Raw genomic sequence first — 57,437 nt, 5'->3', positions numbered from 1 at the left:
TTTCTGTTAGGTTGAATTTTTTTTTTTTTTTGTCAACAATATATGGAGAAACGAGTTTTCTCTAGAAGACTTTGTTTAAAGGACAGGGAAAGCAGCATATTTGAATTAAAAGTTTCTTAAAACTAGAGGAATGTATTTGCAGTGAAATAAGAAGTGCCGTGTGTAGAGGTCTTTTTCATTTTTTGAAAACTATCTTCAAGTCTACAAAAAATAAAATGTAGGACTGGAGAAGTTTTATTTGTGATGATGCGTTTATTTTCAGTGTGTTGTATCTCAAATCAGATGTGTTTTTGCAGTATGTTTTCTCCAAAACTTAGTAGTAATACCTGACAGCTAACACTGTAACCCAGAGTGAACTTTTTACATATTAAAATTTGTATATTTGTACTTAAGAGCAGAATTTAACATAGTCTTCTGACTTTCAGTTATGATCTGAAACAGCGAATGTATGCATAGAATTTTTTTCCTAAAGCAGTGCTTTCATTATTTCCAGGCTCATCCAGAAAAGGATACACTGAAATGAAGTGGTTCGCCTCTGTAAATCGTAGCACTGCTGCCCTCGTGTGGACTGTTAGGGCATTTGACAATCCCTTCCTTCGTGTTCAAATTGTTTTTATTCAGAGGTTTCAGTTATTGCTCTGATTCTTAAAAGCTATCTTTAATTTCCTTTTGGACCTAGTAATAACTAGCACTTTTGTGCTTTTCTTTCTGTAAAATTAACATTTTAAGAAGGGTTAAACTCTGTCCCTTATTGCTTAAATATGGGGGGAGAATAATATTGGGGTCTGTGGTCAGTCAACTATTTTTCCTTTCCTCTTTTTTACGTACCAGCAGAAAGTGAACAAATCGCCTTAAGTATAGATCACATTGAGAAAGTTACCCACCCTGATTCCTGACTTGCCAGCCCAAGAAAACTTGTGTAGGAGTAAAACTGACGTTTGCAGGAGGACCCACTTCTGGTTATGTTACATCCCTTATGTAATTTTTAAAAAATAAAAGTATTGTATGTTGCAGTGACAAGCTTTCTGCCAAATATCGGAAACAAGCAACAGCTCTGCTCTCCTGGAACTCAGGGCTTGTGGCTTCGTTGACTTCTGAAGACTCCTGTCATTTAGATGCATTTAATTTATGGTGGTTGGGGAAATGACCAGTCATTGATCACCTACTGCTTTGCCACTTGAAAAGGCTCCTAGGAAAATACTCCTTCAATTTGCGTTTGACTTGGGGCTCAATTATGGGAGAATCCTTGGACATGATGCCCTAGAACCCTGCTTCTCAAATTTCAGTGTGTAGGTGAGTCACAGTGATCTTGTTAAATGCAGATTCTAATTCAGTAGGTCTCAGTGGGGCCCAGAGCTCAGCATTTCTGGGAGTTCCACATTCTGCTGTTTGTGGTAGGCTGTATAATGAATGGCCTCAGAAATACCAGGGTCCTAATACCCGGGACCTGTAAATGTTACCTGTATGGCAAAGGGTCTTCACAGGTGAGATCTTGGATGGGGAGAGTATCCTGGATTATCCAGGTGGGGCCCTAACTGTAATCACAGATATTCTTGTAAAAGGAAGGCAGAGGGAGAGAGATTTGACTACAGAAGGCAATGTGACCACTGAAGCAAAATGCTCCTAGCTTTGAGGAGGGAGGAGGGATCTGCAAGCCAAAGAATGCAGCTCTAGAAGCTGGAAAAGCAAAGAAACATTCTCTCCTAGTACTTCTGGAGGGAGCGTGGCCCTGCCAGTACCTTGATTTCAGACCAGTGACTGATGTCAGATCGGACCTCTCGAACTATTAAGAATAAACACGCGTTGTTTTAAAACACAGTGTGAATGCTTCTGTCTCACCAAAATTCTTACGTTAAATCCTACCCCACAAGGTGGTGATGGTGTTAGGTGGGGGCCACTGTCAAGTTATTAGGACATGAGGGCTGAATCTTCTTGAATGGGATTAGTGCCCTTAAAAAGAGACCCAAGAAAGTTCCCTCAACCTGTCTGCCATGCGAAGGTGCAGTTAGAAAGTCTCACCAGACACCAAAACTGCTAGCACCTTGATCTTGGACTTCCAGCCTCCAAACTGAAATAAGTTTCTGTTGTCTGTATTCTGCCTCGTCTGCAGCATTTTGTTATAGCAGCCCAAAGAGATTAAGACACCCAGGTTGTACTTTGTTACAGCAGCCACAAGACACGAATACACCAGTGCCATGGGTCCTCTGAACACAGCCTTCCAGAAGCTAGACCACAGAGGAGTGGCTTTCAACTATGGCTGCACATTATTACAATCACCTGGGATTTTTTTTTTTTTTAAAGTCACGTCCAGGTCGCTTTCCTGGAATAGTTAAGCCAGAACCTGCAAGGGTAGGACCTAAGAATCACTAATTTAAAGGCTCCATGGGTGAATATAGTTGGGAGGTAGAGTGGAGTACTATGACCTTAGAATAAACCCCAGACATAACTTTTTTGTGCCTTCAAGGAAGATTCTTAAGCTCGCCTCGAATATGGACACGCTGATCTGCCTAATGAACCCCCCTGAAACTATATACCAGCTTCTCAACGCAGGCCTGGGTCAAACCTCAAAAAGAATTCCCAGGTTCCTAACACATTGCTTCACCTAAATTGGTCAGAGATTTGACCTGTCCCGTGCTTATTTAGGACTCATCAACATGTATTTCCACAGATGGAAACTACTGCCAGTACAACTTACACGAGGCCTGGGTGTGCCTTCAGCCCAATACTCCCTTCCACTTACACATTTACAGCTCAGTATGTTGGTAAAACTGGGCTAAGCGGGCCTACACCTGACAAAGTATTTTCTGTCTAGTGGAAAGCATGGCCTTGAAAAGATTCGAGGTGTATCCAGAAGAAACATTCTGCTTACCAATTTTATGAAAAACCACCTTGGAATGGCAATTTTAAGTACAGGCCTGTCAGCATCCAGATGAATAAAGCAAAATCATCCTGTATGAGGCACTTCAGTTATAGGGGCTTCCAGCGGCTTCTCGTGACCTGGCCGGACACGTGGCGCTGCTTAAAAAGCAGCATTCAGTGGGTGCACCAGAAACTACTTTTATGGAAAAGATGTTTCAAGTCATTGTTTTTGTGCTTTGATGCTTAACTTGAATTTCCAGTACTTATCCATCTGAAGACTGCAATCAGAGCAACCTGACTGCAGAATCCATGTTTTTTCTTTTGTTTTTTGTTTTGTTTTGCAGTCCCTACAAGCTTGGGACAAGGCAGATTAATAAAAAAATTATTCAATTTGTTAAAATTACCCAAAGCTTTTACACCCATTGGTACTATTGTAGTCTATTTCAGTGGAGAAGTGACTAAAACAATTAAGGTCTTAACTATTCCCACCACCCCATACTGGGGGTTAGAACATGGATTCTAACAGCCTGAAATAGCACTGCAGCTGCAGTCAGGGGTGAATCACTCACAGGCAAGTCTTCCCAGCAAATGCTTCAGCCCCACCCCACCAACAGCCCCACTGTGCAGGGCAGCTGTCTGGGTGAGCCAGCTTCCCAGGTGGTTGAGTTGCCAGCACTTATTGAGAACTCACGAAATCAAAGAACTGCAGGTCCTTCACAGGTGGCCATGTATGTCCTGTGCAAAGACCTCAATCAAGAGCCAAGGCTCCGCTCCCTGAAGATCCCCCAGGTTTCATCCCCTGTATCGTCTGCCTCATCTCTGAATACCTTTACAGAACTGTTCCGTCTTCAAGGGTTGATGGAAAGTAAGAACCAAGCGTAGAACTCCTGCACCTCTTACAATGCAAGTGAAATCACCAGGCTGCTCCCCTTTAGGGGCCATGTGACAATACGTTCAGTTAAGCAAAAGTTTCTCGAAGGAACCTTGAGGTCAAGGCTGTGGCCCACTGGACCCAGGGCCGTCTGCCCGCCAGTAGTGGGCTCCCTAGCCCAGGTCGTCAACAGTTCTCTCCTCTGTCATCTTTTTCTCATTTTATTTCTTGGCTCATAGAATTTCATTTTTGTCTTAATGGGCTTTGTTTTCACTGTCTGCTGTAACCCACTCAAAATACTTTATGAGGTAGGTGAGATCTGCATAGCAAATTAACTTTTCAGGACCTCACTTTTCTCATCATCACAGAACTGTGAATGGAAAATAATAGATGAAAAACAAAGACATGATAAATTGAAGGTGGTAAAACATTTATTAAGTTCAGATACATGAATAGTCTGTTCTTAACAGAAAAACAAGTCAACAAGGAAGCAATTTATAGAATTTACAGCACTACCACGTTTCAGCAAAATGCAACTGAGGACCTCAGATATTATAGTGATTTGTTTTTTAAAATCCATTAAATTATCTCCTATCTCTGCAATAAAGTATCACAAACGCAGTGAAAGAAGTTAGGAAGAAGCAGTGTAAGCTTCCTTCCCACTCTCTGCCCATCCATCTTCCAGGAAACCACAGGCTGCTGCTGAGCACACTTGGTGTGAGGCTTCGAGGCTGCTGCTTTTCCCCCTACATCATAACCGATTTCAAATGGTGCTAGACAAAAACAGACTCTGAACACCAGGAGAAATCGGTCAGCCTGTGTAAGAGATGGGTCCAGCGGTGCTCCCGGGGGTCCTGCACCTTGACAGTGCAGGTGGCCGTGTGTTCCAGGGCATCCAGGAGTGGGCGGACAGTGCTGGTGTGCACACACAGGCCTCCGGGCACACAGCCCTCTGCCCTGCCTATTACGATCAAGCACCCAAGCCATCAGTGCCTGTCACCACTGCTGGTGGCTGAGGCTGCACGTCAACACAAAAAGCATCACAACCTCTGTCCTGCTCAAACCCGAGTGTCTTCAAACAGAACCCGCTCCCCATACTGTCACCCCTCCAGACCCAACATACTCAAGAGTGTACTTTGCTTTCCAAGTTGCTTCCTTCTTGAACCAGCTCCAGTGGCAGGAGAGGAGCCAGTCCCAAGAGCCATGCTGTGCTGCAATTCTTACTCCTAAAACACTGATTTCAAATGGTGCTAGATACAAAGATGGAAAAATCTAAGCCACCATGTGAAACCAGCTTCCAGAAGAAGAGGATCTCACTGAAGAAAGGAGATGCAATCCGAAGACCCAGCCTCTGTCCCGAGGAGAATGTCTTCTTACAGTCCACTCGTGACATGACATAGTTATCAAGATCCATTCGAAAGGCACAGAGGAGACTTCCACAGGGATGCCCATGGAAGCTGGGGGGCGTGGCTGATGCTTCACACAGACGAAGCAATACCAAACTCGTAAGCTATGTTAATTTGTTTAATTCCACAACCAGTCCGTCAATTATTACATATATAATGAGATAAAATAGGCAAAGCTGTCATTAAAATGCTTTGCTACATTAGTATTGCCCTGCATTTGTGCAATATTTCACAGTGTGCAAAACGTTTTTTGATATTATCTCACTTCATCAGGAAACAAGCCCCCTATCTGCCTGTGAGGCTCTGGCCACTACAAAAAGGTGACTTTCACCAGGGCCAGGGCAGGCTTTCTAAGTGCCCTATTCAGGAAGAGCATGGGCTCCGCCTTCTCAGCCATAAGTGTCACAACACTGGCAATCTTATTTAACCTCTGGTGTGACACACAAAAAACTGGTGTCCTAAAAGTGTGTTAAGTAGATAATCCTCGAACACAAGAATTGAGTTTTGTGTTGTTTTTAAAATTTGCCTTAAAATAAGATTTGCAAACTGTGTTTAAATTAGATTTTCCACATCCTAATTAATTACATCACCTTCTTTGGCTGTTTGAAACTAAAAAACATGTCTCTATTTCTACTGACACCATAACCAAGAGAAAGACACACAGAATCTATAAGTTCCTACCAGTTCTTTAGGCCTCTAGATACAGGCTTGTATTTTTTTATGGTCCCTGGAAATAATGGTATGTCTGCTCTAAGGGAAGAGAAGGAAGCAACATTTGAATACCAAGTTGTGCTCTTTAATTCTCACAATAGTCATTTTTGCAGGAGAAGAAATGGATCCTCAACGTGGTTCAATAATGTGTCCAGTCACGTGACTAATAAATGGTGTAGATCCCAGATGGAACACCGAAGCCTGTGTCCTGCCCCTCTGCCCACTGCCGCCTGCTCCAAAGCTGCACTATCATCTCCCCCTGTACTTGAACTTAATTACGAGCAAGACGGGGTGAGGGCGGCATGTGTATCTGAGGCAATATTTCTGCATGGAAGTGGCATGTTACTGACTGTACAACACGTTAAACTCGAGTGGAGACTGGAGCACGACTGGTTCTGCAAGGGGCCTGGTGGTTGAGGCAGCTGCTTTGTTCTGCTCCTCTGGCGCCTTTGCGATGTCCCATAGCACGGCTGTGGGAGTGGGGGCCGCTGGAGATGAAGCTCCCAGCAATGCTGAGAGGATGCCCAAGTGACCCTGACACCAGCACCAGGGCTCTGCAGCCCGTGAGACTTTGCAAGGCCTCAGCCACAGACGGCAGAGCTGGGGTCGGCTCTGCCCGCAGGGGCTCAGATGAGGACACTTGTAGTCAACAGTCGGTTCCTGTTAACGGGGTCACTAGGGCTTTAGGTCAGGAGTGAGTGTTAATGGCAGTCATTACCATGGGGTCTGAATCCTATAAAATGAAGAGATCTACATTTGGTAATTCTCAGCTTTTCTGCTTTTTACTTCAGCCACACTCTTCTTCCTTAGCAACGTCCAATTGCCAGTATCCATAAAACCCTTTCCTAAGATGTCACACAGACACATGTTCTTCAGTGAGCCCAACTCCCTCCCACCAGAAGGCCTCTGCATATGCTGTCTCTATGGGCTCTCCCATCACTACCACCTGTCAACACCCCACCCCTCACCCCGCCCCGCAACCCCCTCCCCTGGTAACCCAGGTGGTCTGAACTCTCAGCTCAGCCCTCCCTTCCTCAGGAGAGCTCCCGCCCCACCCCAGTCCAGCTTCCAGCTAGGTCGCCCTCTCCCAGCATCTAGTTCATTTCCTTCAGGACACACTTATGTCATGTGGTCATCAGGGTGGTTAAATAATGTCTCTCCCGCTACTCAGGCTGCGTCAGCACAGAGTTCAGAGGAGGGGCTGCACACAGCACAGCAGCAACTGTCACTGAGGAACTAAGGGACTTGAACTAGAGTTTGGGCTCCCAACTCTTGAGTTCTAAACTATTTAGTTCTCTGGAAGAAGAGATTTAAAAAAAAAAAAATCATTAACAATACATCGCTGTAAAGACTCTAAAAGAAGAAGAAGGGGAAGAAAGTAATCTTAGTACCAAAACCTTTAGCCCTTCCAATCCTATTGAGTAAAAGGGTCCGTTCAAATCTCAACTTTCCCAACAGAACCAGGCTTCTCTCTGCAAGTCTGCTGATCAATGACTCACTTACCTGAAACAAGCTCGTGTTTTTATTCCCTAGTTGGATGTAGGCGGGTGGTTTGATGGGGGCTGGAAGGGGCTTGCTCTCCCTGGCACCCAGCACAGGGCCACCTAGGTCTGTCTGTAAGAAGGCAGCCCAAGAAAGCACCAGCCCGCTGAGGGCTCTGCTGTCACTGGCAGGTGGCAGCATCCTTCCGCATGGGCCTGATGGCACCTTGCACACTGGCCAGGGGAAGAAGGTTGGGTGGGCTGCCGGGAAGGAAAACCACCCACGACACGGGTGGGTCTGTCACCCTGGGAGGTGACACACCAAACACAAAGAGGGCTTCGGGAGCCAAACTGCAGCCCTAGTCCATTTCTGTGCCCACATTCTCTCTGGAGGTTTGTCCACACACCCCCACCCCCACCATGCGCAGGACACACCCCCACCGTGCGCAGGACACTCCTCGGCCTGGGCAGGGACCCGAGGGTGGAGGAAAGGTCACCACACAGTGAATCGGAACGTCAAGCAGTGGCTTGACTTCCTGCTCCGCCTGGACGGTGAGAATGTCCCTGGAATGGGCCTCAGAGGTCATCGGAGAAGACGGGGGCTGGCGCAGGCTGGTCACTGCACAGTCACACACTCTGACGGCTCAGCAGGAAACTTAAGACAGAGAAGCCTGCAGCACAAGTACAGTGACCTGGACAGGCCGTGTTTTGTCTGCAGGCATGCAAAACCAGATAAACAAAACAAAGTTGTGCAGGCCAAACAAAAACATCTGAGGGTTAAATACAATTCATGGGCTGTCGGGGAAAGAACCATCTGGAGACTGCGAAGAAACCTTCCATTTCATTCTATAAATCACGTTGTGTCTTTTATAGTCCAAAAATTCCCATGCCAAGCATGGTGCCCCAAAAATAATATGGGAGGAAAATGGGAAGGAGAGGCATCTTTGTTTATGAAATCCATAACCAAACCCATGGAATAAACAGACATATTCGCCCCCAGGAACCTAACGCTGCTGGCTTGTTCTGCGCAACCGCAACGTGTTCCAATCCAGAACACTGAGAAGGTTCCTGCAAGGCAGCAGCTTCTCCCTCCCAACGGGGCTGGGTGCTGAGTCACAGCTACTTACGTGACTGACACAAGTTCCAGCCAGAGTGGGGGAGGGGTACCGGAAGCAGAGCCCAGCTCATCCTTCTTCCTGCCACTGGGAATGCTGGTTTCAGGGCTCCTGGCGGTGAGAAGAATCACCTTGGGGATAGAGGGGCGCGGGGAAGGCCCTTTTGAAAAGGGGAACATTCTGCCCAAACCATTGTATGTATGAGCTGACAGGCCCGGCCCAGCTTCCTGTTGCTCCCTGCTCTAGCCCAGACCCAGTGTCCTGGACATTTTGTCTTAAAACTGTCGGGGTCAGGCCTTTGCCAACTAGCTGTGGTTAATGAATCAGAGGAAAAGGTGATAAAATGAAGGGCATGGGTATGGGGCCTGGGGGGAAAGGGAACATGGAGTTGCCTCTCTCTTTCAGGCATTTTGGCCCCTAAAAGGAGGGCTCAGCATCCAGGGACTACCACACTTCCCAGGCTCCAGATCCCAAAGTGGGAATAACATGCTGCCGGCCCACTGAGCAGCTCCTCAGATGCCCGCTGAGGTACCAGAGCAAGAAGTCACAGCCTCCTCAGCTTACGTGGGCCCAGCATCAGCAATTCTGCTTTGCCTGAGGTAGGGGTTCGGAGGTCTATGTTCCTAGGCAGTGGCTTTCCACAAAGTTGACCTCTCTGTCCCTTCCTCGACACCACCAGCAAGAACCTGGGTCTGGAAATCTCCCACTCAGTACAGGGCATGAAAGCCCTAGGTCTGTCAGCTGACTGGCTGGAGGGGAGGATGCCCCATGGCTATCCTGCCCTTGGGGTGCAGTGGGCCATGGAGGAAGGCAGCCAGTGAGGAGCAAAGGGGAGGAGGAGGGATGGAATGACGACCAGAGCGTGGATGTCTCCACGTCTCCTGAGAAAGGCTTAGTGCAGGCCAAGGAGGACGGGCAGAGCTCTAACTGCTTTCAAGGAAGCTCGTGCTCTCCACAAGAGGCAAAGAGCATGCCTACGGTCTATTACACAAACACAATGCCCACCACACAGTTCCCAGGTCCAGACCAATGTGGATCCAAAGGAAAACCACCAACGCTGCTCCCTCCTCCCTCCCAAATCATCTACTGGACTCAGTAAAGATGGACTCAGAAGTGAAAACCTCAGCCTCAGGTGAAATCTAACTATGGAGGTTGAGGGAGAAAGGCCCCAGAGCCCAGCTTCCACACCTCCCCAGGCAGAGTAGCAGACACACTGTCCCGTGGACGCCCCACTCACAAGACCTTGGGCCTACTGCTGCGAGAAGCACGTTCCTGTCCCCAGGAGTCCCTCCCAAGGCTTGTCCTGGCCTTGGCAGCACAGCCCCCACTCCTCCTGGAGGGAGAACAGACATCCTCCGGGGGCCAAGGCCCCGGCCGGCACCAGGCCCATAGCAGGAAGCCCGAGGTGTACCCACTAACCTCGGCGTGGCAGTTCTAGCCAGTACCTGGGCACACACCTGGCTGAGCACATGGACTGGGGCACACCCTGTGACATGGCTCCACTTCCCTAGTTGGGGGAAGGCAGGCTGGGCAGACAGAAGGTAGGTCCAGAGTCCAGAGCCAACTTGAAGCACCTTTCTCTCCTGCGTCCCCTGCAGCTGGCCAGGCTGGTAGCTGTGCCTACAATGCAGGGCCAGCCTCATTTGTTATCAGAGCCTCTGCCTGCCAGTCTCAGGACCTGGAACAGTGAGTGGTGGGCGGAGGCAGGAGGAGAAGGGAGGGGAGGGGGGGGGGGGAGGGAGGGCAGGGCAGGGGAGGGAGATGGAGGAGGAAGTTTCACAGTCTAGTGCATTCCCATCAGATCAGAGAACCGGGGAGCTCATACAACTTCCCTTTTTCAAGCGCTTCTCTGCCCCCACTTTCATTTCGGTTCCTTACCCTCTGGACTGGGGTAGCACAGCTGGTGGGCTGGGCAGGGGCAGGCACCCAGGTACCCAGCCAAACTGGGCTGCCAGCCGGCTCCATCGTGGGCCTGGCAGGCTCCCTCGCTGTTACCCGGCATGCCCTTCTCCTTGTCAGGGAGGCCTCGCCCTCTTGTTTTCCAAGTTTTATAACAGTATTGTTTGTTGTCCAGCAGATTAAATTCTTTTGCAGGCTCGGTGGTGGTGGTGGGGGCGGGGGGGGCGGGTTGAGGGACAGAGAGGCGAGAAAGAGAGAGGGAGAGAAAATACAAATAACTTCCATTAGGGCCAAAAGATTAAATGAGCTCGTTTTTGGACACAGAGTTCACCTGTCTTGGAGAGGCCAATGGCCAGGAACTTGTGTTCCTGTCCTCCTACTGCCCTCCTCACCTAGCAGGCTGACATGTGGTCTCAGACTTTCAAGGCTATTACTCAGGGTTCAAGCCGAAAAGAAGAAACAGCTAAAATATCTGGGGGATTCATGCCTGAGCAACCCCACCCCAAACAGGAAGCATGACATGGGCTGAACTGGCCCTAGCAAAGACACCCTTGAATCTCACCTCTCAGGGGTCTGGAGGACCTGCTCCAGGACCAGGTGAGGAGGGGGAAACCGATGGGCACCTGTCCCGTCTCAGAGATGGGGCATCTCTGCAGTGAGCTGGTAGTTTGTTCACATCTGAAACAAAAGTAATACATTCAAGGATGTCAGAGACATGGAAAGAACCGTACCCCAAGGGAATTAAAGCACAAATGCATGGATAAACATTCATGTACATGTAAGGAATGAGAGGGAAAACAGAGAAGAAAGGAAACAAAAAGTCAATATAACAAAAGCATGATCTTACAGATCAGAGAACCACTGAAAGGTCCCTGACCTGTTCGGCCTTTCAGTGCTAAATCTGCAGGAGTTAATAACACAAAAGGATATATGGTTCTCCAGATTTAATACGATCTTCACTTAGTCATTAACTGGTTTATTTCAGGCTTCGGGTTACCTCTAACTAGCATGCCCGTTTGAGCACACACGGTACCTTTAGCATAGCAGGCCATGCTGGCGGTCCCAGAGCTGTGGATCTGACCTGAGATAACCCTCTTCCACCTCCAACCTTCCTCCCAACAAACAACGCTCAGGCCCTACCTCCTGTGCCTTCTCCTCCCCTCTCCCCCCCCCACCAGGCTCCAAGGCCTGTCAAAGGTCCCTAGGACTGGGCAGGTAGTGGTGATGGTCCAAAGACAGGCTTAGAGCAGCTCAGGGCTCTTTCCTGAGAGATGAGTGGCCACTTGCCTTTGTCCTTTTTTTATTTGCAAATAATATCAGTCCTATAGGGTCAGTTCCACAAGCTCCTTCTGCAGGGGAAACGAGCTCCAGGCCCACTGCTCATGTGCCCCCTGCCCGTCAGCTTAAGCCTCAGTGGCAGGAAGGAAAGATGGAGAGTGCAGCCGCACAGCACGCTGTAGGTCCTGGCACCCAAACCTCATGCTTTCTGGGGCCGTCTCAGCGTCCCATAGACGGCAGACCGGAAGGACATCGAGTCCCCTGTCAGGTAAGGACGTTTCATTGTTCCTTGGGAGCCCTCAGCAAAGGGGACGCCACAGTTGTCCTTGGAGTCTAGCCTACATCACCCTACCTGCTGCAGGTCCAGCCAGCCTTCCCATCCTCTGGGGGAAGGACTGGGTCCAAGAGGACAAACCTTCCACGTGATGTTACTGCAGGCTTCACGCACCAGAACAACTCCCCTGTGGGTTCCCCATCGCAGGGCTTCTCTACTGGCTGAGGCTGCACTCAGGGGCTACGGAGGGCTAGACATGTACAGACACATGCTTGCTGCCCTGTCTCATCCCAATCCTTCCTCAAGGAACACGCCCAGGTAAAGCTAAGCCATCCTGGCCGAAGCGGCTGAAAACAAAGACGAATGCTGCTGTTCCCCTTCATACAAGTCCTCGGTCTTGCGAATGGTGATCACTGCGAGGGCCACACAGCCAAGAAGACATGCCATTCTCTGTTCTGCTTCAGCACCCCTATAAAGAGTGAGGGTCATGCTCAGTATTCAGGGAACACTGATGCCCAAGGATTCTCTGCATGGGTAGGTCTGCCTCTTCAAGTCAATCAGGAGGCAAACAGGGCCGAAGCCAGCATTTCCAGTATCTCACCTCACATTGTACATTAGCCAATTCTTCCAGCAGGCGCTGTACGTTAGCCAGCAAATAGGGAGCATACACAACGCGAATGCTGGACAAACTTCTGGGCATATCTCATACATCCGTTGGGAAAACCTCACAGGTTCCATGACGAGGCCTCTTTCTAAAAGAGCTCCTCAGCAGAAGAAACAGGACTAAATGCACATGCGTGAAGTGCCACACAGATGTGTCAGAATGGCGTGAAGCATGGAGAAACCTCACCAGAAAGAAACACGTGCTAAATGGCTGGCTTCCCGGCTGAGAAATACCAGCCCATTTTCCCAACAGATCCAAGGAGTTCAGAGAAGCAGAGAACAGGAGAACCTGGATATTCTGAGAAGGGCCCTACGACCTACAGAGATCAAGTCAAATACCCCCGCCCCACTGGTGGGAGAACACAACTAGAACCTAAGAAAACGACAACTGGAGTCAGGGGACCTGGTGGAGGTGTGACCCATATTAGGCAGGTACAAGCAGTCAGATCTCGGCAGGACTCTCTCTGGCTCAGTTTCACCAACTATAGGGATAACGCCACCTACCCTCTCAGGCCGGTATGGGGACCAAATGAGCTGGAAAAATGTGAAGAGAACTGTGAAACATCACATGGTGCGTGCGAGAGGATGGCTGCTGATCATTCCCTCTCCTGCCTGAGTCCCCGCCCAAGTCCCGGTTCATGACGTCATTTTGGGGGTGAAATGGGGTGGGGGTGCTCATGGTGATGATGTCCAGGTGAGTGTCTAGTAAGCAGATAGGGTCTTGGAGAAACATAGCTGCTTGTAAGGCTCTGCGTTTCGGTTAGTGGGTTGCACAATGTGTGCCCTCAGCCCCAGGAGACCCGACCCACGAAGCCCTAGAGAAGTAGTGGACGTTGGGGATGGAGGCTGTCGTAGAGAAGCCAGGCCAGGGACCCAGCCTCTCTTGGCCCCAGGATGGCCTTGCACAGCAGCCTGGGGGGCGTCTGAGACCCTGGGCTTTCCTACATGTGTTTTATTTTTGCTATCTTTTAAAGAGTGACTCACGACTAAAAAGCCAGTGGAAATGGTGGCTCCGAGATATTTTTGTTTTTGTTTTTTTCCTTCTCTCTCTGTCTCTCTCTCTCTCTCTCTTTTTTTTTTTCTTAAATAGAAGGGCTTGAACAACCACATGAGAAAAGAAGGCTAAATATAAAGGAAAACTTCCTGACAGCAAAGGACACAGACCCTGAACAGATGTCTCGGGAAAGGCACAGGACATACAGGACCTGCAGGCCCGTATTCTCTCCAGGATTTAGAGGCAGAAAGGATGGCGCATCGTTTCCAGAACATGGCAGCACAGCCAGCGCCCCCCCAGCAGCTCCCACACCGCTGGCCCATCTCCAGACGAGCGTCTCGGTGGGAGTTGGAGTCCCCATCCTCTGTCACGTGGAGGATACTCATTAGCCACTTCACAGTCTCCAACCCCTTCCCACTTACTTCTGTGGGGATGGGTCCTTCCAAAATTGTCTCCACCCACCTGCCCTAACTGAAGGCACCAGCGTCACTTCAGAAAACAGGATCGCAGGTGCTCGATCTTCAAGATCCCTTCCCTCTCCTGTAACTCAGGTCTCCTTTTCCTCATCCCGAGTTTCTGGCTAAGAAATACCTCCATGAACATGCAGGGAGTAACCATGTCAGAGTTGGCAGGAACCTCCAAACAGATTCTCGTTCAACCCCCTCATTTTCTAGGCAATGAAACTGAGAGATAAGGTGAGTGAGTTTTTACCAAGGGAACCAAGACCTGCTGAGTCTTCTACACCAAGCAATGCTAGCCCACTCCTGAGCCCCACAAACACACCACCAGGATCCACTGCACCCTGTGCAAGCTCAGAGCCCTGGCAGCAGATGGCAGTCTCTGCAGTCCAGGGGGAGGAGGGGCAGGTGTGACCATGGGGCAAGGAGGGAAGAGTCCCTCACGGGGCCTGACCCACGTGGGCCTGGCCACTGCTCTGCTCTTACCAAGTAAACAAGTCCTGAGCCCGGGAGCCGAGCTGCACACACACTGAAAACATCCGTCCCCTGTCTCCAGCTACCAACCTGCCTCAACCTCGCAAGACACAAAGCTCGTCCAAGCACCTGACACAAGCTGACTTCTCGTCCCTTACCCTCTGCCTGTTCCTTCCCTATTGTGACAATCTCGGAACCAACGTGTTCTGGCAGGAGAGGCTGGGAACAGAGTTTGCCTCCCCTAGGCACATATTTTATATGTGACTCGGCAAAGCCTTACCCAAGTGGTTTCCCTGTGCTGTGTGAACAAGAGAGGGGCACAGGGACCAGGCTGAGGCAGAGACGCCAGCTGGCGCCTGGCGAGGGTAGGAGACGGAAGCCCAAGAGCAGCCACGGCTAACGGACAAAACCCCAGCCTGCTGGGGACCAAAGGTCTGATGTCCACCGCCACCATGATCCCCAAGTCACTGCAAGTTCTGTTAAGCTCTGGGGACCTCGGTGACTTTTCTAGGTGTTAGGAAAAGAGATCAGCATCCATATCGATTCTAACTCTGGAGGTCTGACCACAATGGCTTCCCGAGGTGGCAGAGGCCCTTTAGGCTCTTCAATTCCCTCCCTGACCAACATCTGGATGCCCACTATGTACGGGTACCCTCCTTTTCCACAGTCTACTTTATATATTGTTTAATTCTGGTTTTTCTTATCAGTGACCTCTCCCACTCTAGAACGTAAACCCAACGAGAGCAGAAACTTGGTCTGGCTGCGTCTGGCATCGCAGCTCCAGCCCCTGGCACATGGCATAGGCAGAATCCAGGTTTGTGAAAGGAACGTGTCTGCCTGTTCGGCCCTGCCTGTCCCATGGAAGAGCCCAAGGGACTCTTCCTCTGCCCTGCCTCCCCAGAAAGGGATGTGGCATAGCTGTCCCCAGTGACTACAAAGTTCCCCTGGGTATCTGACCTTTCACACTGGTTCACATCAGTTCTCCCGGCTGCCTATCCTCTGAGGGTCTTAGCTCTCCAAAATGTCGACTTCAGCTCAAGAAGGTAAAGAAAAAGTACAGGCTTTGGAAGTGCCTGGGTTTAAGTCTCAGCAACCCTATTTACCAAGTGTATGACCTTGGTGAAGTCACATAATGATCAGTTTCTTTAACCATCAAAGGGAAGTAACACCTACTTCATATGGTTGTTCAAAGGTGAAATCAGGGGCGGCCGGTTAGGTCAGTTTGTAAGAGTGTGGTGCCCTTAACAACAAGGTTTCTGTTTCGATCCCCACATGAGATCGAAACAGATCTCATGTGGAGGGTGAGCTGCGCCCTCCATAACCAGATTGAAACAACTACTTGACTTGGAGCTGATGGGTCCTGGAAAAACACACTTAAAGAAATAAAAGTGTGTTGTTGTTTTTTTAAAGGTGAAATCCGATAAGCAAAGGGGGACCCTTAACCAAGGCCAGTTTCCCTTTCTCTCGACTGCATGCTGAGCCCATCTCATGGCTTCACGCCTCATTACAGACCCTGATCTGGGCTCTCCACACACACACACACACACACACGTATCTATTCTAGGCCACAGCAGACAGCCCTCGTTGAGCGCTGCACACATCCCCCCGCCCCCGCCTGGCCTTAATCCTACGCTCAGACGACGCACAACCATCTCCCATGTGGCTTTCTCCATCCTTATCCCCTCACGCCTCCCCTGCCCAGGCTCTGCACAGGCCTTGGGGCTTCTGCAGGTGTTCCCTGGCTTTAGCAGCCCACGAGCAGCTCCTGTGGAAGAAGCCAACAAGAAACCAAACCCACTCTCTGCTTTCCTCACAGACACTCCAAGTCCCAGAAAAGCAAAGCAAAATGAGGTTCTCCCACAGACAACTGGCTAGTGGAAAAGGGCAGTATCTCTTACGTATCTAAGAATGAGGCAACATGCCCAAAAAAGTGACCAGCACAAGGTACAGATCCTCTCTAAAGCTGCGGCTGCAACCTTGGGGGCACTCGTGCCAGGGGACAGAGCCAAAACATGCATTAAACAATTCACAGCCCTGACCAGATCAGAATTCAATGGAATCCAGAAGGTGCTGACCAATCAGGTCCCCTGGCAGGGCCACGCCCCCATGCCCTGGCCAAGCCACACCACAGCTCTAGCGCCATCAGCTCTGTTAACTTCTGCTGGACTCCAGATGGAAAGGCACCACGCTGGCTCCTGGCTCCCAGATCGCAAGAATCCAAAGGTCAAGAAAGAAGTACTAGATATGCCTGGCCCCCCTTCTCAGGGGATGCCAACTGTTCTGCAAACCTGACCTGCGACACATAATGCCCCATGTCATATAAGTAGAAGCCAGGCTGGGGAGCAGGGAGAAAAGCACTAGGTGAGGGACACAAGTAGGAAAATCAATAGGGAAGCACCAACCCCAATTCTGGACACACCAGAGGTAATAGGGACAATTGCATCACAAGGAGCAAAACCAACTGCCCCTCTGCTTCCCACCCTGGTTACGCCAATCAAAGGCGGCGCTGTGAATGGGAGCCGTGGCCACCCAGGCCAGGCCCAGGGATGCACCGCGTTATGTGAGAGCATGGCCAGCAGCTCCATCTGGCTCCAGTCCTATAGCCAGTGTTGGCCAGACTCTAATCGACACATCTTCAGGGACTTGGCCCCCTCCTCTCCATCTCCCCAGCTGCACCAAAGCTGATCTCTTCACTTTATTCATGTTCCAGATCCAACACCCCTAGCGATCACTTGCTACATTACTGCTGGAGGGGCTAAGACTTGTCAAATTCCTTGAAGAGACACCGGACTCTTCCGAACAGCCCTGGATTCCTCAGTCAGTGAGGATCTCAGGCTGCTCACAGCCAACTTACAGACTCATCTCAGATAGGAAGGAGAGAAGGTGAAACACTGTGAGGTAGAATTCGCCAGTCTTCCCTGAACTGCATGGGAGCGGGATGGAGAAGAGACATGAGAGGTGAGATCCCACAGGTGCCTCCTGATTATCAGCCAAGAATATCATAAAATTACCTAGCACCCTTCCCTTTATCTTTAGACCCCAGACAAATCTCTTGGCTAACTGCAACCAGCCTTACTGACCCAGAACATCGCAGGAATTTACTTGATGGGGGAGAGATTTCCCAGTGACATGGCAAGCACCTACATTCTGCTTTCTGAATTGTCTCTATAATACAACAGACCTCCCCAGTTCTGAAGGCGGTCATCATTTTTAATTACCATTGCTATTATCAAGTGAGGCAGAGAAAAACATTTCTATGTCAACTGCCTACAGATGCTTTGCAATGGCTTACTTGGCCAGCAATTTTTTTTTTAAGGCAAAGGCAATGACAGCCTAGAGGAAGAAAGTGATTCACTCAAAAAAAAAGGAAAAAGAAAAAAGAAAAAACCCAAAGGGGGGAAAGAGCCCCAAAGTCTACTAGCCAGCCCCTAGTCTAGACTCCAGACCACAGCCCTAGACTAGGGCCAGCAAGGCCAGCGGTGTTTAGAGTAAGAGAGGGCATCCACTGACATGACACAAGGGAGAAATGCTCAAGTACCAGACAGGCTCCTGGGACCTTGAGGGGTTAAACCCAGAATCTCAGGCTCGGTGTTGGGGACCAAGAGTTCCTGGTCGGTGACATGGGAGCCCCAACTGCTCTGCCAACTGCCACATCCAGTGACCCCTCCCAGCTATGTCCCACACATCCTAGCAGCCTGGTCACTTCAGCTGGCTGCCCTGCCCCCAAGCATCTGCTGGTTACTAACCCCATTCAGAGAAAAGCCAGGAGGAAGAAAACAGAAAGAAGAGAGCAATTGTTTGGGAGATTCTGAATGAAGTTTGAAGATTCCTCACTGAATGAGGAAAATGGTCTCCTGCGGGAAAGAAGGGATTTGGGGAAGATGAGAAGGGGGAAGCCCACACCTGACTTACCTGGGAGGGAGGGAGGGGGTTAAATCCTATTTTCCAGGCTGCATTTGGTTTCCATTAAGCACCCTGGTGATGAGTCACTGACAAGACCAGGATCCTGACACATCAATCAGCACTGCGGTCACAGAACCACACAAATTGGTGGCTCAACAGCACCTATGAGAGGGAGGAGACATATGCAGCCCACCCTGCCTATACCACTCAGCCTGACACGCTGTTACCACCCGACTCCTCCTGAGCATGGCTGACACCTCTGCCTGTTAAAGCCAGATTTCCAGAAACCCCCAAACAGGGGTGAGGGCTGAGAGCAGACACAGCTCCCAGAGGCCGACAGCTAAGTTTGCGCTCATAAGTCCTGAAGAAAATCAAAGGGTGGAGGAGGAAGGGGTGGAGGAAAACAAGGAAGAGGTCCGAAAGGAGGAAGAGGGGGGTCAGAAGACACCCTTGGGTAAAGCAAGGCAAACGGGAAATCAAGACGACTGACAGGGGCTGGCCTTTGCAGTGGGCCCCAGTGTGCCTGCAGCCACGTCGTGCACCCAGCCTCTCCTCCTCGACCCGAAATCCATCGAGAACCGTCTGCCCCTCCTCGCCCTCATCCCGTATCCGTACCCTCATCCATATGACCTTTGACTCTATCAGCATCAAAATAGGAGACAGAAAGCTTGGCAGCCCTAAAACGCGCACACACACACACACACACACACACACACCCCCTCTTCCCGGAATGAAAGGTCCCTCAGAGATGGCTCACTCTCTAGGTTCTGGTTCTCTGATAGAAATGCTCCTCTCCCATGGGGGAGGGCAGACACGTCCGATAAGAACTGCTTAGCACAATGCTATATATAGTCGAGGTTCCAACCAGCCTAGAGATTTGGAGCTAGAACTTGGCAGAGAACCACGCTAGATGCTAGCAAAGACTAGCCTCCCCCAGCCAACCGAGAGCCTCAGCTCTCTGCTGGGGGCAGTGAGGGTGAGCAAGGCCTTTCCATTCAGCCCATTAACACTCTGTACTGAGGGACATGGGCTTTGGGCTCCGTTTTAGGAAAAATCAACTTTGCCTGAATGTGAGGGGCTGGACAACGAGTTGTAGCCTCTCTGCACCTCTCCAGCAGCACTAGAAAAATCGATCCAGTCCTCTCTTCTGGAGGACAAAGCGTGGGGGCATGCAGGAAAAGAATGGAGAAGGCATGCACAGCAGCTGGCTGGGTTTGATAAACACCTATCCACTTCTGATATTTGAAGGAATAAAAGAATGCAGACAAATACTTACTGCACAGAGCCAGGCTGCCAGGCAGCTCCTTTTTTTGCAAATAAATGCAAACGGGCACACGTTTATTCCCCAGTACGATGGCTGTCCTCTGCGTAACAGCACCATCCTCACTGAGCCGAGTGTCCACGAGGTCGGCACTTACTCATGGAGCTCTCACCTCCTTTGAGTTCTCTCTGGGGAAGAAGTGAAAGGAAGACCGGTGGGTTCAGGTCACAGGACCAACCTCAAGCAATGAATGTGCAGGCTCCAATCAGGGTCCCATCTGGGGTTAGGATGTGGCCCTGGGACCGTGGCACTCGGCTGCTGCTCACCATCCAATGACAGAAGCAGGATAATGTTGGGCCCATCGTCCTGGAAAAGAGCCAGTACCAGTGGGCATGGAGCTCTTGTCAAGGTGGGCTTGTCTATCATCTCTTTCAGAAAACAAATTTGAGGGACAACAATGCTCTCTGAAGTACAGAGTCTGGGCTCTCACCATACACACAGTTTCTAGACAAAGAAATATGAGACTCAAAGGATCTAACACCCACATATATACCATTTTTTTAGGTCAAGATGCTCTGTACTCAGGCTCAAACAGACGTGCCGCAAAGAGGCTGGGGCTGCCTTTGCACTCCGGGTGGGGACGGCTGGCTCCTGTCCCTTGCTCTGCCTAATTGTCCGCTGTGACCTCGGTCAGGTCTCCCTGTTCCCTCAGACTCCCAAGGCCCCAAAGCCACTCCTTCCAGAGATCCCCAATGAGTCATGCTGGGAGATCTCTGGGGAGAAGAGGAGGTGCTCCAACAACAAATGTCAGTGCTAGCATCATCTATGGGAAAGTGAGACTGAAAAGTGGCACGTGGGGAAAGGAGGCAGGGAGCTCCAGGGCCAGGCTGTTCCTCAATCCCCACCCACAAGTTGTTTGCTCCTCTGCCCCCAGACACTGGCCAAGGGAGGGAAAGGAGACAAAGGGAGGCCAGATGCTGGGGATGGCAATGATTCAGCGGCAATGGAGGTCCATCTTGTCTCTTTCTCCCAAGATGGCATGGCGGGAAGGGGCGGGGCTGGGTGGGTGGGGCCTGGGGGATGTCACGCGCACATAGCGCAATGCTGCAGATTCAAGAAAAGCCTAGAACCCAGAGCCGCCATAATATCTCTCTCTCTGTCTCTGTCTCTCTCTCTCTCACACACACACACACACACACACACACACACACACACACGTCAGGAACTCAAAGCCTATAATTGTGCCTAAGCAGGAAGTAAGCAAGACGAAGAGAAGAAGATAAGCCTTGATTTGGGACAATAAGGAAAGAGGAGGCCGAAGCAGGCCGCCTAAGAGCAGGGCTTCAGCTCAAGCCCCGGAATGTGGATCCACCAACATCTTTACATAACAGCAGCAGAGGAAGTGTAAGTCTTACATCCCCATGACGGGTCCTTGCCTGTGGGGTCCTGGAGCGTGCCTGCTAGGCCCAACCCTACCCCCAGAAGAAACTTGCCTTCTATCTGAGGCAGCGAGCGACAGTGAGAAATCCAAAGGGGCTTTCTGGCCCCAGTAAGATGGCTCTCATTTGGGACCAGTGAGAGGAGCTCAAGCAGCAGCCCTGTCTGCCAAGCTCATCTAATAACACAAACAGATGCATTTTTTTTTTGAGATTCTAAGATTCAAGTGTCCACAGAACCATTCTGTTACCTGGTGTCGGCCCCACCCCGATGTCCAGCAGTGGGCTGCTGCTTTGCCAATTCCTTCCTGAAAATGACCTGAGCCTAAGGGTCAGCTCTGAGCCCGACAAGCTGTTTTTGCTGCTTTCGTTCGTGTTGACAGAACGTCCTGGCCACTCAGCTGAGTGCTCCATCTCCCCGCTCCGACAGACTGAGTCATCATCCAAAGAGGAAAAAAACAACAAAGCAGCCGTCACCAGGGTCCCCACTGCCGTCGGCTGACGATTCATAAGCTGTCGTCACTCCCCGCTCTGCAGTCCTGGAATTGGTGATGAGGGGCTTCAGGGTGCCCAACTTCCCTCTCACGGGGTGCAACAGCGTCAGAAATCAGGCAGCCCTGCTGGGAGGAGAGAAGGGAAACTAACCTGGCATCAAAAGGCTCCCAGGAGGGTGCCCTGGTTAACCCTCACTCTGCCACCACAAGTCCTCATGGCTCCAGCTCCGTTCCCATGGTGTTTTCCTGATGTAGAAGCTGAAGGGGTATTTACTCCAGGTGGGGGAAAGGCACTACCTGGCAGGCTTCAGGTGCGTGCTGCCTGGTGACCTCCTCCCCGCCCCTGCTTCTGATACCACTGAAGGCACGCAAGCTCTCTTCTCCCCCATTTCTTCTCGGATCAAGCCACCTATGACATTCCTTCCTTTAGTCCTTGATAAACAATTGGGTAGAGGGAAGGGAGCTGCATCACTTTCTGTTGGGAACCTACTTGCTTGGCAATATATTAGGCATTTCTGTGTATGTTACAGTGGCTCCATCTCACTGACTGAGGACACTAAAACTTAGATCAAAAGACTCGTCTAAAACCACCCAGTGAAGACAAGGCCGGGTCAGGATGCAAACCTAGATGTGTCTGAGTACAATGTCCCTGCTCCTTGCCTTCTATAGTCTCCACTGATTTCCGGGTTCTGGAGCTTATTTCTGCTCTGAAGATACTACAACCCACCCCACCCCACCTCCACATCCTCTTCTGGGAGAAAAGCAACCAGGATAAATGAAGTTTGTTAATCTATCAGTTTTAGCTACCAAAAAAAAAAAAAAAAAAAAAAAGCCATTCTGAGGGAAACTGGCCACAAAGGAAGAGGAGAAAGTTAATGAGGCAGCCCTGAGGGTGGTGTGGGACTAAGTGACCCGGACCTTGGGTGCAAGAAAACCAGCCACCCAAACTCCCACACAGCATTACGGACTCACGGAGTTCCTTAAATAGACACGTTTTGAGGATCTACCTCCTAGGAGGCATTTTATAGACACTGAGGGTTGAGAGAGGAAAATTGCAAAGGCTTTGAGAGACCAGGTTTCGAACCATGATCAGAATGCTCACAGCCACAGGACTCTCCTCACAGGGTTGTGGTAAGGAACAAATGAAATCACCATCGAGAAAGAGCTTCACATGGGTCCTGTCAGGCAGAAGGCACCAAATAGGTATGTGTTTTCCTCCTTCTTTCCCTAGCCTCTTGGAGCTCACAATCTAATAGGTGACATAAGATTTATATACAGAAAACAATAACATAACTAAAGTAGCAAAAAGGAGGGATGAAGCGTACGGGAGTTTGTCCAAAGAGGGCATGGGTAGTTATGAGGATCCTTTCTTGTGAAAGTAACCAGGGATGGCCCACGAAGGACAGTGGGACTGCCGCAGGTGGGTGCACGGAAAGGAGGCATGGAAAATATCACTAGTGAAAACAGAGATGGGAAAAGCAAGAAAAGGTCAGTCACCTGGTTTTGTCGGAACACAGGGCCCACCCAGGGAAACTCAGACAGGCAAGACTACAGGAAAGCTAAGGCTAGTTACAGACAGCCTTCGGCAGCATGCTAAAGGCCAGGGATTTTATTCTGGAAACAATGAGAAACCATTTTAAATTTCTGGGCAAGAAAGACAAGATGGCCGCTGCACGCAGAAGGGCCTGGAGAGGAGAGGGACGGGCAGCAGGGAGCCTCACTGTTGCACTACAGCTGGAACCAATGCACTGGCAGGGGGCGTGAGGAGAAACAGAAGAAAAACGGTAAAAAGCCATGGCCATCTGAACAGATCCTCAAAGCTGCCATGGACCCCACCCTCTGTCCCTACAGGGAGACTGCCGGACACAGACCTATGTGGGGAACACAAACCACAGCTCCGGCGCATCTCAGCTGAGCTGCCATGTCTCTGCCTCTACTCTCCCCTCCAAAGTTCAGCTTTTCACCAAACTGCTTTAAGCCTCAGGCTGATGAGGCACGAGAGGCCCAGGCCTTTGGTTAGCAGTGCCCATGCTCTGGCTGAGCCACGGCCCCAGGTCGTGGAACCCCTCCCCCCCAGGGCCGTGTCTGAGGGTGGGACTGGGCGATCCTGCCCCTGGGGCCACCTTCACTGCGGCAGCCACCACTGTGCCCGCCTCTGCTGGGCTTTTGCCCGCCCCCCTCCTCCGTCATAGCCCCCGCCCCCCGCCCACTCTGCGGAACCGGCACAGCAGGACCAGAAAAACCAACGCCACCATGTCGGGTACCAGCAGATATGCCAACAAAATGGCAGCCTTGTGATAAAAGGAGTCCAACAATATCATCAACCCACCCAGAGACAGGGAAGCCAGTGACAAGGGGAGTGAACTGTGAACCACTTCCCAACCGCCCCCCTCGCTCTTCCTTACTCTCACAATTGTCACACATTTCCCTTCAGAAACTTCTTCTCAAAGCCAGAAAGCATAAGAGGGAAAGAAGGGAATCACCCCATCCCCCGAGAGGTCCCGGGGGCCATAGGTGACAGAGGGCGTTGAGAAGGACATTCTGCGTTCTATACCCCAAGATGGGAGACGGCAGTCCATTTCTGTCTTCAAACCTAGCTCCTGCCACTGACTGGACAAGAGCGAGCCCCCAAGGGAATGAAACCTTTCTCTGCTCTCCCATCAGACCCTCCCCAGCTTGTGGGCCCTGGGGAACCAGGACGCAGGGTTGCAAGGAAGGGCCGAGAAGGCACAGCCGTGCCCTCCGTTATGTAATTAGAAGGGCGGTGCTGTCCTAGGCCGGAGACCCAGGGCGCATTGCGCTCCCAGATGCGCAGTCATGGGCAGGGGCCACCGGGCATGGTGCAGGACTTGGAAACCCCTTCTCCACAAATGAGAGACCTGCTACAAGGACCGGATGGAAGGCTGGGACCCTGATTTTTCCAAGTACCCCACCTCCAACCAGAGGCAACCAGCCTGCTGTCCTAGTTTTGCTCTCACTCTCCTCACTCCCCAGAATGACAATCCTTTCTAACCTGGGACTTCCAAACCTCTCATGGCCCAGTGGCTCTCCCCGAAATCCCACCAAATACGCAGTTTCTGAGCAGTGTCCTGGGGTTGGTCCCCATCCTCACCTTTCCAACCAGGGAGCAGCAGCTTCCAGAAGGCAGGTCCTTCTCATACTGGGCTCGGCTCTGGACAGCCCCGGACGTCAATGCAAATCTCGTCCCCTGGGAGTAGCCCAGAGTCAGCAGGAAGCCCAGGGTGGTGGCAATATCAGCAGCAGCAGCCCTGCCCTACCTTGCCCCTGTGTTTCCAGGGGAGCCAAGAATTATTTTGCTGCAACACTGAGGTGTGGCTGATCAGAAAATTTCCTTTTCTGAAACCAAACTAAAGGACAGATGTTTTCTTCCAGTTTGATCAACCCTCTGCGCACCCATCTCCCCAACCCTTCCCCCTCCAAAAAAAAGTTTGGGGCACTCTGAGCTCCTCTTCCTTAGAGTGCATGAAAAAAAAAGGTATAGGAAGAGGCTTCGACTGGTCAATCAAAAGCAGGCACAGACACAGGGGCATACGCACACCCCTAAACAGATTTTAGAAAGCTGCTGGGCTTCTCCCCACCTCCACTTTAAGCAAGTGAAATGCAAATTCAGATTTGATACCTTGCCCTAAGCCAATCAAAAAAAGGTTTTCACCTGCCACTGGCCCACCCACCAATCAGAGGAAGTGTCTGGAGTGAGAGCCCTCCCCTGGCCAATGGAAGGCCAGCTCAGTCACTTAGTTAATGATGCAGCAGTACAAGGAAGGCCATCACATGTGAACTGGAAGGGTGCCAACATGGAGACACAGAGAGCGCAAGGTAAACAACTTTCCAACGCCAAAAGAATGACATTTAATCTCTAAATGCTAGCTTCCCTTCTCAGCTCATCCTTAAGCCCTCCTAGCTTGCCCTACAGACCCTGGGAACCTCACTACCTGTCCCCCTAGAGCTTCTAACAAGATGCAACAGTGACTGCGTCACCATTCCCCACTTTTCCCAACTACGCAGTGACAAACCTTCCAGCTTTACCCCACTTCTTCGAGCCCACGCCCCATCCTGCCCACCTGCTCCCCACCAGCCCCCGATTCCCGTGCTGAACATTTCAGTAAGGTAGCCCCTGGGAAACTGTGCCTGGCCTTCCTCTCAGCACGTCTCCTTCTCACTCCCTACCTTCCACCTGAGAACTATACGGACAGACAGATGCTGACACTTAACCTGGAAAACCAGTCTGTCTGTCTGTCCAATAAAAGAAAATAAGGATAAAGACTGGGAGGTCAGGTGGGACGCCAGGGACAGCTTGCTCCTCTCTCCTCTCCCCCAGTCAGGCTTGAGCAGCTGACACTAAGGGAAAAGAAATTAAAGTGGAAAAAAAGCCCTCCCTCAGAGAAAAAAATAGCAAAAAGCGAGAAAGAAGGTGAGAAAGACAGAGCACCCACATACGCAGAGACATCGCCCCCGATCCCAGCAAATACGTACGTGGGGGAAGAAGGGGGTTACACCATCAACTCCTGAAGTCCATCGGACCACCCATCGTCGCCTGCGCAGACCCAAATCTCAGTCCGGCCGTAAGGTGCCACAGTCCCGAAGGTTCCAGAAATTGGTCCCGTTAAACCTTCCACCATTGCCCCACAACCTCTTGCTGCCACCACTGACTCCACCACCACCCCACCTCCTCCCCACGGGAACCGCCCGTGCCACCTTGCATGTCATCTCCTTAGCCTAGGCTACCCAGAGGCCTCCAGCCCCCGACAGATTTCTGTATGCTTGGCAAGTGAGCTGGCAGAACCTGGTGCCCGGTGTTGCTATGACTTGTTTCTTGATTTCTCTCTCTCTGCTGCAGCACAGCTCTTGCTAGCAGACCTATCGACAGAGCGCTCTCGCTCTCTCTTCTCTCTCTCTCTCCCTCTCCCTCTGCCTCTCCCTCTCTCTCTCTCTCTCTCTCTCTCTGAGCTCTGTGACGCAGATCTAAATTCTCCAGTCTGCTCCTTGTGTTGCAAGAGCAGAACTGCAGCTTTTCCCCTGGAGAGCCTGAGGGCAGTGCCAAGGCTGGTCAAACACGGCAAAAAAAAGTTGGGCCTACACTTCACTCCCTGGCCACACTTTCAGCCCAATTTTTACCCTACACCTCATTGCTCTGGGGCATAAAGGGCCTGGTCCTTGCAGGCTCAGGCCTTCCCTGAGGCTTCCCAGCCCCAAGACTGGCTTAACTCTTTGAGTGACAGCACCCATAAGGCAGACAGGGCTGTCCCACGCTGAATGTTGCATCGTCTTTTCTTGAACCCTGTGAGCTTCTCCCAGCCGGTCCTCACCCTGAGACCACCATCCTGTTAACTCTTTCTGCCACAGACAAGTCCAGGTTTACAGCCATAGCTGATTTTTGTTCTTTTCTGCTCTTTTGGCCACAAACCAGGACGTTTTTCTCCCTGGAATTTCCTAAAGACAAAAAGTGTAATTAAAACATTGCCTGTTTATCCCATGAGTGAAATCCTTCTATAGGGGTAGGAACCGGGTAAACCAAATTGAACTGCAGCCTGAGGAATCCTTAGTAAAGCCAGTCTGGATCTCCATTCTTCCTGGGCTCAGAATTTTAGGGCCTAGGTGGATACGTCCACTCACTTCTCAAAAGGCACTCTGGTCCCTCAGTCCCAGAGATTCAGGCTGCTGAGTCATTTGTTCCCAAGAAGATCCTCTGACAACATGAAAAGCAGCAAACGGGAGCAGCAACCAAGCCTGGGCCTGGAGTGGCTAACAACAGGGTTCTTCCCTCCGGGGTGGGCAGCCAAATGAGATGAGCATCCACCAGCCCACCCGCACTGCCCCTGCGATGGTAACACATGGGTGTCCACAAACCTGGAAACTCTCACAGGGGGTGGGGGTGGGGATGTCCCACCAATGCTCTGGAGACTGCCTGAGGCTGTTTTTGGATACTGACAGGTCTCTCCAAGAGCAAAGCATGAGCTCCCAACATTTTCCTGTTCCTGGACCCAGAAATATTTCCAGAACAGCTCCCATGCTAACTCACTGGACCCCGTACACTTACACCCAGGGAATCTTGGGTCCCACACTACTATATTCAAAGTATGCAGACCCGAAAAGATTTCTGACAACCAGTTGCACTATACGATCATAGGCCTGACTGGAAGTGAGATATTCAGGTCCTGGGGCAACTGACTCATAAAGTATATCATATCAAGAACCTTGCAACTTCCAGGAAGATGGCTTGAGAATGACAGGCCAGGCAGCCACCTTATCCCAAACGCTGCTTCCCTAGCAGCCTTCTCTGATCCAAGGTTTCACCCAGAAGAAAGAAGACCACTTGGAAGACAACCATGGTACTCCACGGTTTTAAGAGAAGCCCAGAGCATCTGTGCCAGCTCCCAGCAGGGGGGAAAGCGCTTCAAATTCACACCTTCTGGGCTCCAGGGTAGAGCATGCCAATAACGAAGTCACCTACTGGTCTGATGACCAAAGGAATGTGGCCTTGATGGCACTAAAGCAAGTCCCCCGGAATGGTCCTCTGCCTACTTAAATACCATTTGCTGTAGTTTCCTTTTCCATGGAAGAAAAACATGCCTAAGTTCATGTCAGGACATTCCTGATTTATCCAAGAGCCCAGGATCAAATAAACAAAGGGCTTTGAGCTCTGCCAGGGAGCCTCCTGCTTCAGGACAGAGAACTAGAGGGAAATAGGGCTCAGCACAGAGTTGGCCCATCACCCGATGAACTTGGTGAATGACGTGGCTGCTCACTGCCATGGCGATGGAGATGTCACGGGTGGGTGGAAGTGAGCGAGGCAAATAAGTCATGAGAGACTGCGCAAGAGCAAGTTCAGGTCAGAGGGCCACACACAGCCACAGAATTTAGAGAGAGAGGACGAGTGTGGTCACTGAGCTTGAGTCCATGCAAAGAAACTTTCCCATCTCAGGGGCTCGGCAGGGACCAACTCTGACTTGCAAAGCATTATGACAGCACTATATTTGGAAAGGTTTTGTTTCATTTCACTTTTCATCTAAGTCTTTTCTTTTTCTTCCCACAACCCCGTCACTTCTTACAATTTTACTAGGATTGAAACAGTCATTTTAGGTGCCTCTGCCCAATTCTAGGTCTCCCTTCTATTGATTCTGCATGGCACCAAGAACAGAAAAACCCGAACGGGATGACCAGGAAGCAGAAATGAATTCAGTTCCAAAAACACGAGAGGATGTTTACTTAGCAAGCACGCTCGAGCCTACAAGGAAGCAGTTTTACAGGGTGCTGCACGTGGTGTTTGATTTCGGGGGTAAAGATAACTTCTGAGTAAAGGGAAGGTGCTGGCTCCTTCCGTCCACACTCTGAGGCCTGCGGAGGCTGGACCAGGGCAAACTTGCAAAGGCAGGGCTTTCACTCAGACCCAGCAGGTCACTGGCTCTCTGCAGCTACAGGCCTCGGAAACTATACCCACTCTCCAAATATTGTGAGTTCTCCATGGCCTCTGACGGATCTGGGTCAAAATTTTGCAATGCCCAAGATGAAGAATTTTTTTTTTCTTTAAAGGGAATGAGCTGAACTTTTACCCAGCCCTTGTCCAGCATTAGGAATGCAAGCACTGTGTAACTGCCACAAACTCCAGTTTAGCGGGCATCAGCCAGGAAAGCAGGCTTAATGCAGGCCTCTGCGTCCTCTCATTTCCTCAGCAGGGCCTACTCTACAGGGACAGGATCTTTAATCAGGAAAGGAACCGTTTCTCTCAAAAGACAGGGGAACTGTTCAGGAGACTGATCCCAAACTCCACACAAGTATCTAGGGCTAGAGTGGGTGTTCTAGATAGATTAGGTAGCAACCAGTCTCAGGAGGAACTGACAGGCCCGGCTCCACAGTGAGATGGTGTTTCTGCTCACCGCCTGGGAGGGGGCAGACAACAGGCCCTCAGTGACCCCATGAGGAAATCATTTATTAAGTACCGACCTACCAGGTGCTAAGCCAACATACAGCATAGGAGAACTATACAGGTCATCACCTCACAACATACACATTCTAGTTGAGGACCCTATAAGCATTTCCAAATGTGCATTTTTGACATTTTAAGACTATTCTTTAAAAGCAGGAATTCATTTTCCCATTGAAATATATTAAAAATATTGGTTGGGTTCCCAGGGTGGCCCACAAAAGTCCATTTTACCCACTTCTAGAAGGGCAGCCCCTCCCCAGCCCTGCCTGGTGGGGGCCAGCTGGGAATGGAGACCTCAAGAGCCCAGCTCATCCAGTTTTTCAGGAGAATACAGAAATCCAGATTTATTACATTGAATTCTCGATTCTTAAACATTGTCCAAAAATGCAAAACGTCAAAACATAACCTGCAGAGCTTCCCGTTTTCCCTGTGGTAATGAGTCCAAAATATGATACATTTGCAATGAAAAAAATGGGAGCAGGCACTGCCAGAGTGAGGATTTAAATAAAATAAAGAAACAAAAGAATATAACGGAAGAGAAAAGTTTTACCTCACCGAAGCTGCTACCGGAGGAAAGCGCGGCTTACAGGAACATGAGGGAACTCTCAGCCTTCAGGTCAGTGGATGTCAACCAGCTCTACGTTGAGGGCTGCGGGTGGAGGGGTGCCTCAGAGTTATTTTTAAATATCCATGACCATTAAAGTGCTAGTGTTTGTGCCCATTCTGACCCATTAGGGGTGACAAAGGAGCCTCCCAGTTGAGAGCTGTTCCTCTGGACATCCTCGAAGGGTCTGTTCAGAGCTTTGTTGATAAATCGGAAGGGATTACCATAATCAGCTGCAAGGCATGGCGCCCGCCATAAACAACACTATGACCAAGGGGTAGTGTGAGCTAGCCTCTACTTGACTCAGTAGCTCCCATCGCACCTTTGAGGTCTCAGGCAACTGGAACACACCAGAGATGAAATCACTCTCTAGGTCAGTACCTACTTACTAGCCTTCAGTTCTTCACTCTGCCTTTGGAGCCCACAGAACAAGTCTACTCCCCCAAAGGCTTTCAGATATTTTGGGATAACTTTTACAACCACAAGTTTTTAGGCTACACAAGGAGGTACAAAAAGGGAAATGAAAAAGGAGGTGGGGGGCAGGGGAAAGCCGGGGAGAAATATTCTTAAAATAGCTGATCAAAAGTTACCAAGCCAAAGGAAAAGAGGAAGAGATCTACGTATTATGTATTCATGAAAAAAAGAAGCAGTTGTGGCAGAATAAACAGCCGACAAAGTAGGACATGCCAAAGGAAGGGCCCAGGATCCACACAAATAGAAAAAGGAGAGCCAGGGAATCAGACAGTTCCCAAGGCCAGCCACCAGGCTGTGCCAATGATCCAGAGCAAACCGCTTAAAACCTGGAATTGGGAGAAGAAAACTGTATACAGCCCACAATTTATAAGTATAAGACGTTCTTTTGACCATTTGAGGGGAAGGGGTTTTTCCTTATGGATTTTATGGATTCTTTATATATCCTGAATACAAATCCACTTGCCAGTTACAGGGACTGCATGTGTGCTCTCCACTCTGCTAGTCTTTTCTCTCTTTTATTGATGTCTTTTGATGATCAGAAGTTCCTCATTTTAATGCCAACCAACTCATCAACCTTTCCCTTTATAGTCAGTGCTTTTGGTGTCTTCTTTAAAAAAAATGTATGGCTACCCCAAGGTTATCAGGTTATTCTGTTATCTTGCAGATGAAGTTTTATTTTGTCTTAACTTGCACATTTAGATTGATGATCTCTCTAAATTTATTTTTGTGTGTGACGTGAGGTAGTGGTCAAGATTCATTTATTTCCCTATGGATATCCAACTGCCCCAACACTGTTTATTAAAATGACTATCCATTCCCTACGGCTAAGCGGTGGCCTCTGTCATAAATCAGGTGTCCAGATATGTATGGGTCTGTTTCTGGGCAACTTGTTCCATTCCGTTGGTCAGAAATAAGATAGACAAATAGGTCTATTATTGAGTTATGGAACACTAATCTTAAATCAGGTGATTTACCATGAGGATTTATTTACAAGTAAAATTTAGGAAAATACAATTCAAAGAGCCAATTTTGCAAAGGGAGTTCAATGTGGACAGCCATAGTGGGAGAAGAGAACCCCAGCCTAGGTCTCTCAGAAAGAACAGAATGAGCAGGACCAAACAAACAAAAAGCAACTCAAGCCAAGGAAAGGGATAGCAAGAAGGGGCAGAGGTAAAAATGAGTCTTGTTTTTTGTAAATAGTAACACAGTGATCAAGAGGACAGGCTCATACTGTGTAAGAGATAATCTGCATCCAAGTCCTGATGTATATACTGTTTAGCTGTGTGACCTTGGGCAAGTTAACTCAGTCTTTCTCAGCCTCAGTTTCCTAATCTGTAAAATGGGGAAACTCTTTCTCATTGAACTGTGCAAATTAAATGGGTTAATCAATGTACGTCACTTAGCATTATAAGTATTCAAAAAATGCTGGGTGCTATCCCCATCAGTTAGTGATACCATGGAGACCAAGCAAACTACTGGAGCAATCTTGGTGTTCAACAAACATTTAGTGAGTACATACTACAACACAAAGAGAACATACGATGGTTACAAACAGACTCTAAAATGAGACAGGTTTGAATCTAAATTCTAGTATAGCCTCTTTACTAGTTATACAGACTTGAATAAATTTTGGCCTAAGTTTCTAGTTTCAGCTTCATTTACACTTCCTAGGGGTTTTCTTGATAAAAATGTTATAAGATATAGAAGCATTTAGCACATTGCTCAACACAAAGTAAATGCTCAACTGATGCCAGCTGTCACTAAGATGCTGCTGATGATGGATAATGACGATTTCAAGCTTGGGACCATACCAGGCACTGGGAAAAAAGGCCTAATAACACCTCGAAAAACCTACAGTCCCTGGCATTCTTCGTCTTCCATCCAAAGGCTAACCAGGTACAACCCCACCTAGCTTTATATTGACAAAACTAAGCAGACAAGATCAGGTGTGATCAGGTGGAAAGCCCAACACAAAGGAGGGACTTGGAGAAAACAGGTTAGAGACGCCAAGTAAAAGCCAAATTGTTGGGACAGTTAAATGCTTGATAAGGAAAAAGAAACAAAAACAGAATCTACAAATATATATAATCAGAAACAGTCTGAAAATGCGCTGGGTCGGAGTTGGGGGTGGAAGTGGTGTCAGAAACGGTACTTGAAGCTTAGAAGTCTAATGGCATTGATGGCATCCTGGGGAGATGGTCCCTGAAGAACAGTGTCGTCAATAGCTTCCATCAACAATAATGACCATGATATGGTCAGCTTTAAGGACTGCATCTCGTCAGTCTCCTGGAACAAGTGCCTCAGAGCCACTGAGTTGTTCCCATCTAGTCCCCAACCCAAGGGACTATGACACGTCCATCCAGGTTGCTGAGCTGAAACGAAACAAGGCCCAGCAGTGACAACAAACACTCCAAGGACATAATACAGCGCCACATGCCAAGTGAAAAATCTTAGAGACAAGAGCTGGGGATGCAGACACCCAGGGATGGAGGGTAGGTCCTAGCAGAGGTGACATCAGATGCAGACACTGAATGCCACCACAGGCAGGGAGCTGGAGCCAGGCAGCAGACAGGAAGTGGCCTGGCAGCTGCTGACCCTGTGCACACAGGACTCCCATGACTGCAGGGTGAAGGACAACAAGCAACGGCCAAGTCAAGTCCTGAATTCACAGCACAAATGGAAGTGAACCCCAGCACCCACAGAGACTCGCATGGAAGATGCCCAAGGGCAGTACAGTGATGAGGCATGTTTGTTCGGGGGGAAGGTCAGGCCTGGGATGGCAGATATTGTGACCAATAGGCCCTGTTTGTAAGGAGATGCTTTCTCCTGGGCAGAATGAGTCAGTCAGCCACTCAGGCCAAAAATCCAAAAAAAGTATCCTGCCCAAGCTGGCTCCCATCACCTCCCAGGAAAGTGAAAGAGGCCAAAATGTCTGTCTTGTCCTAGGCCACTGGTCGTTAAATCTAAGCTCCCGTGCCAGAGGGTTCATGGCTCAGCCTCAAGCGAAACCCAGGCTGGTAATGGGACTGGCACCTGCTTTTCAGATGAAGGGGTGTGCTGAGTGAACATGGTCACTCCACTAGCCAAAGCCCCTGGACTACGGGCTTCTAGTACTGCCCACAAGGCAGGGGGACAACGTCTTCTTGGGACTCAGAGAGTAACCCAATGCGCCTTTTGGCTGGCTGCTATTGAAATCCTGGCCTTGTCAACAGATAGAAATAATTTCCAGAGAGATGGAGTGTGGCTGGGCCACGTGAGTCAGACTGGAGAGAGCTCTACACCATCGCTGAACAGTAGAATCTGCAGTCTGTGCCACAGGCCAGACATGGCCGGGGAGGGGGGGAATCAGGGGTCCTGCCCTTCACATTCAGGCACAGGCCGGGACCCTCAGACGTTACTACTGCTCTTGGAGTTCTTGGTCTTGATCACAGAGGGAAGCCCTGGGCAGCAGGACATGTCTCCAGGGTACAGAGAACCTGGGCGACTGCTGGGCTGTACGACCTCTGCCTGACCACACGAGCTTATACCATGTGACTCAAAAACGGAGTGTCTTTCTGCTCCAGAACAGACTACTGCTTCGCTTAGCTGAGTCAGATCTAGACAGCAGGAGTCTCAAGTACAAGTAGGACAGGGGGTTCCCCAAACAACTCTGCCTTGAGCTTTCATTTCCATACTGCCTTCTCCCCCACTCAGGGCATGCCCGCGCCCATACCCGCAGCCGAAGAGGGAAAACGCCAGGGCCATCGTGTACAGCAGGGTGCAAGTCTGGGCTTTCAGCAAAGGGCCGGCCTTGTTGAGACTGGAGCAGGGACAAGGCCTCCAGGACAGAGGCTTTCATCTGGCCAGTGGGCCAGGGGCTGGGGGCAATCTAAAACATCATATTTAATGTCATATTTTGGGGCAATATTTGCGACGCATTTTATATGCTTTCATAACATGAAACCTTAACAAAAGGAAGGGTTCACAAAATCATTGATGCTGTGAATACATCCTCTGCCTAGAGCTAGAGAGTAGGGAGGGGTTGTTGACCAGAATCTCGGGGGTGACAGACAGTCCTATGATTGTTTGATTTACAGAGGGAAGGTGTCGGGACAACAGTCTAGGAGGGTCAGCTCTCTGAAGCCCTCTGGGACTGGCGGGCAGCCATTATTCTCAATTTAGAATCCAGCACAGGCCTCTGGGGTCAAAGTTCTTTCCCCAAAAGCAGAGCAGCACTAACAGCTCCGCCTTAAAAAAAACAGAAGATTATACTCAGAAGTTTCCACCAATGCCAGGTAACCTGGGATGAGAGAAGCACCCTTCCACTCTGTAACACCCTCCCTCCAAAAACTTCAAACTCTTCAGTGGTCAGGGGGAGCACTGAGAAGGCAGGAGAGTGCTACATAAATGGGCCATTTATTTATCCCCCCCCAAAAAAAAAATGTGTTTGGGACTACATGTGTCAGGCACAGTCCTAGGCGCTCCCCTCAGAACGCTAACTTTGGCCAGCAGGGACTTTCCCGTCACCAGAGGCCAGTGAACCGGGAATCCACTAGGACGACAGGTGGCTTCTTAACCCCAGCCTGGCCCCCCAAAAAAAGCAGCTCGAGTCCTGCTACCCCTCCAGGCTGCAACACCTAGATATCACTCTGTGCCCTCCTGGAGAGGGAGAGTGGGAGTGGGGACACCTGCCTGCTGAGTGCACTGATGGCACAGCCAACGAAGCTTCTGGGAAGGCTGACATGAAAGAAAGCATCACTGGTGTTTCGGAGAGCTCTGAGGCATAGAGGGTTGGAGGACACCAGATAGGAGGAGCTGAGATGCTGAGATAAGCTTGGGAGTCCCCAGCCACTTCCCCTGAGAGGCCATTTCCTAACAGCCCACAGAACATCCTTGCAGGCAGAGCCCAACCCACTGACCTCTCGGCCAGGCAAAAGCATGCACAGTGAAGTCCCCTGACAGCAGTAACCACCACTCCTGCCCCAAACCCAACAGAGCGGCCCAGCCCCATCCAAAAGGAATGGGGTGACCTACGAGAGGGAATCTTTAGAGTGAGGACATTGTAGGTCAGCTGGCCTCACCTTTCACCAATACAAGATTGGCCTTGGGTTCGAGGCCAAAGTGTGGGACCTTGGATGGGTTACTTCATCTCTCAGTCGAAATTTTCTCATCTATAAAGTAAGGTGAATTAGCTATTCATACCCCTTTCCAGTACTGTTGTAATGATTAATGAACCTATATAAGTGAAGCACTTGGTAACACTGCCTGAGACACAAGCAAATGGAGCTATTCCTACTGTTTGTATTATTAACATCCTGTGGCAGCCGCTCAGCCTGCCTGTAAGCACTGTGGCCCCACTGCAGGAGCTCCCAGGGTCACCCATCTTGCCTCCCTCATGTCCTTCACGGCTCACGTGGTGGGAAATAACCCAGTTCCATGCATCAACACTGGCCTCCCTGTCACTGTTACCCATTGGCCCCAGGGCTGCCCTCTGCAGTGCCACAGAGGGAGCCCAGCAAACCACTGCCCCTGCCCAAATTCTCCCCTCTGGGGGAAATGCTTCCATGTTTTTAACCACTCTTCACATGCCAGCAGCCCTCCTCTGTATTTGTTCTAGTTTGACATTTTCTCTCCTAAAGGGGATCAAGAGCTGCAACAACCATCCAAAAGTGGCCTGAGCAGGCCAAGGGACAGCAGACGCTAAGCCTCTCTCTAGCTTAGTCTACTCATGGGCTATCCGCCCCTCCACACTCACCCTAACTCCCCACACCCCGTTTAAAACCCTGCTCTGGTGTCTTCATTGGGACTCTCTCAGTCGTGATCTTGGGAATGAATCAATAAACCTTTGCTAAATTATTTCTGTATGAAAAACACTAAGCCAGGTGCTTTCACATACATTATCTCCACTAATCTGCTCAATTCCCCTGAGCTGGAACTTGAACCCTGTTCTCCGGCCCCAGAGCTCATCTGCTCCTTTCATGAGTGCATCCTTTCCACCTGGCCAAGCTCCTGCAAAGACAAGGGGCTTTTGACACTGTTGATGCTGGATGGTCTCCACCAGATGAAGTGATATATTCCACTGTATTCTCCATTCTTTCCCAGGCCAGACAGATGACAATCCTACAGGCCACACGTCTGCCACACTGACTGTTCTCCCTTCTCCAAATGCCAACAATACATGTAACCCCACGTTGATTTAGAGACTAATAATATCCTGTCCTGTCTCATCAGGTGTGCTCACCTGGTACATCCCACTAAAGTCTGGACTTTTCAAAGACAGGGACCAGGCAAGCTGTAGAATTCTTTCATTCTTCCCAAACCAAGGTCCCAGCAGCACGCAATCAATATTTGTTGATTGGCTGATCAGGCTAGATGAGGTCTCCCTGTCAACACGACCACCCCAAGTCCCCAACAGATATACTGGAAATGGGCTCACGTGGTCCTTGCATGCACTGCTCTTCTGAGGTTTCTGCTACTCTCTCCTTCCTTTGATCTAGGTTTGTCAAACATGAATTTAGTCCTCTTACTCCAGCTTCTGCAAAGGTTCTCCACGCAAATAACAAAGAGATACCTGATCTGTCCTTTGACAAACACCAGCGATCCCCTCATCCTCTGGCTGGAGGACGCTAAGGGCTGCTTGCTCTGGCTGCAAACAGTGCAATGTCAACTCTGAACCTTGGGGATCGGTTATGCGGGCTCCTTTTCCATGTGGCCCCATGTGAGGCTGAGAAGGGAGGAGACAGAAATCAACTGTCCACATCTCAAAGTGGGAAGGCACTGTCAAATCCACTCTCATCCAGAGAATCAAAGACCAGACACTCTCCTAGCTCCTCATGGCTACTAACGAAATTGTGGCTAAGGAAAGAGTAGAATGCCTTCCTCACCGGATACAGAAGCAGACCAAGAAGAAAAAGGAGCAAAGGAGTGCCAGCCACAGCCTCTGGAGGTGGGTAGAAAGACACGGCCTTGCTTGCCTGCAGTGCCTCTGGGGTGGGGGAAGTGGGGGGGATTATTGCTGTTATTATGAACACGCACCAACCAAAGAAAAGTGGGGCAAAGCCTCTACCGTGTGCCTAGCTCCAGGCACTTCACAGGTACTGATGGGCTCCAGACAGAAGCCCAGCAGCCTCAGACATGAGAAGTGGTGACTGCACAGGGAAGGCCTGAAGTCCTTGGGAGGCTGTTCTAGGTACTGGCTCCAGTTAATTAACGGGCTCTTATCAAGTATATATAAGACCCGGTCTTATTTTCGGGGAAACACGGGATGATTCTTCTAAATACTTCCCACACCTAAGACAATGCCAGGCACACAGTGTTTGTTGATGCTGATACTGAATCCAGGACAGGAGGAGGAAAAGAATCAAAATTAAATATAAGACATGGTTCATAACCAAAGGAGTTCCTAAAATAGCTTCCAGAGCTAACATGATTTGGGAACAGTTATAAAACAGCCTAACTGCAAGGAAGTTTCGTGTGGACCTGGACTGCGTCTCACAGCCCTTTATGCCACCATGGATGGCACATCCATTTCCAGTAATCATCTGCTGGCTGAATGGACAAATGAACCCAGTGCAACTTCTCTGGGGCCTATTTCTAAATATCAGAAATATCAATGTTTACCTCTCATTTTTGGAATCATAAAATGCCCACATACTGACCACTACCTACCATGTGGTTATACCCAGTTATTATGTTACCTTTGTGCAAGAAAGAGATCAATGTGACCCTGCAAGATACTCCCGACATGAACCTCCTTCCCACCCCACCCCACTCCTGGCCCCGACAGCTCCTTTCACCCTCTCACAAACAGAACCAAGAACAAGTTAAAAAATGGCAGGAACTCTTGGTGAGTAAACTTTGCTCCTTGGCCAAGATGAGGAAGCCACGCTACACCGCGGAATGCATCCCTCCTCCTGCTCATTTGCAACCTCCTCAGGCTCAAGCTGGACTCTGGCCAGCTGACCTCTAGGACAGGGCCATCTCCCTGGGGCCTGTAGGAGGACTTCAGACAGCGGTTACCTCCCTCTGCCACAGCCCTGACCCCCGCCTACCCCCAGCTTTGGGAGATGAGAAACTGTAGAAAGAGAGCCTTCGTTTGGCTCAGAGCCCACAGAGGGGTCTGGCTTCCTCTGGAGGTTGCTCTGTGGCCTGGGCCCTGTCCCACCAGACATGGATGTTGCCCTCGTCCCTCTTCTTACATAGCCTCCAGATAAGGCCACGCCCCAAACGAGAATGCCTCTTATCGGCCCAAACAGCATCCCTCGTCATGAACGTGGACCTCAACATCCACTAAGCCCTAACCACTCATCAGGCCCTCTGCATGCACCATGGCTCGTTCACCCCCCCTTCAGGACAGCCCTACAAAGCCTGGGCTATCACCACCTCCACTCTACTGGGCAGGAACTGAGCAACTTGCGAAACAATACACAGCCAGTAACTAGACTCGCAAGCTCAGACTCTTAACCACTGTGCGAGGCAAGCCAGCAACATCCTCCTCCTAGGAGACTTCCTTCCAACTCCTGTCCCCATTTCACACTTGACAATCACTAGTATGAAAGTGGGACTAATCACGTCTCCTTAAAAAAAAAAAAAAAAAAGAGATCACACATGTGCCTTTGCTGTAAATAAGTATTTTTTAAATGTTTTTACTATTGACTCGTTTAAATGAGATGTAAAGTATGTATAACTCCTTGTAGTGTGCAAAGTAGTTTTATGACAAATTAGCCTATTTCATCCACCATTGAAGCCTTGTGAAGTATACACAATGACTCCCATTTTACAGATGAGCAAGTGAGAAAAGGGAAGTTGGCCAAGATCATCCAATGAGTAAGCAGCAGAGCACTAACGTGACCCCAGGCCTTCTGATTGCGAACTCCTCTGTGTTCTAGGTGACCACCGAGCAAGAGGTGGCAGAGCACCGGGACCGACAGGGGAGGCCTGGGACTCAGGAAGCCACACTTACTGGCTGTGTGACCTGGGGCAAGTTAACTAACCTCACCTTGTCTCAGTGTCTTCATCCATAAAACAGTACTAATAACAACTGCGACATGTGGTTACCATGAGGATTAAATGAGATAATGTATGCAAAGTACTTAGCACACTGGCCAACACATCAACAGTCATTACATGGCAGTTATTTTTATTAAACTCCACTGCCCAGGCAGGAACTACGGTGTCTCCTGATCTCTTTATTTGTCTATATACTAGTGGAGACCAGAAACAAAACTCTATCTGCAGCAGGTGCTTAATACAGGTGGGCAAAAAACAACTTCCTTATATCCAGCCACGATACCTCCCACACAGCCTCGTCCGAGATTCACGGGACGCAGGCAGTGACGACAAGCCCAGGGCCAAACTGCTACACAGAGGCCAGGACCTGTCTCCCTGCCAGGGAAGCTGGGACCAGGCTCCCAACCACGGCGACTCTAAAGCAGCAGCCTCTGCCCTCGATGAACATGTGCACGGACTAATGAGACTGACGAAGGCTCCGAGCTGCAGGCGTGGCCACAAACAAAATGGCCGCCGCACAGGCCCGAGCCGGCCTGAGAGCCCGCGTGCCTTCCGGGGAGGGGCGGGGCCTGCCGCCTTGCCAACACATTCTGCCTCACACCTCCCTCTCCCAGGGCTCTAGGTCTCTGCTCCCAGGGCTTGGGAACATGCCTGTCCTTGGTGAGAAGAGCAAATACATGGCCTACTTCCAGCAACCTTACTGTTTCTCACTTTAAGAATAAAATAATAAACACACACACATACAGAGGCTGGAGAGTTAGGGGTAAATTAAGTGGCATCGGAGCTGCAGCATAAGGACTCATGCAGCACCAGGCTGCGGTAACCTGGCAACCTGCGAAAGGTGTGTCAGAGTGAGTACGACGCAAATAGACAAGGACCAGGACTGAATAGTCAGGGCTGGACAGGGGAAGGTCACACAGGCTGGCCTGGTTTCTCATGTGCTGAGGGAGGGGAGAGCAGATAGCAGCTGCCTGCCCACATAGCTCGTGACTCCCAGCCATGCGTCCCCACGCCACCTAACTGGCCAACCTGCTAGATCCCGGCTCTCTCTTCTCTAGTCCAGTCTAGATTCCTCTACCAGTATCTTCTGGAAATCCTGGACCACCAGGTCCCTCCCCTGCTCTGAAACCTGCCATGACTCCCCAATGCCTTCCGGAGGCATTCTCCTAGCATTCAAGCCCCACCCCCCAATCTGGTCGCATCCACCCCTCCAACCTCACTTTCTCTCATCTGTCTCCCATACTGCACCCTCTGATCCGGCCTAACGGCCACCTCTGTACACATCCCTCCTATATGACTCCACATATGGCAAGTCTTCCCCTCACCTTGGTCCAAACCCTGAGGTCACTGTTCTCTTAACATACATTTGCCAAAAGTCTACCATGTACCAGGCACTGAGACCACAGGAATACGTATGACATCTCCTGCCCACAGTGAGCTCCTGGCCTTAGGGCCAATCAAACAAGTCCATCAGTACTGCACAAACTGGCAGGTCATCTAGGACTAACAGACAAAGAGCACTTACTACCATATTTCCTAAAAAAAAAGACAAGGGGAATCTCACTAATTTTTGCTCCAAAAGACGTATTAGGGCGTATTTTCAGGGGATGTCTTATTTTTTCATGTACAACAATCTACATTTATTCAAAACAGTCATGTCATCTTCTTCTGGAACAACATCATAACGTACTAAATGCGTCTGTCTGGCTGACAATCTTACCTGGGGCTTATTTTCGGGGAAACACCGTATGAGCAGAGTCTACTTTAAGCCTTTACAGGCCCATTTAATCCTTTCAAAAACCCTAGAAGTGTAATTATTACCAGCCAGTCCCATTTTATGGATGAAGGAATTGAGGCACATCAAATGTCAAGTAAAACTTACTCAAAATCACCTTAAGTGAGGGACAAACATACATGGACATTGGGCATCCCTGCCAGAGAGGGTGGTGTGGTCTCTCCCCGGAGGAGGCTGCCCTCCCTCATTCTAGTAAGAAAGCAGAAAGCAGCAAGGGAATGCAATGGCCAACTGTCATAGCGTGAGACAAGAGAAAACCCAAATCCACAGCAAATCCACTCAGCATCTACCTTTACCCCAGGCCAATCAGTGGAGGAACTTAACGCCCAGACCTGCTGGGAGCTCAGCGACTCCAGTGTCCTGCCTCTGCTGCAAGCTGGGGAGCGGGATCTTTGGGGTGTGTCGAATGGCCTCTTCTTTCTGTTCTGAGTGTTTGTGAGCCTCTGCAAGACCAGGAGACTCCACGTGCCCCTGCCAGCCAGGCTGCACCTGTACTAGGCAAGCCTCCACCACACCCTGGAGGACTGGAAAGGACGCTGGCGCAACTCCACGCACAGGTGGGTATGGATGCTGGGGCTGTGGCCCGCACACAGGGGTCTCTCCACCTGGTGTTCCTGCTGCCCACAGGGGCTGTGCCTGTGGGGAGCAGGACATGCGGCCTCAAGGCTGGGGTGGGGGTGGAGACTCTCTGCCCCTTCAGTCTAAGCCAGGTGGTCTTTCCTCCTCTTCTCTTCATCTCACAGTAGAAATCCCCGCCTGGAGCTCCTGTACTCCATCCTCCTGCAGCCCGACCCAGGTGGCGGTTCTGCCTCTCACCAAGCAGAAGGGACTCTTTCCTCCTACGCTTCCTCCAGCAACCCTAGGGGCTCTTCCTAAGGTTGGTTGGAATTTAAGCTCCGTGAGGACAGGGACTTCAGTCTACTTTGTAAACTGCTGAATCCCCAGGGCCTAGAATCGTGCCTGGAATATAGTAGGCCCTCAATACATACTTGGGGAAAGCATGCATTATCATCTCCATCTTGGAGATGAGAAAATATGTCCATTTCCCAAAGTTGTACAGCTGGTACATGGCAGAACCAAGATTCATATCCAGGACTTCCCAGGTACAAAACACACCGTATCATGCAATCATCTGACACTAGTATTTACTGAGTACCTGACATGGGCAAGATGCTCAGGACACCAATGATCCCGACATTCAAAACTTTACTGGGGGTCTATTATGTGCCAGGTGCTGGGGGACACAAAGACATGGCTTTTCTTTAAATACATACTGGGGGTGCCAAAAAAATGTATACACATGATTTGTATTTATCTTTTGTTATCGGTATATATTATTACAATTTTAATAGTTTTTTTCCCTTTCTTAAAATGTGTATACATTTTTTTGGCACCCTCTGTATATATGCATATGTATGTGTACCTGCATGCATACATATAGGTAAGTAAGTGCATATGGAAATATTCGTTATTTGTATATATGTGCATATAATGTGTATATGCAAATATTTTATACATATAAATTCTTCTAAGCCACCACTAGGCAGTATGGGGAGCCCAATGATTGAAACAGTTAATAAATACAACAGAAACCTAAAGGGGGCAGCTTTCACTGGAAGCAAACAGGCTCCATGAAGGAGACAGAAGCTGAGGTGGGGGTTCTGAACAATCCAAAACCTTCTATTAAAATGGAAGGAGCTAAGGCAACCCAAGGGGCAGGCATGATGTGCAGAAAAGCACAGAAGCATAACCGTGAGGCTCCGGGAACTTGTCACGGAGAAGTCTAACTGGCCTAAGGTTTTTCTTCCTTGTCTATTTTTTGAAAATTTATACCTCTGCTTTTAACTGTTTCATATTCTGCACCCATCATTAATGTTTTATTTGGGAAAAAAAAGTTTCATTGCAGTAAAAAAAAAGTTTTTTTGAAAACCATTATTCAAGTTCAATCTCATTATCCTACAGATGGGAAACTGGAATTGCCCCAGTCCCAGAGCTAGCTTGTGGCAGAACTGGGGAGAGACCCCAGGTCTCTGGGCTGCCCATGGACTGTCCAGGACGCTATCAAGTCTCACATGATGTAATGGGGGGGGCGGCGCAGAGGAGGTGGGCAGCTGCAGAGACTGAGTGCCACGGGGGCCGGGCCTCTGTCCTGACCTGTAAAACAAGGGCTCTCAGGGTCCCTCTTCGCGATCTATTCCTACGACTAGGACATAACCTGGCACATTTGGGCCTCCGCAGCACTGGCCTCCTCTCCTGCTGGAGAAACTGCAGAGCTTTTTCTGCTGGAAGTCATGTGTTGTTTGTTGGTTTTCTTCCTGCTTGGCTTGTTTTGACACGAGGAAGAGGCTAATCCTTCTGGCAACCTTGAGTAATACAGCAGGGCAGCAGTCCCCTCCCTGAAGCAGTGGAAGCGGCCGGCTCCAACAGGGAGAAACCGGATCTAGGACTCTGACTGGTCAGCAGCTGACCTCTCTGCTGGCCTCTGGTGGCTCCAGCATATCCCACTGGGGCTGTCTTCCCTGAACAGTACAGGCTTTAGAGGCAGATGGGTTCAATTTGTGCTTCTACCTGTTCCTAGCTGGGTGGTCTCAGGAAAGATACTATACCTCTCTGTGACTCAGTTTCCTTACCTGTCAAACATAACAATTATCCCACAGAGTTATTGTGAGGCTTAAGTAAGTTAATATATAGAAAACAATTAAAACAGCACCAGTGAACACTTGATGAGTTTAGCTATTATTTTTTTGTTTGTACATAAGGCTGCCTGAAACCTGGTCTCTGAGATGCTGGGCTAGACCAGGCTGCATGCTCAGGTAACCTGCTGTGGAGCGGGAGTAAACAGTGGTACCAGAGATAGTACAATCACAAGCATGGAGATCCAAAGCCTCCTTCAGTGTCTTAGCTTCCCCTTCAGCATCTTAGAGAGAGCTGGAGGCAGGTAGGATGATGCTTCCTGCTTCCAGGCTCTGCCAGGAAAACCCTGGTACTCAGAAGCAAGTAAGGACTCTGGCCTCCTCTGCCTCACACTGCTGTGGTTCCTGCACAGGGGTGGCATCTGACTGGTTCCCTGTACAGAGGATTCATGTTCTACATGCTTGGATCCTTCATTTCCATCCTGTGGAAATGCTCCAGGCATTTTCCTTGAGAGAAGTATTCCAGGCAGCCTGGGTTTGGGGGAGTTAGCAGGGTATTATCTTTACAAGCCACTGCAGAATATCTCCTTGAGATCCAGGGCCAACCTGGTGGGTGTACATAAGAATTGACCCAACTGCTCTTTCAGAAGGGGACTATGTATCAGAGTGTAGACCTTTGCCTGGCCCCAGGGAAGAGCGTCGGCAGCTCAGCGTTGGTGTAGAAGTTGCCAAGAGTGAGATGGGGGCAGCTGTGGAATCCACTTTCTCAGTCCTCAGCCCAATTATCTCCCCAGGTTCTGTGCCAGTCAAATCTGTAAGACTCAGGTAAGACTAGGAACCGTCCAAGCTCTTTTTAGATCTCAACCTTTTTGTCTTCATCTAGCACCAGGCAGGGCTCTCAGCTGGAGCTCAGTGAATGCAGATTACACCGAATGGCAGCTCTGATTCTCTAGCACACAACTCAGAAACAGCCACACTCATATTTGAGCCAAGTGTGCCTGTCACATGCAACCAGGTGTGTCCATGGACAACTACCAGTGTCCATGACAGAATATTCTGCTAAACTTACAGGGCAACTGGTTTTCCTGGGGATTCTTTGGTGTCCAGTAATTATGACTATGACTGAGTTATGTTAGATGTTGCATTTAGATGTACTCAAGCTTCCCAAGCACCATCTCTTAATCAACTCTAGATAGGAAGTAACAGACGTACGGAACCACCAGTGTTTCCAGGTGGGAATTCCCACCCGTTCTCAGGAATATTTTTCGCTTTCCCGTTCCCAAATCCTGAGGAAAGTTGGTCAGGAAATCGGGAAAATTGGCTCCTTGAACCCAGTAATATCCACAATGAAAAATAAACGTACTACTCACAATGTATCTCTTAGACATTTTTCCTATTTATCGCTAGGGTTTCTGGGCAGGAATTCCCGCTTGTTCTCAGGAATTTTTTCGCTTTTTCATTCCCAAATCCTGAGAAAAGTTGGTCGGGAAATCAGAAAAATCAGCTCCTTGAACCTAGGTGGCTGGTAGTATTGGCCATCACTTTGTGGAAACAATTCATCGTGGAGAACAGAAAACAGTTTGTATCTTGGGATTCGAGAACGGGAAAGCAAAAAAAATCCTGAGAATAGGCAGGAATTCCCTCCTGGAAACCCTACCAACTACATTTTCCACTTTCCCCCACCTGTCCTCCGCCTCACTGATCTGGTCTCTTTATTGTCCCCATGCACACCCCCCATTCCTTCCACTAAGCTTTTCTCATTTTTTCCTCTACTTGAGGTGCCCTTCTCTTTCTTTATAGCACAAAGCCCAGCCACATTTCATGGCCACACTCAAGTTCAAGACTTCCATGAAGCCTTAGAATGATCTGTGCTTCCTGAGTCTTTCCCTGCTGCTTCACCTGTTGCTAGTCCTGGCGCCTCCCCTAGTACCTATCTGGCATTTAATAAATCTGGCTATTTCAGGCATGTTTCCCCGATCTCACGTCCTGGCCTGTACCTCTGTACAGGAACTTATTTCCAAGGTCAACACCATCAGACAGAGCTGAGTTCAAGTCTTGGCTCCACCACCATTTGCCAATCCCAGTGTTCCTTTCTCAGACCTTGTCCTTCATGACTTGGATGCTGCCCAGCACCCCTTTCTTAAACCCCCTTTCCTGTTTTTAAGTCCATGGCACTACCCTGAGACCACTTTCCTGCGTCTTTCATGACTCTGCTCCACTTGTGCTGATCCCAGGCCCCTGTTCCTATCACTCAGCCCCTGTGCCTGGATTACCTTCACACCACTAGCTTAATCCCTCATCTCACCTTTAGTCCTCAGTCATCTTGAAGCACCTGTTGGACAGCCCCCTTGGGTACCCCATGGCATGTTCTGTTTAACATAACTGAAATGCATTCAATAGTAATTTGTTGAGCGCCTACAAAGCCAGGCTCTTTTCAAGTCGTTGGTCAGCAATGCATATAAAAGTTCTTGTCCCAAGCATTCATCAATGGATGCACTGATAACTAAAGTGGAGTACATCCATATAATGGAGCATTATTCCGCCTTTAAAAGGAAGGAAATTCTGACACATGCTACAACGTGAATAAACCTGCAGACATTATGTCAAGTGAAATTAACCAGTCAGAAAAAGGCAAATACTGTGTGATTCCATTTTTATGAGGTACCTAGAGTAGTCAAATTCAGACAGACAGAAAGTAGAATGGCGGTTACCAAGAGCTAGAGGGAGGAAGAACGGGGAGTTGTTGTTTAACAGGAACTGAGCTTAAGTTCTGTCAGATGAAAAGACCCGGAGATGGATGGTGCTGATGGCTGCACAACAATGTGAATGCACTTAAAACCACTGACCTGTACACTTAAAAATGGTTAAGACGGTAAATTCTATGTTACATGTACTTAACCACAGTAAAAACACAAAAAAGTCCTTGTCCTCTGAACTTTTCTGTATATTAACGCTTCGATAAAAATGAAAATGATCCTGTCCTCACGGAACTTATATTCTAGAATTAAGACTGCGAAGGCCATCCTAGCAGTTCCTTCCCAAAGGCCCACCACTTGCACGGCCAGGCTCCGGGCTTGTACTGTAGACATTTGACTCCTCTTGTCCCCCCATATCCAAGTCCCCTCCATCATTTCTCTTTAAGGCTTTCAACCTCAGCCCTTCCTCCTTCCCAGTATCACAATTTCTACCACCTCTGAATTTTTCATAGAAAACATGAAGAAGTAGGAAGAAACTCTGCAGTGCCTGGTTCCAATGCCGGCTTTACCACTGGCAACCTCGCACTTAAGCTTTAATTTCCTCACCGTTAAATGAAGAGCCTGACAAGACAGTCGTGAAGGCTCTTTCTGGCTCCCGCACAGGGTGAGTCTCTGTTTCAGCCTATCCAGCCGGCCAGAGGTCTGGTGTACTCCTTGCAGGCACTCAGCAGCCTGAGAAGAAAGGCCCCATTCAGGAGGGGAAGACGGCTCAGGCAACAGCTCCCTCCAAGCGCTCCTTGGCTCTCTCTCCTGCCAGCCTGAACTTTTACTGCTTGCAACCTTGTGACTTTGGATTACCTGACCTTGGATTCTGCCAGCCCTGCACTGCTGCTGGGACCTCTTCTGACCTGACTGCCCATTAAGTGGGACAAGCTCTCCTGCTGACACTGGACCTTGCTCTGGTACCACAAACTGGGCTGCCTGGTGGCTGTACAAGGAGGATGCTGCTAGCCGAACTCTGGATTCTCCCCAGACCATCACCATGGCCTCCACTGATGGCCGGTCTTGGCCCTTCCTGGTCCCTGCAGTGTCCTCTGAGTTCATCCCTGCTGCTAAGCTGGGTTTACAATCTGTCTGTGACTGAATCATCCACTCCACAAATGTTCACTGTAATATCTATTCCATGACAAGCACTGCTCCAGTCAAGAGATGCATCAGGATGGAACCAAAGTATTTCTCGTACCAATGTATCCCACTGTCCGAACTTCCCTACTCAATGAGGACTTCATCCAAGGCAAACTCTTTCTCTCAACAAGTATTTATCGAGCACTTTCTATGTGCCAGGCACCACTCCAGGCATTCTAATAAAACATCAGTTTTAGGAAGTGTAACCTTCTGTGCAGGCCATGGTGACAGAGCATGCGCTCCACAGCCAGAATCTGTCATGTGACCTTCAGTAATTACAAAACCTCTCTGATCCTCAGTTTCCCTACTTGAAAATGGGGGCAATAATAGTAACTAAATTATAAGCTTGTCTGAGAAATAAATGAGACAGTCCATGTGAAATGCTTACAACAGCATATAGCACATAGCAAGCACTTGGATATTAATAACTTTTATATTTATGTGACCCCCAACAGATGCCAGCACCTAAATATGCCAAGAACTTCAAGAGTCCCTGGGTCACCCTACATGACCAGTATCCCAACAGTGCCTTTGTAAATGAGTATTGACAGAATGAAGCCCCAATGTCAATACTGCTAACAAAGAATTAAAGATCCTTGTGCAAAGCACAGTATAGAATCCTAACACTTCCACACGGGTTAACCTTGGGGATATCACTAAAGGTATGGACATCAAAAGCTTTGAGGGGAGAAAATATTTGCAATACATATATTGTTGTATTGTAACAACATATAAAGAGCTTTCTATAAACCAATAAGAAAAAGACAGGCACAACCCAATAGAAAAATGAGCAAAAGACCTGAACAGGCACTTCACAAAAGAGATACCAAATGGTCAATATCATGGAAATGCAAATTCAGACCACTGTACAATACTAGTTCACACCCACTAGAATGAGGCTCATGAAAAGGGAAGATAATATCAAATATTGGCAAGGACATGGAGCAACCAGAACTTTCTGACTTTGCTAGTAGGAGTATACTTGATACAACTACTTTGGCACAATCTGTTATCCAGCAGTTCCACTCCTACATATATACCCAATGTAAATATACTTATCGATGTACACGATAACATATATAAAATATGCATACATACACACATACGTGTATGTGCATATATTCATTCACCAAAAGACATACTCAAACATGTTCATAGTAGCACTGTTAGTAATAGCCCAAATCTGCACACAGCCCAAACATCCATCAACCATATAATAGATAATAAATTGTGGTCTACTAATGAAATGGAACACTACACAGCCACAAGAAAGGGAAACTACAACAACACACATGGATGAATGTCACAAATGACGAATAAAACAAGTCAGACACAAAAGAGAACACACTGTGTGATCCATATTATATGAAGTAGAAAAGCAGGCAAAACTAATCTGTAATTTTAGCAGTCAAAATATCGGTCCCCCTTGGAAGGAGAGTCAGTAACTAGAAAGAAGCACAAGGCATTTTGGGGGGTTCTGGTAATATTCTATTGCTTTGCTTAACTTCTGGGTGCTGGTTATAAGCTGTGCACATTTTTTGCTAAAACACTTAGGATCTCTTCACGTTTCTGTATAACTTATATGTCAAGTAAAAATGTACTAAAAAATACATAGCTAATAAGATTAAAAAAAAAAAAACCTAGGAAAAATGGACTGTTGCCCCAATACCATAGATTTTAGTGTCTCCAAGAAATCTAAAAGATACATATACATTTCTGATCACTTTCCTATTGCCTTTTAGTAAATGGCAGAGATATGACTATATAAAACTTCAAAACCATATAAAATAAACACATTTCCAACACTCCAAATTAACTCATCAAGCTTCATGTTCTAGGAGAGGGTTTGAAAGCACATTTGGGTTTTATAGATACATGTTGAAATATGGAGTAATTTTGAGAAACAAGATTTTTCAATGAGAAAGAAACGGTGGGGGAGCAGTAGTGAAGGGAGTGAAATGAAACCCAAGGAGACTGAGGGGACAACACAGCTCCAAACCAGCAACCCAGGGCTGACACTTGCAGCAGCTGCCAGAGCACTGAAATGACTCTGGGAAGTCCAAGCAGAAGCCAGAGACTCAAAGACAAGCTCAAGATCTGGAAGGAGGATGGCAGCTAAGCTGTAAGGAAGCTCAGAGATCAAGGCAAAAGAACCCAGAATGCTGGTAGATGACTATAAGTTACCAAGAGGATAGAAGAGGCGTGACCTGCACTTCCGGATGCACTGCAGGAAACAGTGGCTGGGTGTGGGCAGCCTTGGGTACATAAGGAAGTGATTTCAGCCGATCGAGGACTAAAAGGATGTGATCTGGGGTGTGCTCATACCTGCAGCTGGGATAAGCAAGCCAGGCTTACCTGGAGGTTCTTTCTGTCTTGGGTATGACTTTCTAAATATACATACATTCATCTGTGCAATCGATTCAAATGTTTACCATCACTCAACAGGACTTTGGAGGCTTTGGTTTTGACTGCCCTAGTTGCCAGCTAAGATAGCAGTAATCTAGAACCTGGTTCCTCAGCCCATAACCATCATCTTAGTCCTTGACACGAGAATAAGGGAAACACTGAACCCCAACTTGAAGAACATCAGGATTTGCCATATAATCCATCCCCTAGTGATTTCCACAAAGGGCGACCGAAAACTCAAAATTAAAAAAAAAAAAGAAGTAACCCCAACATCACTTGTATTTATTCTTGAGCTAATCCACAAATATATTGGTCTCACTTGAACACATGGAAATTGATTGTCAGGGGCAGGGGAACAAAACTGAGAAGTGACCTGGGGGCGAGGCTATCAAATGCCCCCAGGAGAGGATCGGCACATCTCTCAGGTTGCCTGGCCTTACCTTGGTTTCTGCCCTGCCAACCTTCTCAGCCACCACGCCTGCCAGCTCTTCTTTCCCCAAAGTTCCGCTTACGCCTTCACTCTCTGACATCCCAACTAAAGAGTCCAGGTGGTGAGGTCACACAGGAAGATCCTTGTCCTGAAATGTAAAAAGCCAGTACATTCTAGAATCCACACACAGCTACTGTCCCCCCACCACTGAGAGTAAGCTTAGGGCCTCACTTTGGAAGATTTCTCATTTCCCTGTTCTGGCCTTAAAGCAGCCTTGCCAACTGCAGGAGAATGGTGTTGGCAGATGAGATGTGCTAAGCTGCTGAGGTATCTGGCAACAGGTTGGATGTCTTATCTGGGAAGCAACATCATATTCTCCAGGGCAAGGAGTTCCTGCATTTCAGAGCACTTAGCAAGCAGAACTCAGTTTTCTTCAAGGCAGAGCAAACACCTCAGCAACAGGGAGAATGAAGGAACACAGCTCCAAGCCAGACTCCTATTATTCCCAAATGTTGTCCTTAAAGTTCATCTCAAAGGCATCAGCATCCAAATATGCCAACATCACAGCTTATTTAGGTGTACCAGGGACATGGCTGCATCCAGCCGTGTACATGATCGCCATGGAATACCCCTGTGCTTAGACAGTGGGATTCCAGGGGAAACTGTACCGTATGGGAGTTCAGCAACTCTCTGGACAAAGCCTCCTGACCTCAACTTTATAATACACTGTAAATGCTGAGGCGAGGGGAAGCAGGGGGACAGAGGAACAAGGCAGCAGCCAGACAGCTCTCAAGTCATTTCCAACAGAAGCAGGATCTGGATAAAATGAACTCTCAAGGCCATTTCTACAAGACTGTCCCTCTGTACCCAGGTTCCTCAACCTCGGCACTCCTAACATTTTGAATTGGATAATTCTTTGTTGTGGGGAGAGCTGCCATGCGCACTGTACAATATTTAGTAGTATCCCTGACCTCTAGCCCCTAGATACTAATAATGCTTCTCCTGTTCCTCCGTGTGACAACCAAGAATGTCTCTGGACATTGCCAAATGTCTCCTGGGGGCAAAACTGCCCCTGGTTGACAACCACTGCCTTATACTAACAAATCATGTCTCACACAGACAAGACCCCAGCCCTGGCCAAAGAGGGGTCACCCACTTTGGAAAGGGCTGAGAAAATGTAGCCTGGTCATTCTCTCTTTGGGTATTAAGGCAACAGAGCCCCCCAAGCAAGCCGCCACCATCAGAGCTGAGCAGGGCAGGAGGAGGTCCAGGAGGGTAAGATGTTCTGTCACCAGCAGACTTTCATTCTCCAATCCCACAAAACCCACATCCTCCCAGACACAGGCCACATCAGGCAGAAGACTAAGCCAACCAGAGAAACCCCCAGCTATCAAAAGTCAGTCTCACAGCCCACCTACCATCACACCAAATCCCAATTCAGGATGAGTGTTGGCTATGCAAATGCCATGTATTTGGTTGGCTAAATTTCTGGGAGGAAGGAACGGACATCTCAGTCCCTCAAAATCTGTTCAACTAACCATTCTAGCTCTTCCATTTACTTCACTCAACATCCTTGATCAAAAGGTCTGCTAAGATACCAGATGCCCTAAGAAAAACCTACTAAAGCTCAGGTCTTGCTCTGCAGGACCTTGGGAATCAAAGCTGGCACACTGGCCAAGAGTCATGGAAGAATCTGTAGGCCAAGGCCAAGGTATTGAAGTGAAAATTCCAGACACATGGGCAGACTGAAGACCAAACCCCCCAAGGCGAGTGAGGCGGAGTCAAGCCTGGAAGGGGCGGTGCCAGGGAGATTCCCCAGGGACAGGCTCACAGGCTTCCAAGCTTTAGAAACGAAAAGATCCCACGTAACCAGACTTGCCCAAGCAGAGAGGACGCTGGCTGCGTTACTGACTATAAATCTCGTCCACTTGGGGCTGGGTTTGGCTCACTACAGGTCTGCCCCCCACCAGCTACAGTTTTGCTAAATTTAGTGCTGTTCCCAGTCACCCAAACAACGCTTCTCTTCGTGTCCATTTCAGGTTCACCTGAGGACAGGCAGAGAGGAGCGGGACTTGTCGAGAAGAGATCTGCCCTCCTGTGACCTCTCCTTTCCCCGCTGAAGTCAGGGGCCCAGAGGAGCAGAAGACGTGAGACACCACAGTTCGAGGTCTCCAGGGCTCTGAAAGCAGGCTCTGCCCCAAGGCAGTACTCAGAGGGTAAAGGAGGCACAGATTCCAGAACACCTCTCCTTCCGCCCACTCAACTGCACCCCACCTAGGTTTCACTCTGGGGGCTCACAGGTATCATGAGGTGGTCCTGTCCCTCAGATGAGAAGCTGGAGTTACACCCTGTGGAATGGTGGATGGTACAGAGACACATCCTCAGGACAGACGGGGGAAGGCCCTTCTTCCTTGGAGATAAAAATGTATTCAAATCAAAGAGTCACAGGCACTAAAACTCAGAGGTTAAGATAGTGGTTTCTAAACTTGCCTGCACACTGAAACCACCTTCGGAGCTTCAAAACAAAGACCCATGCCCGAGTCCCACCCCCCCAGAGACTGTGATGTGGTAGGTGGGAGGTGTAATGTACTTGGCCCAGGCTTTGGAAATTAAAAGCTTCCCTGGTGATTCCAATGTTCAGACAAGTTTGGGAAGCAGTGGGTTAAGAGCATGGTTTTCTGCCTTCAGACTCCTTGGGGGACTCCTGACCCAACAACTTCCTTGCTATGTGACCTTGGGCAAGTTATTTAACCTTCTATGCCTCAGTTGCATCAACTGTAAAATGCACATGATAATATGCAACACCTGCCTCAGAGCACTGACAATAAAGCACACAGAACTGTGGTAAGTAGTTAGTGCTCAATGGAAGTCTGGATTCATTATCACTGTTGTTATACGATAAAGAGGAGGCGAAAAGAGAGGACACCCAAGAGCTGTCTCTATGATCTCGGAGGAGTAAGAGTTGAAACTGGGACTATTACTCTATGACTGAAACTGGGGCTATTCCAAGAAGTGGGATGGGAAAGAGGCTCCAGAGCCACCTGTCCTTAGGGGGCCACCAGCTCCACCTGCCTCTGTTCACTCGGTTCCACCTTCAATGTCCTCTCCTCGCCATCCTTCTAAATCCCACCGTTCAGGGCCCATCTCCGACCAGCACAGAGCACTCTCCCTTCTTAGGTCTTCAACAATACTTTCCCCCATGCCTATAACTTTGGAACTGTATAGTTTCCTATCCTGAACAGGTACCAGGCAAGTAAGTATCTGCCTGTGGGATGAATCAATGCTTTGTTATGTACTAGTCTGGTCTCCTCAAAGAGACAATGAGCAATTTGGGGGCAGCCCCAATTCTCATGCTTTTCTGTGTCCCCTATGGTACCGAGAACTGTACTGGACACACAACACTTGTCTAATAAATATTTAAGAAATGAAAACACATGTTGAGCCAGCAGAGTTAAATGCGCACCTGCAAGGAGCCGGCCTCAGTGCCCAGGAGAAGCAGGACCAATACCCAAAGCCATGGAATTCTGGATTCTCCACTCCATCATTACAAGGAAAGACCACCACCCCATTCCATCCCGAGAGACCCCTCCCACCCACTCTCAGCGCCTGTGTAAGTGCCAACAGCAAAACAACGCTGCTCCTGGGACTCCTACTATTCCCAGGCCTCGACGAGTGAGGCCACATGTCTGGCCACTTCTGCCATGAAGCCACCAACCCCCATGAGTCCCTAAAGCCACCAGCAGCAGCCAGGCAAAGCCTAGCTCTCCCCACATGGATGTCCAGAGCAGCTGGCCACCAACAGGCTGTAAGCCTCTTACAGATTAAAGGTCCTAATTTAAACCTCTATTTGAGGTACGACAAGTGGGTCAGCGCTCTGCAGGCCGGTCAGCACAGTTGGTGGAAGGAGAGGCGGCTAAAATTGAGAAAGATTCGTCTGTCCTTTGGGGGCAAGATGAGCCAGAGACTCAGTGGGTCTCTAAGTGGGATCACTGGAGAGGGAGCTAGCTCATTCCAATCTATATCAGGAATCTCTCCCCAATTTTGGGACACTAACCTCCTGCCCAGTGAACCTGAGAAACATAACAGGGCAAAATAGTAAGTCGGGATGGCCTTCTTCTTCCTGCCCTGACTTGCATATGGAAACAGCTAATAGTCAGGAAACGAGAGAGAGACAAGGCAAGGGGCTGGACACACTGCACTCCAGGAGTCATACCTGGTGATACTGAGGGGAAGCCGACCTCTGCTCCCATGCCCTGGGGAGGTTCTCCAGGCTTCTCCCCACAGCCCTCTGCAGCAGCAAACACCTGGCATAGGGAAAGGCGCAGGAGTGGGTGAGCAGCCGCAGACCGGCCTGGATCACGCTGTGAGACCTGACTCTGCTGCTCTTTTAAAAACAGCTCTCTCACCACATCTGTCTCCAGAGATGGCCCCTGGGGAAGCGGCTGGAAGCTGCTGTCTATGCCAGGAGCAAAGAAATCCTTCCAGGAGTTTCTCAAACTTTTTGGAGCCTAACCCACAGTTAGAAATAAAGTTTACAAGGTGACCCAGTACACACATACACGAGCACTTGTGTGTATATAGATGTGTACATATAACTGAAACAAAGTTTCATGAAATCATGCTCACCTTTACTACATACTATGCAATCTAATGTTTCCTATTGTTTTTTTTTTTTTTAAATGCTGGTCTCAACCCATTAAATTGATTTTACCACCCATTAAGATGTCTGGACTTGCAGTCTGAAACCCACTCTTGAGCTAAATAGGAGAGCTCTTGAAAGAACTTTTAAAACTCCCTCAGAGACTAACCTCCACACAAAGCAAAGCCCCAATAAGCACCCGAGTGGGGAGCCACAGCAAGAGGAGGAAGAGCCTGTGTCACACTGCATCAAGCAATGGTGGCTCCCAGGGGTCCCCAAGTCTGCCCTCTGCTGTGCTCAGGGTGCAGGAGCTCAAGAGCTCTCCCCTTGAACCTCCATAGGTGTCTTCTGGTGTTGGCCAGCATCCAGCACTGCTGGGCAGATTTTTCAAACACTGTTCCCTGGGATAAAGCATTGCCTCACCATGCCTCAACCTCACCCCTCCACTGAATAAATGTACCCAAGGCACCCAAAGGCAGAAATGGCAATGCTGTGCTACCACACTGGGGTTTTTAAATCTCCAAACAGATACACTACAAACTTCTAGAGGACAGGAGGTTTGGTTTTTGAAACTTTTTTTTTTAAAAGATTTTCTTGGGGAAGGGGAATAGGACTTTATTGGGGAACAGTGTGTACTTCCGGGATTTTTCCAAGTCAAGTTGTTGTCCTGTCAATCTTAGTTTTAGACGGCGCAACTCAGCTCCAGTCGCCGTTGCTAGTTGCAGGGGGCGCAGCCCATCATCCCTTACTCGAGCCGGCAACCTTGTGGTTGAGAGGATGCGCTCCAACCAACTGAGCCATCCGGGAGCTCAGCGGCAGCTCAGTTCAAGGTGCCCTGTTCAAACTTAGTTGCAGGGGGCAGAGCCCACGATCCCTTGCGGGTGTCGAGAAGTCGAACCGGCAACCTTGTGGTTGAGAGCCCACGCTCCAACCAACCGAGCCATCTGGCCACCTGGGAGCTGAGCAGCAGCTCACTGACTTCATTCTAGTTGCAGAGGGTACAGCTTGATGGCCCATGTGGGAATCGAACCGGCAGCCCCACTGCCCAGAGCTTGCGCTCCAACCAACTGAGCCACCCGTCTGCACCAATGTATTTTATAACTGAAGGTACACACATACTCTTTATGGGAATTTTGATGACAACAGGAACAAAAACAATCCAATTTTACATTATCCTCAGCCCAGTCATTTTATTTTTCCAAGCAGCCCGTGAAATCTTGCCACTTCCTCCTCCAGGCAGCCCTCCCTCATGGATCAGGACAGCTAAGGAGTTCTCTGAACCCGATATACTGGTAATACGAGAAACTCTAACGACTCCTTTCCACAGTCACTGTTCCCAAAAATGCAACACATTGCTTCTCTGTATCTGTAATTACTGTTTGGCTGGGTATCTGAGTTGGACACCATATCACAGAAAACAAGTTCGCATAAGCATTCCATATTCTGAATTATTAGGTTGATGCAAAAGTAACTCAGTTTAAAAGGTTAAATTGCAAAAACTGCAATTACTTTTGCACCAACCTAACAGTTAAGTTTCAAAGGTTCAGTTTTCTCTAAGGTAAAGTTTTTTATCCCCTGCTAAATGGAGTGAACACTGGATCCCTCCATTCATGACAGTGCAGAGACCCCTCACTCTCCACTGGTTCCCAAAGCTCATCGGGGCCACTGTTGTGCCTGCCACTTATCAGTGCCCTTACAACCCAGAATGCCTGCACAGTACACACTTATCTGAGTCAATTTCCAAAGACGCCAGGGAAAAACAAAGTGTCTTATCCAATTTTAAGAGCTCAATAAGCAGGGTTTTATAACTTGGGATCTGCGAGTCCTCTGATAATAGATGCCAAATCATGTGCTATTGTGGGTTATTTTTTTCCCCTAGAGACAGAGATAGTTTCCTTGCAATTCCTAATGAGAACAGGCACAAAAAAGAGGTTAAAAAACACCAAAATCAAATTCTTAGAAAGTTGGTCAAGGCCTTCCCAAGACTCCCCTCAACTTTGCAATACACAGTCCCCCTTCTGCCACACACACCCTCTCAGAGAACGCCGACCACTTTCGCGTGAAG

The 57,437-nt window shown here is 49.1% G+C and overlaps 1 long non-coding RNA gene across 9 annotated transcripts; it reads right to left on the bottom strand.

The window, feature by feature from the left end:
* Positions 1–4,143: 4,143 nt before the first annotated feature.
* Positions 4,144–50,873, bottom strand: LOC117014657 (uncharacterized). Of its 9 annotated transcripts, XR_004421566.1 has the most exons (9): positions 50,744–50,873; positions 30,073–30,171; positions 26,072–27,028; positions 24,690–24,785; positions 21,335–21,703; positions 19,663–19,835; positions 18,396–18,548; positions 10,322–12,363; positions 4,144–10,121 (listed from the first exon to the last, which is right to left on the bottom strand). It is a non-coding gene; the product is annotated as an uncharacterized LOC117014657 (long non-coding RNA). The 9 variants fall into 9 exon arrangements; XR_004421567.1 differs by lacking the exons at positions 24,690–24,785; positions 26,072–27,028 and having other exon boundaries at positions 21,335–21,700; XR_004421570.1 differs by lacking the exons at positions 26,072–27,028; positions 30,073–30,171; positions 50,744–50,873 and having other exon boundaries at positions 4,144–7,999; positions 8,456–10,121; positions 21,335–21,700; positions 24,690–25,692.
* Positions 50,874–57,437: the final 6,564 nt, after the last annotated feature.

Source organism: Rhinolophus ferrumequinum, chromosome 22, assembly GCF_004115265.2.
Source record: "Rhinolophus ferrumequinum isolate MPI-CBG mRhiFer1 chromosome 22, mRhiFer1_v1.p, whole genome shotgun sequence".
NCBI classification, from domain to species: domain Eukaryota; kingdom Metazoa; phylum Chordata; class Mammalia; order Chiroptera; family Rhinolophidae; genus Rhinolophus; species Rhinolophus ferrumequinum.
This window is presented reverse-complemented; position numbering and strand designations above follow the sequence as displayed.